Here is a 72,089-nt window from a genome sequence, read left to right on the forward strand (position 1 = left end):
TATAATAAACTATAATATCTGTCTTCTTTCCTCAGACTCAGTAAAGTAAACATCTCTAAAGCCAAATAGTTGAATTTATCAATGCTCATTTCTGCTGTTAGCTGGGTAAGAAAATCATCGGGGAGATGATTTCCATTTCTGATGGACTTTGGTTGACTACACATGCTAGAATTTAGTCCTCTAACCATGAATCATAGATATGATGTCTGTATTAAATAAAGGAAGGCCACTTAATCAGATTTTTAAATTTTTTTATAAGATTTTATTTAGTTATTCGACAGAGAGAGAGAGAGAGAGATCACAAGTAGGCAGAGAGGCAGGCAGAGAGAGGGGGAAGCAGGCTTCCTCCTGAATAGAGAGCCTGATACAGGGCTCTATCCCAGGACTCTGAGATTATGACCTGAGCTGAAGGCAGAGGCTTAACCTGCTGAGCCATGCAGGTGCCCCTCTTAATCAGATTTTAAAAACCCAGCTTAGTAGTTAGATATTCAGAAAAAAAGATGGCCCCCAAATTCTAACTGCCATCACTTTCATAGGTCCTTGGTGTCTTTTTCCTCTTCTTTAGGAAAATATTTTGATTATTTTAATTTTTGAGGGCTTAGCATTTTTATGTATAGTCACATTAATTGATTGCATAAGGTGGATGAATCCCAAGTGATTTGGATGATTCTCACCCTCTCTCCGTGCCCCTTGGGTTGGGACTTACAATTGCTTTTTCAGGAGGAAATGCAATAAGGAGCGTAGCCACAGCATACACTTATTTTCATGAAAAGAAGACAAGGTTCTCTTTAGCCTGGCTGGACTAGGATAATCAGTTTGTTCTGTTGCCTTGGAATCCAAACTCAGAGGCCTATCTGGGCCAGGAAGGACATGTGAAATGTATGATTAGTACAATGGATGAGTAACAGGGAGTGGCGGGGTCTATGCTGGATGAGGGTGTGTATTCACAACTAAATTTAAAACAACAACACTGATATGTGAGCCACACATCCATGACTGCAGGTTAGAATGTCATCTAACTCAATGTCAGTGTTGATAGCCAGAGCAGTACTCTCCTAAGATGAAGTGATGTGAGTGCAAGGGGAAGCCATACCACAGAACCCATAGCATGAATCCCTGCTTCCCCAGTGGGTAGACACAACATTGCTTAGTATTAAATGTTCACATCTGGAATTGACACACTTGCTTCATACTTTTTCCTGAAATTTTCAGTAATTTCTATAAGCATGTTTATACCTGCTCTGTGCCAAGCACTGTGCTGGGATGTGCAGATCAATAATACAGAGTCCTTGCCCTTGAGAGCCTAATGATAGGAGAACAAAGTAGAGACATAACAGATTAAGGCAATCAAGTGTTAGTTCTCACTCTCATTTTTGTTTTATAGGAAAAATAACAATGGTACGGCGTAAGCCAACAAGTTGGGAGTACAACAGAGAGCAGAATCATTGCCTCTAATCTCCCCCATCTAAATCATTCACATAATAAATGCACCACTATTGCCAAGAACCTCTGCCTTCCTGACTTCACTCCCGGCTCCCTGGCGCTCTGCCAGCCGGGAGGGAGCAGCTGGGATTTTGAGGCCGCTGTGTGGTAGTGGTGCTGTTAGAGTCCTTTTGTTCAAAGTAAGGATATGCCCAGAGGACAACAGCTCATTCTGTGGACAGTCATCAATAGTTTCACTAAAATAATAAAATGGTAGCCAGTCGCTATTGGACAATTTGAGCCGTAATGGGAATTCCCTTGGGGAGTCCATTTTAATGCAGAATGTATGAGACTGAGAGGCATTTGGAAAGACAAAAAATAATAAGTGGAAAAGGCTAAAAACAAAATGGCTCAGTTCAGTATTTTCTGATGTAACTCGTACTTCTTAGTTTTACAACGTCTTCATTCCTAGAGCCCATAAGACAGATGCCTTCCAGAGTTGTAATTATGTTTATGTTACACGTGGTCATTTTTCTTCAGAGACTGTTTCATCATATCGGGTTTTACCAATGTATTGGTCATTTACAGATAGTATCCTATTACTCTAAATATGAAAACTTGAGCTAACACCTCTGTGGGGCTGGTTAGTGACCCACAATGGGACCCACAGATACCTTATTTATAGATGAAAACTTACTGTAGTCAAAATCAAATTGAAGATGTCCCCATTATGAAAAACGATTATTTATACTCAAAATGTCAGAGATGGAGAGGGGCAGACTTCAAGTCTAGGTCTGGCCTCGAAATATGGAGCTTTTCCATCGATATCATTATTGTAACCAAGCTTGTGTTAGTTTGTTTCTTGGTGACCCACAGAAACTACACCACGTGAGTTGTTGCACAAAGAAAAAAAAAACTTCATTTGCAGCAAATAAGGAGATGATATAGGACACCTTCCAAAGTCATGACTCCCTAAGAATGGGTGAATGGGTACCTTATGTTTAGGGTTAGGATGAATATTTAGATAGGGACGCCTTGTCAGCATGTATAGGGTCAGGCGTAAGGTAGAATATGGGCCTTAAAGAAACATGCCTATAGGCACATTGTTATGTCCTGTAAATGGGGCTGAGGCTCCTCCTTGGCCAGACATTTTAATATTATAATGAGGTAAAAGTAATGGTAGGTCATTCCATCGATCACTCCATGGTACCTCTGCACAGGGTAAAGTTGGGATTTAGCTCAAAGGGTCTGAGTGTTCTGGGCCAGGGAAGACTTGTTAAGGCGGTTGCTATCACCTAAGGCGTGGTTTCAGGTTTTCATTTGCCTGAGTTGAGAGGAAAGCTGGAAGGAAGAACTTAAGGGAAAATATAAGACGACAACAAGTACAAGCAGGTAGGCTGTATAGATCAGATCTTGAAGTCTAGCTGGGGACATTACCACCTTCAAAAAAATTAAGGTATAAAGTGAGATCATGCCGTGTTGATTTTAGGCAAATGAGATAACCTATTTCATTATGTAATCAAATAAGATGTTAATCTTTTGTAAAATTCAATACATATGGAGCCCCTCTGGAAATTACGAGTTAATTAACCTCATTAACCATGTTTTTGAAAAATTGTAACATTCCACAGAAGTGACAGGAGGAAAGAATATATTCTCTATATTCTATTTCAGTATCTCAATATCTCATATAAGTTGTAATCTAAATATGTTGCACTAATTTTTTTTTATTTTTTTTTATTTTTTTTTTAAAGATTTTATTTATTTATCTGACAGAGAGAAATCACAAGTAGATGGAGAGGCAGGCAGAGAGAGAGAGAGGGAAGCAGGCTCCCTGCCGAGCAGAGAGCCTGATGCGGGACTCGATCCCAGGACCCTGAGATCATGACCTGAGCCGAAGGCAGAGGCTTAACCCACTGAGCCACCCAGGCGCCCTGCACTAATTTTTTTGAAAATTTTATTTATTTAAGAGAGAGAGAGAGAGCATGAGGAGGGAGGATCAGAAGAAGAAGCAGACTCCCTGCTGAGTGTGGAGCCTGATGTGGGACTGGATTCTGGGACTCCAGAATTGTGACCTGAGCTGAAGGCAGCCACTTATCTGCATGTTGCACTATTAAAGAGTTTCTAAGCAAAGTTTTGTAAAATGGCATTTCCCGGAGTATCTTCTTCCCCTGTATGGGTCCATGTTTCTCTGTTCTCATTATTCTTCCTATCATCTAATGCTACTGGTTCATTTTAAATCTTGAAGAAGTTCCTCAGCTTCCAACCCACTGATGACATCTCTCAAATATGTATAATTCTTCTATAATTTCAATAGGATTTAAGGAAAGAACATGGATTTGGTCCATCAACTTGAACTATGAACATCAGACAAATAATGGCTTGACTAAGTGGTGATCACAGGAAAATAAAGATCTATTATAAATATTTAAGGGAAGCAAACTGGCAGGGAAGAAATCCATCACTGAAGTATGACTAACAATAGTGAAATGAAACTCCAAGCTATTAGGAAATGTACAACAGCAGGCTTGAGCAGATAATGGTACATAATTAGGAGGAAATTTTAATTCTTTAAGAAATTTGGGATTAAAAGGAGTGCCATCAAAAAACCATTGCATCCTATGCCTGGCACAAAGCATACACTTAATAATTATTTAGTAACTGAATGGGTGACAGTGTCAGAAATGCTGTGGGATCTCATCCAAGCTGAAATATCAAGCTGTGAGTCGTGAGTGGTTGTGAGTGCTTTGATTTATAAAACTAGAAACTCTTTCTAAATCTAGTGTTTATCTAATACAAATGCTTTTTTTAGTAGGCCCATTTCAACCAATTCGCAATTGGGAGCTATCTCTTACTGCAAGAGTTCTTTGACACCCACTAAAAAGGTGGCTCTTTAATTTTCGGGATCTCACTTAAATGAAATATTGATAACGTAATTTTATATTAGAGGTTAACCAGACGTTAACTTTGACGCTGGGAAGGTAACACTTGAAGTTAGGTAAGTGGTAAATGCTGATTAATTTTCTGGGACCTTCAAAAGAGAGAAAAAAATTTTTTTTTGGTATGGTTGATTTTTCACAAAATCATAAAGTACATTTGCAGAGAGGGTCTGTGAGGGTCTGTCTTGCTTTCGGAAAAGTTCCTTCAAACTTCAGTTTGCATACAAACAATGCGGGCGTCCTGTTAAATGCAAATTAGGTTAGGCAGGTCTGAAAAGGTCCTAGGAGTGCAATTTTGACAGCTCCCAGGTGGTGCTGCCCGCGTTGTAAGAGTCTGCGTAGCAAAAGTATAAACGCTCCAACATCTTACGTCACTCAATTTTCGTTTTCGACTTAAAAGATTTGGTCCAAATGTGCTTGCTGTTTTGTAACGAAAGTAAGTTCCCAGAAAACACTAAGCCTGCTATCTTCCCTCACTTTTGAACGGCAAAACATGTGATTCAAAACTGCAGCTGGGGCCTCCACGTTTGGCCGTCCTAAGGCGGCTTTGGGGACCAAGGAATGCGTCTAATACCCCAGTCCGGGTGTTGGCGCTACATCTAGCCGGGCTCCGGGTCTGCGGAAAACACTCACGGGCGGGGGAGACCCCGGGGATGCCCTACCGCCCCCGGTCGCCGACGCTAGCCCTTTCCAGGAACGCGCGGGCCCGCCCCCTGCGCGCGGCCGCCGATTGGCCGGGAGGCGCCGGGGTGACGTCAGGCCCCGCCCTCTCTCCCCTCCGGCCCCGCCCCGCGGGGTGGCCTGGCGGTTTGGTCTGGAGCAGCTGAAACCGGTTTGAGCGGAGCCGCTTCCTGCCGCTCGGCGCCGCCGCGGGCTGCCTGGGGGAGCGCTGGCGAGGCGCTGACGGCGGGTGCCCGGCTTCTCGGCCCGCGGCCCTCGCTCTCGAGCGCGGCGGCGGCGACGACGACGACGGCGCGGACCCGCGGACCCGGCAGGTGAGGCGGGCCGCCAGGCCTGGTCCGGCGCTCGGTGCGGAGGCCGCGGCGACAGCTCACGTGGCGGCCGAGCTGTCAGGGCGGCCGGGCCGGGGACGCAGCGGGGCGAGGGGTGGGCAGCGTGCCCCGGCCCCCGCGGGCACTGCCCTCCCCCCCCCCCCGCCGGGAAACAGCGGCCTGGACGTTCGAGCCGGTCCGTCGGTGGGCAGTCTCTACCTGTTTCCACTTTTATTGTTTGCTGCCACGATCCCGTTGGGCTGCCTGGTGCTTAGTTCCCCTCCGAAAGATTTGTCAAGTGCGGGATTCTCCCTGTGCCAGAATGCAGAGAGCGTACGACCGCCACGAGTACGCGAACTTCGGGAACGAAGAAACAAAAATTGCCACTGAAGTCGTTCGTGCACCCCTAGCCCGCAGCTGGCCCCTCGCCTACCCCTACTCGCTCTGTCCATGCGTAATTCATAGTGTTTTGGCAACTGCTTATTTTCTGAAATTGCCTAACCACATAGTTGAAGGCATGCTTGTATAATTCAGTTATTCTTAAAAAAAAAAAAAAAAAAAAAAACCCCAAGTCCCTTCTTATCCTAAGGAGAGGTCCCAGCCATAGACATCTTTGCTCTCCATGCAATTTTGGGAAATCTGCATCTTCTCTCCCAAACTGCACTTGGCCCAAGGCTCTGCAGATAGCCTTGGTGACTGCTGGGGGAAAGCCTCGATCAGTTAGGGGCTTCATCAGTCCCCTCTCGCCCCACTGCCCGGTTATAAAGGAAGTCGTTCATGAATTCAGTCATGAATTTTTTGTAGAGAATTCTTTCATTTTGAGGCAGCTGTGAAGTCCGTGTAGTGCCGACATAGAAAAAGAGAGGAACCAAGCAGGATGTTTAGACTTGATGTTTTCTTCATGGTGTTCTCTGACGCTCCCTATTCATGCCGCGTAACTACCCTTTCCTCTACCTCTTCATGTTCTCCCTCTTGCTACATTTTTGACAGTTGTGACTTAGTTAAGAAGTAAATACAAGCTGTCAGTCCTTTTTTCAACTCCTGATGGTCTGGATACAAATAATTCAGGATAAAGCATACAGGTAAAACTGCACACAGCCTAATCTGTTCTGGACTTAAGAACTAGGGAGAACCAGTATTCTGGACAAAATAAGACTTAGGAAAGTTCTGTTGAGAAAAATAATGACCACAAAAGAAATCTCATAGTGACTGAGTAAAATCTGATACCTACAAAAAGTAGGTTGATGAATCAAATCCTTGTATGTAACCTAACCAGGGAAAGTATATGAACTATACATGAAGTAATATCAAGACCAAGTGAAATGGAAAACATTTGGAAAACTTTTACAGCATTGCTTAGAAAGTTGAACCAGGAATAGTGAAATCTCCAGAAATGCTTTCTTTATGAAAATCCATTCATTTTTGCATACATTTGTTTAAAATACTGGCTCAAGTATACTGGGGTCAGAATAGTGGGGTCATAACGATCCTCCAAAGGGATGACCAGAAATTAACTCAGGAAAACGTAGGCATTTCATATATTCCTTATAGCCAGCCAGTTATGAGAACCAAAGCTGCTGGAGTCTAGGAAAAAGCAAGACTTGGAAATGGCTTTTTTCTTTGAAAAAATTTGAAGGAAGACAGAGATGTTCTTTTTGGCCAGAAAAACACATTTTAGCTAAAAATATCTGTGCTCTCAATTTAGCTCTAAACTAAATGTTCCTGTACCTTGGTTTGCTTAAATACCCCGTTTGTTCCTCAAGCTGGTAAACCAGTAAGGTCATGTGTTGGGATAGTTTCTCTGACCACAAAAATAAAGTAGAATTTATTTCAGCAGGTCGTGTGAACTCTGAAATATTTCTTGAATGTAAATTACAATGTCACACTTTACTGATTGCTTAATTCTTTAAAAAAAAAAGTGCTAAAATACAGTTAGATGCTACTCAAAATCTCAGATGAGAATCCTGTTTGATATTTATCTTCAAAAAGCACAAAATGGAAGTTATATATAAAACAAATTGAGTTGGTTGAATTACATTTACTATCAGCTCATGTACATGAAAATGGCTAGATTTTTTCATCTGACTCTTGTTTTGTTTATATCTGGAAGACCTCCCCAGTCCAAGTTGGGATGATGATGATGATGATTTTTTTGGCTTGTTTGAAAGAAGAGGAAGTGTTGGTGTGTAAACTTTGCATTCCACAACAGGACAGTATTTTACTTTGTCACTACTGTCTTGGTGGTAGCTGGGTGCCAAAATTATGCATGCCAATCCTGCACCAGAATTTTGGCCTCTGTCCACAATCAAGTAAACTGGTGTAGGAGCAGCCCCCAGGCTTTTATTTGGTATGGTATTAAATTGTGGGAGGAAGACGGCAGGAAATTAAGCCAGACTATAGGACTTTTGGCAATTCAAGTGGAAAATGATGCTTTGTTGACATCCAGGAAGGTTTTTTGGTGGTGGTGGGGGGAGGTATTTTTGTGCTTGTGTATGTAGTTTGTACAGTACATTTACTGCAGTTGTTACTATAGCTGTTACCAAGTTACAATAGCCACTTTTACAAGCAAACTTAAGAATGAAAGTCAATTTTAATAATCAATTGAATTTGTAAAAGTTTCCCATTTAATGCAGTAGAAATTTAGAGGTAATTTTGTGCCAGTTGTTGATTTTAATACATAGGAATAATTACATTTGATTTCCCTAAAATTGGCTAAAATAGATATTTAAAATTGATCATAAAATAGTTGTAGCAACTGTGTAATTATGCAGATGAGATTATGTAGTCCTTTGCTGAAAACTGTAACTGTAAATACTGGGTGAAAGTAGAAGTTGTAGGTTGAGATTAAGCTTGGTTATTCAGCAGTTTTGCTAGATGATGGGGCTTTTTGCTGTGTCTCAAAATTAATTCAGTTATGTAAAAGCCAAGCTCTTGCTAGTCTTGAGGTTTCTTCATATAACATAAAATAAATGTTAGAGTGTGGTGTTTAAGTGAACTATTTAATTATTAGAAGGGAAATAATTCCTTTTCTTAGAATTAGTACTCTGATTCCTATCAGATGTCATATTAAAGGAGAGCTAATAAGATACTTGGATAATGATTGCTTAATGAGGGGGTTGATAGTCTACAGCTATTTTTAGATTTAGAACATTCTTTGGCAGTGCTAGAACTGGATGTATATGCTTTAAATAGATCATGTTTATTCTTAGACACAAATTATTTTGATCAAGGACAGGATTTTCTCTAGTGCACAGTCTTAGGTTTTCTAACTGAAATGGTAGAGTTACAAATAGGGAATTCTGTATTCAGGTGATATGAAACCACATTGACTGGTGGTCTTGTTTAATATGAATATTCAACATTTACATTTTATCACTGATGTGAGGGGGATGATAAATAGTTCATAGCAAACATTGAGTCTGGATTCTTGGCCCTCATAGCAGTCCCTGTGGATCAGGTTTCTCAGTCTCAGCCCTAATGATATTTGGAGCTGGACAGTTATTTGTGAAGAGCTGTTCTGTGCATTACATGGTGTTTAACAGCTCTGTTGACCTCTACCCACTAGATACCAGCAGTATCACTCCCAGTTGCGACAACCGAAAAGGTCTCTTGACATTGCCAAATATCCCTTGGAGGGCAGAATTGTCTCCAGTGAGAACTGCTGCTGTATATTACCTTGACTTGGAAGTGTAGTTACCTGAGCAGCAGTGTTGGTTGAATGGTCATTGCGGAGTTGGGTATGTGTTCATGGAGAGGGAAAGGGAGCAAAGGGGAAATAGAAGAATGAATAGCTATAAAAATTACTTTATGGTTTTTAAAATAATGTAGAAATACAAATAACCTTTAAGCTGGTAACTTAATGAAATGCAGGGTAAAGACATTGGAATTGGTTTAGGAATATTGGTGAATTGGGGCACAAAATTTGGGGGAGGGTTTGGAGAAGTTATGTAGAATCTGCTCTTTGTGTCAAGTATGTGTTCTTCCTATATATAAGTTATATAGCACTCTTTCGAATTGATACTGTACATGTTTTTAAGAAAATCTGTTATCTTCCCTCAGGTACTTAAATTAGGGAGTGGTAAACAGATTGTTTTGGCTGGGAAAACAACCAAGAAACAGAAAAATCAGCTATGGAGATAATGTGAATAAGAAATCAAGGATTAGGGGTTTAGATTTCTGTTAGTAATGGAAGTAATTCCAAGTCAGAGACATGAGGAAGAATTTTTTTTTTTTTAAGATTTTATTTATTTGACAGAGAGGGAGAGTGCACTAGTAGGGGGAGCAGCAGGCAGACAGAGAAGCAGGCTCCTTGCTGAGTGCAGGGCTGGATCCCTGGACCCTGGGATCAGGACCTGAGCAGAAGGCAGGCGCTTAACTGACTGAGCCACCCAGGTGCCCCTGAGGAAGAATATTCTAACTGATATAAAATGTATTATTAGGAATACAGAATCCAAAACATAGCTTAGAATACTTGGGATTTTGAATGAAATTCAGACCGTACAAAGAAAGTCATGTATGTAGGATCAATTAGAATCAACAGGGTTCGGTAATAGATCACGGAGTTGAGACTTTAAATATGAGTCTACAGAACTAGAGCAATGAAAGTCCTATGGTTAATACAGAGAAAATTTGAAAAGAGTGGTTTATGGGGGAGGATTTTTTTTTGTAAGTTATTAGTTACATTACTTAGAAGCAGAACCTGCATCTTGTTGCAGAACATGACTAGTTTGTTTCAGTGAATGGTACTTAAGTTCTTCAGTTGTTTCCTTGTTATTAAATTTGTAACCTTACTGAAGTAGACTCTTGAGCCAAGTTTTTTCTATCTGCAGTTGTTTTTTGCTTTTGTTTTTGTTTGGCTTTTTTTTCCCCCTCCATCATAACATGAACCTGGTTGTGAAAGATAGGTCGAATTTGGAACAGCTGCTTATCAGAAGAGAAAGTTTGTAACAAAATCTTAAATCCTTTAAAAAAAGTGTTTGGACACACTTGTTTTGCATTTTTTCTGGTCCGTACACACAGAATAGGTTTTAATATTAGGTCTTAAATATTTCTAGGTATTTCCTAAATAACTCAACCTTTATGTAAGTTTTCTGAAATCTTTTGTTCATAGTTTTGATTTATTTCTTTTTGTTTTTTTGTTTCATTTTTTAATTTGTTTCTTGGTGGCAGCTATCTAGAGCTAAGTTTTTTATGTATTTTAAATGACATCTTCTCTTTTTCTTCCTAGCTCAACATTGTAAAATAAATCCATCAGAATGACACCTTCTCAGGTTACCTTTGAGATAAGAGGAACTCTTTTACCAGGTATTGTAAAGTTTTAGTTTAAAACAAAATTTTAAATGAGTATTTTCCCCATCTTGTCTTAAATATGCTATTTGTTATTACAGTAGGCCTCATTTTTAGATGAAAATATCTTTAGGACTTCTCTGATTTCAGAAATGTGCTTGGAGTATAATAAGAAGGAAAAACATACTTCCCCAAACAGTAAATGTCTTAGTCTCATATTTTCCAAGAAGGCTGTGAATGTATTTAATTTTGCACAGGATGAAGACTATGGGCTATGATTTTTAAGTACCATGAAAATGAGGGAAATTTTGCCAGTGCAAGAAGTTGGTGAAATATTTGGTTAAGATAATTTTGTTCCCTATTTGTAAATTTTTTGGCTTATTGTATTTTTTGCTGTCTGCTAACACAGTGTGAAGTAATTTTAGGGTAAATAGCATATCAAAATAGTATCAGGCCTGAGGCATGTATCTCCTTATTTAATATACTCACCAACTGGCCAGTTCCTCAAATCTGCTACATTCTTTCTCTCTTTTGGGCCTTTCTTAAAATTGTTTCCTCTGTCTAGATCTGTGGCCTCCCTTCTTCCCTTTAACTCTGCTTCACTCCAGCCCTGCATTTAGCTAGGTTAGGATTCCGGTGAAATTAAGGGTTCTAGGACTTTTTGTAGTACCTACAGATTTTATGGAATTATTTGAGTAATTGTGTTTATGGATAGATTGTCAGTTCTGTGAAAATGTGACTATTTTTTCATGCTGAGTGCATGCACCTAACACAGTGCCTGACTCAGAGCAGGAGTAAATACATGTTCAAGGAATAAATAAATGATTAACTCTGTATGTCCAACGTCTTTGGCCTAGCAGCCATCAGGGTGGCTGACGGAGTGTATATTTGTCCCAATTCAAATTCTTAGCCAAGATGATCTGGTAGAGAGCTCTCATTTCTGGGCAGGATTCTGCAGATTGAAAATTGCTAGTCAGCTGATAAGTTGACTCACTGAGGTCCAGAGCTCACCTCTAGTCCAGTGTGTAGCCTTCTCTGTGGAGAGAAGACTGCAGAGCTGTATCATACCCTTTCAGGGAATTGTACATAGACAACTTAAGGTAGAAGGAGCTGGCCATGTCAGGCATATGGACCAACCACAAAATTAGCCCAAAAGGGTGAGCTTGGCAAGGTCTTACTCTCAAGGACTAGAGGGAAGATAGTGGTGGACGTGAATGTAAGAGAGGACTGTGTGCACAGCAGTGTGTTTGACTCTGGGAATGAATATTTGTATTTAGCAACAGCCTTTATCTTTCTTTTTAATCAGAGAAGGTAGTGATAACTTAATTACAAAACAAAATCTGGTTGCTCTAAAGGATTGGTGAATATTTTAACGTGAAATCTCTCTATATAACCACTCCATTCTTGACAAACATGTATTTAGAACCCCCCAAACTCCTGAGTGATTATTGCATTTGAAATTTCAGTTAAATTTTAGATAGTCCAACCTTAAAAAATGCTCATGAGGGCAGTTAAAGCCAACTACAATTTTGGCTTTACTAGAGTAGTGCGTAAAAGCCACTCGGAATGTGGAGGAGTTTTTCTTGCACTGTTCACTTGGCATCAGTTCATTATCTTTTTCTCCACGAATTTTAATAATAGTAATTCAGAATATATCACTGTGTAAGTCAAAGACTTCTCCATACTTCTATCCAAGAATTTTTTTTAAAGATTTATTCATTTTAGAGAGAGCATGTGCAAGCTGGGGTGGGGGCTCGGGGGACCGGGTGAGAGAGAACCTCAAGGAGACTCCCTGCTCAGTGTGGAACCCAAAACGGCTCAATCCCATGACCCAAACATGAACCTAGCCAAAACCAAGAGTGAGATGCTCAACTGACTAAACGACCCAGGCACCTTGTAGACTTTTGCTGAATGCGTATAATTCAGCAAATACAGGTGACAGTTGTATTTTGGTTTGTCTATTGATGAGAAGCGTTCAGATAAAACAATAGTCATTATTTAGTAAGGAGAACTGATTTTTCAGTAAGTCTTTGGAAGAAGTTTTGTTGTTGTTGTTGTTGTCCCATTGATAATTTTCTTAATCTTTAGTTTGTTTTAATAGCCACTGTTTGAGTTCCTGGAAAATATTGGTTACTATTTCTCTAGAATGCTTCTTTGCATTTAGTGTGGGCCTTTTTTTTTTTTTTTTTAAGATTTTATTTATTTATTTGACAGAGATCACAAGTAGGCAGAGAGGCAGGCGGAGAGAGAGGAGGAAGCAGGCTCCCTGCCAAGCAGAGAGCCTGATTCGGGGCTCGATCCCAGGACCCCGGAATCACAACCTGAGCCGAAGGCAGAGGCTTTAACCCATTGAGAGACCCAGGCACCCCTAGTGTGTGCCTTTTTAAATCAGAAGCTGCCTGGTGCGCCTGGGTAACTCAGTGGGTTAAAGCCTCTGCCTTCGGCTCAGGTCATGATCCCAGGGTCCTGGGATTGAGCCCCACATTGGGCTCTCTGCTCAGCAGGGAGCCTGCTTCCTCATCTCTCTGATTGCCTCTCTGCCTACTTGTAATCTCTGTCTGTCAAATAAATAAAATCTTAAAAAAAAAATCAGAAGCTGCCTTGAAGGCAGGAACTGTGGCATGATCACTTTGTCTTCTTGGTGCTTGTTATTAGCTCACTTAAGTGGTTGAACAAATGAAGTAAGTTCATCCCTATCCATCCCTCCTTTTCTTTGGTTTTGGTTCTGTAGAGTTAGGTCAAGTTAAGAAGTCAGGTATTGGTGTGGTACCTAGGTCTGAAACATGTCTCAGTGAGGCGCCTCCATCTCTGCTAGTGGGGGCTCTGCATCTAGGTGAACTAGTGCAACTGACTGCTCTTTTTTGGCTTCCTAAAACTACAGTCTGAAATTTCCTCACTTAGCCCACTATAACTGGTTGTTCTCTTTCTTTAGGAGAAGTTTATGCCATATGTGGGAGCTGTGATGCTTTGGGAAACTGGAGTCCTCAGAATGCTGTGGCTCTTCTTCCAGAAAATGAGACAGGTGAAAGGTAAGAAGGGTAATAAAAGGTTACAGAATGATTGTGACACCCAGATTAGAAACGTGGAGGGTTTCTAAGATACCTTCATGTAGTTTTTCTCTTTTAATTTTTATGATAGTTCTTGCTTGTGCATAGAATGAAGTAGTTGTACAAAGTTGGTTGTTTAAAAAAAAAAGTTTCTCTGTTTCTCAGTTTCCCACTTCAACCATTTCAACTTTTGGCTGGTTCTTTTGGTAGTTACCACTATATTTCTGAATAACAGGATTATATTGCTATTTTTTATTTTTTTAAGCTTTTTTAAGGTATTGTCTTTTAGCTTTCAATATATATTTATATATATGGATACATCTATCTATCTATAGGTATATATATTTATTTTTTTAATTTTATTTATTTGAGAGAGAGATCAAGAGAGAGAGAGAGCACACCAGTGGTGGTGGGGGAGAGGCAAAGGGAGAAGGAGGAGCAGGCTCCCTGCTGGGCAGGGACTCTGATACAGGGCTGGATCCCAGGATCCTGAGATCATGAACTGAGCTGAAGGCAGACACTTTACTAACTGAGCCACCCAGGTGCCTTTCGGCACAAATTCTATTTTTTTTTTTTTCTTTAAGATTTTATTTATTTGAGAAAGCAGGGGGAGGGGCATAGGGAGAGTGAGAAGCAGGGTCCCTGCCTATCAGGGAGCCCAATGTGGTGCTCTATCCCAGGGATCATGACCTGAGCCGAAAGCAGTTGCTTAACTGCCTGAGCTCCTCTCCATACATATTCTTAATAAAAGATCTGATTTTTTCTTTAGCCTATAAAATATTTTTCTAGAGCAGAGTGTGAAACAGGTATTTTAGCTAATCTACTGAAATGAGTTTGCAACTGACATTAAATAGAATGCTAAAGTTAGTGTGGGTGTATTGGTGCATTGCACTGTTGAAAGAAGGGCCTGGGTGCAGGTTTCAGTTCCACAGTTAACTGCAGTCTTGGGCAGATCTGATTTCTCTAGGCCTGGGTTACCTCATCTGCATTGTAAAGGGGTTAGGACAAAATCAGTGAATATTAGGGATATTTGGGGCATTATGGGTTGTCAAGATGTATATGTGGGAGGTAAGGAGAGAGGAGATCTTAAACAGTATACAGATACATGCAGTGCCCCTAGGGAGAAACACCAGATTACATATTATTAAGCTCAACTTGTTTTCCATGTAGAGCATGGCTACTGAAAATGTGGCCTGTGGGCCAGTGCTAGGGAAAAAAAAAAACAAAACAACTTTAGTTTTTCTAATAATCAGTGCATAATATGAAAAATACATAAATTAAGAGCAAGCATTTAGAAATGTTTATAGCACTTTGAGATCGTTAGGGCATTCATGTATGTCACCGTGGACTCATCTCTTGTTGTGCTAGATACATAGATCAGACGTGTTGGTTACAGGACAGACAAGCAAACAAAAACTGGTCCTTTGCAGCAGATAGCTTGAGGAGCACTGATGACAGAGCAAAAGAAAATAACAAATACAGTACCATAACACAAATCAAGGAAAAGGAAAACGGACACCTGGGTGACTCAGTCATTTGCCTTTGGCTCAAGTACCTCACTGGGCTCCCTACTTAGCAGGGAGCCTGCTTCTCCCTCTGCCTGCTGCTCTCCCTGCTTGTGCTCTTTCCCTCTCTCTCACAATATAAATAAAATCTTAAAAAAAAAAGTCTATAGAACATCCTTTTCCTCCTTGCCATGATTGGGACATATTTTCTCAGCCAGTTCGCAGCTGTTTTTATAAGTGAAGTTGATAATACTGGAATCACAGAGGAATGAAATGTTTATTCCCTTCAAGTGGCTATTTTTTTCCTTCATTTTCAGTTCAGCCACTGCTGTCTGAAGTAAAACCTTATGCCTTTCTGAACTTGTTCCTAAAACACACCTTGCTGTGAACGTTTGAGCTGCACTGTCACCTGTCTTAAGTCCATTTCAGCTAGCCTGATCAAAGTTATGTGAACAGATGAGATAACACTTAACTACATAACTTGAAGGGACCAGCCACTTTACCTTGCTGACATGCACTGAAATGTAATTGATTGACATATGGCAGATAAACAGTGTTTCACATGGAGAAAGGAAGTAGATGATACAAGAGGATACAAAAAACATTTGCTTTGGACACAGTTCTTGTGTTTTAAAATTGTGTCTATTTGGATTTCAGTGTCTTGTGCATCTAAGCCCTTTGTACAGAGCTCTTTTTCAGAGTCTCTTAAGCTTCTCCATACCTGTAGGCTTATAGTGACAAGAGCTCTGTTAGGATTTTTTTTTTTTCAACTTACAGATAATTTGAAAGTCGTGGTATTGTTTCCTAGTAATGCAGAAAATGTGGGTCACTTGTGGTTTTATTTGCTCTTGTAGATTTTATGGTATTTTGGGGGAGGATATGAGGGCATTCAAAATAAAGCAGGTGTACTAAGCCTTGTTGCCCCTCTTTCCTGACTTTTCTTGAATTTCATCAGATTATATTCATTTTTGATGTCATTGAACAGTTCCGGTTCATTTTTAACTTTGCAGCATTTACTTAGGAAGGTAAAATAAAAAACTCATTGCTTTGCTCTCTGCATCTCTTTTAACCAAGGGCTCACTTAGACTCACTTGTGAGGGATTTAACAAATACACATGTCTAGATCCTACCCCTGGGGAATGAGGAATAGTGCATGAGAGAGGGATCCCATACATTTTCAGAGCTTCCTGCTAATTCTGCTGGTCACATCTGAGGTTGGCTTCACAGTATCTGGCTGAACGATTTATAAATGAAATAGTACTAGAAATTTGCCATTTTTTGTAGCAGAGATGGGAAATAATTTCACCTTAGAGTTGGTAGAGTGTGCCTGGAATGCTGTGTTGAAAAGGACTCTGAGGCTTAACAGAGAAAAGTAGTACGGGCGCCTGTGCTGAGCATTTGCTGGTCTTGCTTTACAGCAGTGGCCCTCAGCCAGTCTTCCCTCTTCACCTATCCTGTGCAAACTCCACATGACGGGGCTCCACCCAGACCTCTGGAATCATAGTTTCTCAGCGTGGAACCAGGGCATATGTATTTTATTACTACTAGATTAATCTAATTGTTGACCAGGGGTGACAGGTGGTTGTGGGTATTTTGTTGGGAACCCAGGATTGAGTCCGAGTGAAAATAATGCCCTAAAGCCTGCCTTGGCAGAGCCAGGTGGGAAACAGTGCTAGCCATCTGGTATCATGGAAGAACATTTGGAGCTGATGTTTATTCACTAAACTATTCATGCTGAATTAATGTTTGGGTAATGGTCTATGACAGCGGCTCTCAAACTTTAGTGTTCATCATCAGAGTCACCTGGAGGCTTGTTAAATTACGGATTGCTGGACTCTTCCCCCAGAGTTTCTATAGTAAGTCTAGGTGTGGCCTGAAAATTTGGATTTCTAACAGTCTCCCAGGGTGATATTCATGGTCCTTGGATTATACTTTGGATACCACTGGTGTGTGATTAGAAGGTAATAAAAATCAGTTACAATCATGAGTTGTAGTCACTGCTTTCACTTGAGTCAAAGCTTTAGAATAGCAGTAGACTATGTTAGCATAGCATAGTTCAGAGCAAGACATTGAGTTGAAACAAGTAAGGTATAGATCCCAATTGTTTGGCCAGGGGATTAGCCAGAAGCTGGGGAAGAAATCAGGACAAGGGACACTTGGGAACGTGAATATAACTCACTTGCCTCAGCCCCAAAGCCTCTTAGCAGCCCTGTAACATCTCTAAGTGGAAAGTCAGAAAAGATTCTGACTCTCACTTCCACCTTTGTGTTACTTTTTCTGTTTAAAATACTTCTCCTTGTCTTTGTGTGGCTGGTTCCTTCTCATTACATAGGACTCCGCTCAGACTGTTCTTCCTCATTGAGGCTCTCCTCCAAAACTTGCTGTCACGTCAGAAAGGTCAAATAGCCCTTTCTATGTATGTTTGGTTATTTGTCTCCCTTCACCAGAAAGCAATTTACTTGAAGATAGGGCTCTTTCTGCTTTACTCTTCACTGTGTTCCCAGTGCCTGATGCAGGGTCGCCCTGGAGTATAACTCTGTGTAGGAATAAACAAGTGGTATTGGTCACAGACCTTGCTGGAGGGGTTTTATGCATTATGAAGTCTATGCATTGTACTTTGATATTAATGCTTCTGCTCTTTTCCTCACAGCATGTTGTGGAAAGCAACCATTGTACTCACTAGAGGAGTATCAGTTCAGTATCGCTACTTCAAAGGGTGCTTTCTAGAACCAAAGGTATGTTTTCTTTATCTCGTTTCCAGTTTCTTTAACAAACTTACTTCTTTCAAAAGCAACTAATTTAAGTTTGGAAACATTGAAAGTAATGTGAGTTTGTTTTGATCAAATAAGGGAAACCGAACTCTAGATTAATGATATTTTAGTGCTAAAAAGCAAGCAAGTAGCCACTTCAGAGGCAGACGATGTCTGCAGTGGAATTTTTAAGACTAATAGTAAGTATATTCTGCAGTATTCTTGTTATGAGATTGGTTTTAATGATAAACGAGTGTTCTCAGTAGCTGTGCTTTTTCTCTAACTTTTGTAAAGTAACCAGTTAAAAGGGTTTTCTTTTTGTTTCATTTTTTAATTCTTATGTGGTATAAATACATTTGAAGGAGTATATAGCCAGCTTTAAGTGAGTAATTATTTTTAAAAAATTATTTCATAAAAGCCATCTCTTAGTGGCTGAGTTTAACTCCTATCAGAACTGAAGTAATTCCTCTTATTAGATTTTTTTTTTTCAACCATGGTGTTGATAGAGTAGGATCTTTTCTGAAGGCCTTTGGAGTATCTGTTAAATCTAATCTGCTTGCTCACAATGATTTATTATTTTGGGATTGTTTTCATATTTGGAAAAGAAAAAAGTTGATTCTTTCCCTCTTATTTTAAAGATGCTTATTTCCTGAAAGGATTCTTTTCCTTCAGATTTTTATCTTTGAGTACACTTAGGCTGCATGTGAGCAGGGGTTTAGGCAGGCATCTAGGAAGCAAAACGTGGATTAAACCGTTTTAAAATTTTTATTTCCCTTTGGGATCATTGAATACTTGTTACATGTGAAAAAATGCAACCAGCCACTGTTACCTCATGCTCTTAGCCACCATTATAGAAAAGAAAAAACTGACAAAGCCACTTCAGCTGTCTTTTGCACCTATTACGTTTCTTATTCCAACAATATATTGTAAATACTCAGTAATTAAAATTACATTATGGTTGATCGTTGTGTTGGCTTGTCTTGACAATAGTCTCATTTTAATGACTTAATATCATTTATTTGGCTTAAGGGTTGTGCATTGTGGTAGAGTTTTTCAGTTTAAATTGAACAGTTGTGCAGTGATAAATAGGTCATAGCACTCATGACATTGAAAGTTAATTTGAGGATCCTGGTATGTGAAATTTGTAATACGTGAAGTCAACTAAATTTTACGTAAAGGGGCATTTGGACAAGACAAATCATAATGAATCCTTTGGGCATAGTTTTCTAAAGTAAGACTATTGTCAACATAGATAAATTAAGCCAACCTACAGTATTTTCCCTCTTCATTAAAGTGTAACCAAAAGCAGCAAATCAGTCCAAACTGCCTTCTGAAAAAATTGGCAAGAAGTCTGCTTACAGTAAAAAACAAGTTTTTCCCCTTGTAATACTTGCAAAAGTTTACAGTATGTGTTGGTGAGTGTGTTTCTTTAAGTAGGTGCTCTGTATCGTGTACACATGTACCGTGTGATGCAGGGGCTGCCATGGTAAGTATGTTTTTCATGGACTAGAGTAAATAGATACATAAAATCCCATGCATATAGCTAGAGGTTTTTTTTTTCCACATGCCAGCTTAAAGTGACACTTCTTTTCTTTTAAAAGTTGGTGGCGCTCTTTAAATGACAATTTTAAATAGAAATAATTATGAAACTTTGTCTCAGTTGTGCATTGTCAAATGATAAAACTAATGTGCAAAGAATCTTAAATTGTAAAATGAAATTATTGGAATATATATTTTATAAATATAAAGAATGATAGGAAAGCAAAGTAATTATGAAACAGTGAAAAGCCTGAAATGAGTAATAAGATTAATTTTGCTGAGGTAGTCTACCCACGCATTAGTAGAGCTTAAGCTAAAAATCTTAGGTCTTGTCAATTGACCTTCATATTTTAGTTTTTTTACCTATAAAATGAAGGGCTTGGACCATGGATTTCTTAGGTCCCTTCCATTGTGAAAATTTTATTGCAAATAAATAAAATTTTACCATTTGTATTTTCTCATTTTTTGTTCTTTCTGGCATATTCTTTTTAGCTTATAAGAGTCCCTTTACTTAACTTTTTATAACTAACTGTTGTCTTCCACTCTGTAGAATTAGAATGAGGTGTTAATATGTTGATTTTAAAATAATTTTACAGGTGACAAATCAAATACTATCTTGAACATAGCAAACAAAGGTTGTAGGTAATCTTGGAATGAAAACACAGATGGGAGCTGCAGATGGTCCCTTAGTTTCACATCTTCACCAGAGAAAATTTTTCAGTGTGAACATCAATTAAAACATTTTTTTTTTTTTTTAGTCCATGTCCATCCTTCTATACTTGTGGGCAGAATTAGTGATGTAACCTGATGAAATGTTAGCCAATTTATAATAATGTTGTCTTTGATTTCCCTTCATTTCAGTGGAAATAGTTCTTTATTTTTTAGTAACTTCTGTTTCTAATTTTTATAGGTGTTCACATTCACTCATAATTAGATTTGTTATAAACCCTTATTTTGTTCTTAATCTCCCTTGATTTTTGTTTAAATCCTTTAACAAAAGAATCAGTCATCTGTGATAGGCAGATCATTGTTTATTTATAGAATAGCTCAGGTATCTTATTTTGCTGAGTGGTTTTCTTAATGAAATTCTTCTGGATGCTAAATACCCTCAGCTGTTGACCTCAGACTTGAACCATCTCACAGATATCTGTCTGCCTAGCTTTCTTCACCTCCAAATTTAGTTACCCATAAGTGACTATTTTTCTTATTAGTCTTATTCAAAATCGTTATTTTTAAATGAGTGTTGGTGTGGCCTTACCATCATAGATGCAAATTCCTCAGAGCCCCTTCCCAAAATGTGGAAAGACAACAGTAAAATTTTAGAAGTTTTATTTTTCATGATATTTGAAAGCAGTGATACAACTTGACTAGTTGATGATTTTGCTACATGTTTTGTTCAAAACAAAACAGACCAAAAACCTCGGTCTACATGTTGTTTCTCTCAGGGCTTGATATAGCTAGCTCAGTGATGTTGATCACTGCTTACGAAAGCAGTCATTATACTTTTCTTTCTTTGCAGAAATAGATTATTTTGTATTTTTTTTAATATGCTTAATAGTATTGATAGAGTTGTTTCACAATTTAACATACATTTTAGCAATCAACTGATTTAATATATGTTAAATTGTGAAACAACTCTATCAATACTATTAATGGAATAATGTCTTAGACTGATGATGTTACTTTTTTCTTCAAAGATCCACCTTGCACTTGACTCCAAAGTGCTTAAAATTGTGGCAGCCTTTTATGGAATGAAACTGTTCTTTTTTCTAAGATCTTGAAGAATGAGTTTATTACATTTAGCTTGTTAAAAAGGATTGCAGGTTTTGGAGTCATTACTGAGATTTTAAATTTCCCAGTGCTCAGGGCTTAAATATTTTTTAAGAAGTTCAGTAAGCTAAAATTTAAGATTACCTTCTAAAGTTTGACAAAGTAGTACCATTTTGAAAGATAACTGTATTTTAAAACTTGGTTAATTTTTTTTTATTTTAACACTTTGTTGTACGAATAAACATGATTTGTAATGTGAACGCTTATATACCCAGTTAGAAGTCATCTGTTGAATCAGCTCTTTGGATTGCTCCTCGAATGCCCCATTCAGTTCAAGCCTAGGTGGTTTTATGCTGTGAGTGGGTTTGCTACTAAAACAGATGAGGGTAGAGTTATTAAAATACTATTAAAATATATTTCCTGCCGAATATTTTAACCACAGGGCTATTCTGACATTAGATGTAGATATTGTAGTCAACAGTTTGTAAAGATCCCCTGACACTGAATTGATACAAAAACAAAAATAAACTCTCCTTTCTTCTGTCCACTTCTTATCGTTGTTGGTATTTAATACTATGTTCCTGGCACCTTTTAAAGTCACCTTTGTTTAGTAACTTCTGTAACAATGTAGAGCTAGCTATACCATCTTTGTAGCAAAGAGGATTTTTTTTGGGGAAGGAGGATGTGCAGGGGACATGAGAGGAATGGGGGAAGATTATAGGTTAGATCTTTCTGGATACTGTCTATTGCTAAGAAACATTGTTCCTTTTTTAACATATATATTGTATCTTTTGAGGATCAGAAAGTTTGATGTTTAAGAAATTCAAAAAAATGTGACAGGAAAGTCATGATAAAAAACATCTAACAGATATAGGAATAAAACTATCTCCATGTTTTAGTGTAAAGGAAATGAAATTCATTATATTTAAGATGAGCAGTTTCACAGTAAAAAAATTTTAAAAACATCTGCCCAGTTTACCAACTTCTAAGTTGAACCCTTAAAACAAGGAGTTATTCAGCAAGAGAAAATGAGGATTTGATAATTATCCTATTTGCTTTATGATTTGAATGAATAGCAAATGCTATATTAGTTTTCAAAGTTCAGAAGTTTGCAAGTTTTAAAAAGAATTTCAACCTCTGGTTATTTTTAAGTAGAATATCTCTTGCATTTAATTACTTAATGTGCTTAATTTGTCTCATACATGATTATCATTTAGCACATTATTATTAATACTGAAAGCTATAAAATGATATAGAAGAGTATTTAATACCATCTAAAGGCATACACAGTGTATATAGAGAGCTTATATGTTCTGTGCTTTTTAAGAGTATGTAATATATGCCTAGGAAAGGGGTTGAAGATTTATGTATGAAAATATCAGTAGTGATTATCCCTAAGTGGTGTGATAATGAATGACTTTTGTGTTTTCTTTTTGCTTCTTTGTATTTTATTAAATGTCTTCTGAAGATGTGAAGAGAAATATAAAATACCTTGTAATGTTACAGTTTGAAATTTTGCTTCTAAATTATGTATTTAATAGTTTTATTTTGGCACACAAGTTAAGTTGATTTTTTTAAATAATTAAAATTAGGAAGCATTTAGTTAGTAGTTCAATCCTTTAGGTATACATAGAGAATCTTAGTCGACAGTTTATTTTTATTTTTAAATCGCTGTAGATGTTAACGCATAAAGCTCTATTTTCCCTTTTAGTAAGAGAATTTGATAACAGAAGACAGTATTAGTTTTCACTCTGTATGAGTTTTTGAACTGTAGGGCATAAAGAGAAAAACTAGATGGTAGTTCCCTTTTTGTCAGACTTATTCTTCGAATTTACTCATGCACATGTATTTTCTTTTAGGGTTTTCCTGTACTCTTTAGAAACAATGGTTACTATAATACAAGAAATCTGATGTTCTTCCTGTTATTTACTTACTATAATAAAGAACCTTGTTATGCCCTCTAGTTCCTTGTGATCACTGATCTAGTACTTGTACCTACTATTCCTACTATCACAGAGTATAGGCTTTTCCCAAACACTTGGAGAGTTACTTGAGATAACTTTATTCAGTAATACCTCATTGACCACTGACAACCAGGCATAAAGTATATTTGGTGTTAACTTTAATTTATGGGAGTTTACCAACTAATTAGGAGTACTGTAGGCAGATTTAAGAAAGGATTTAAGATGGTTTTATGTGCCAGTTTCATCTCCTTTTTCTTGTTTACTGCCTCACCGTCCTTTTCTTCCAGCACTCATGTTTTGTGACCTGGTACATCCTGATTTTTGGCATATAATATTGATAAATAACAAGATGAATCTTTTGGTTTCATATTTAGTATAAGACTTAGGCCACAAACATCTAATGGAGTCATGGGTAGAAAATAAGATATAAGAAATTATTGCAGACGTTTAACTTTTAAATTGCAGACTATCGGTGGTCCATGCCAAGTCATAGTTCACAAGTGGGAGACTCATCTACAACCACGATCAATAACCCCTTTAGGTATGGGCATTAACTGCATCTGTTTGAGGCATATGCATAAAGTTACTAATATGCTGCACAATGGCTTAGTGGGATTTAATAAATTTTTATTCTAAAGTTTAAGGTCAATGCATTATCAGTACTGCAAATTTCACTTAGCATATCATGGATCTTTTAAAACTAAACAGTTCTTAATTGCCTTTCTTTATAAACTTTGTTAGAAATGCTTGCCAGGTTATTTTTATTTGGGGGGATTTGATTAATTTATTGTGGAATATTTATTTTCATTTGGAATATTTAACAAAGTTTGCAAAATAACATTCTTCTTGACTGAGCATCCATGGCTTTATTTGATTACTTGCTCAGAGAGCTTAGAGAACATTTGAGGAAAGAGTTGATCCAAAACAAAAATTCTTAAATTTTTAACTTTGAATAGTAGGAGCAATTGAATAAGTTATCCTATTTATTCTGTGTTGTTGTTTTTTTAAACTAGTAAATACTTGAATAAACTTGTATGAATGCATTCAGATTTCTTGGTTGTAGCAGACATATTTTCCTCCTGATTTACTTAAATACCTGCTGGCTATGTTAAAATTGATATTCAGATAGTTGATTTTATTTTGTTCTTGTTTTTTTCCCCCCCCAAAACATCATTCCGTTTTTTTGTGCCAAAAAAATGGCAATTCTCTTCATACAAGTATTTTTGAATTTCCTTTTCCTTACTGAGATTAAAATTTGAAGTTCATATCATATGCATAAATTACCCACTTGGATTCATCTGTAGATTCACTTGTGCTGAGAACTGTATCTTTTATTTTCTAGAGAAAATTAGAATTTAAAGATAATAATGGCTTGCTAGTAGCTATCTTAGATTAGAAAGTAGTGAGAGATCCTGCTTTACCCTGTGGCAAGGACATGTCTTGTTTAAACAGATACTTCATTCCATCCTCTTTATTGGATTTTCTTTTATGTTTTAATACATTTTTGATCATATATTTAAAGTTTTCATGAACAGCATACTATAGAATTATAATAGTCCCATACTGAGGTTGGAAATTATTAGGTATTAAACATTTGAAAAATAATTGCATTTGGAAGCATCTTGCAGTTAAATATATTTCCTTATTATAAGAAATGGGATGTTTGTTTCTGATCTTTTAAAAATTAATTTTATACTTTTGCAAAGCATAATCTCTAAACTTAAGAGCTGCGTGAAATCTACCAAGAATCTTTATTGGGAACTATCACACCTATTTTGACAAATATTTCAAACTTAACGTTTAAAGTTAAACTGGGAAAGGAAGTAGCAGGGAAGATCATTAGTGTTTTACTGAAGAGGGTGGGGCTTACCAGCTTTTCTTATTTAGCTGAAATTTCTGTTAGAAAGGAATGTGCTAGCACTTATTCTTTTGGTAGTTCCTCACAGCTCTGTATATGCAGGTAAGTATGTGCTGTTTTTGAAGCTTGTAGCTGGCTCTAGAGAATAGTTGGGATTCGAGGAGAGTTACGTTTTAGATAAGTTCAGAATATGCACTACATAAGAATAAGCATTTTAATTGTGCCAAGACCTTTGGTTTAAAAAAATCACCCAGGAGATACTGTTGTCCAGCAGCCTGTCATATAAATTGGTGGGTGTAGAGGTTTGTCCCAGTGCCTCTAGAGGGCCTCTCTGAGGAGTTTTCTTTCCCTTCCTTGTAACACCACAAATCATCACCAAGTTTGTAAGAACTTCTACTGTTTGAGTACCTCCTTAAAAGGGAATTCTTTATTGAGGGCTACAATAAATATGCTTATTCATTTGGGGCTGCTTTTAAATTTTAGATTTCATATTTTAAAAATCCTTAAGGTGGGTAATTTCTCAGTTATGCATTCTGTATAAATCATGAATTTTAACTAGGTGTTTTTTTTATTTTCCTTCAATTCTAGAAACTGAAATTATTATTGACGATGGACAATTTGGAATCCACAGTAAGTGAGACTGAATTTTGACAGTCTTTACTGATACCACTGAGATGTTACCTTTCTTTTCATTAGAAACAGCACAGGGAAATGTTACAGTATGATACTGTAACTGAAAATAGAGGCTAGATCCAAGAAACAACCACATTGTGTTAAATAGTAGTTTCCAGTATAATTCTTAAGCTTTAAAATTTTATCCTTTTGGTTTTTGACTGGTGACTTAGATGTATGAATTACTATGCTTAATTTAAGAGTATTATACTTAACTGTTAATATATCATCCCCTTTTAACCCCTGTGTTTGGTATTAATGTTTCCAAGCATTCTAGACTCTTAAGTGAGGTTTGTGCAGTTTGTGTGTATATGCACTTACAGTAAAATCCAGATTAAACAAAATGTTCCAGTAATTCTCCTGAGACTTTAAAAATTAATTTATGGTGGAGTAGATGGTCCTTTTACTTCTGAATATGTTGAAAATTTCATGCATTCATATATTTTTGTGCTTCACTAAGGTTCAAGTTGTCTTTGGTGACTGGGGTTCTCACAGTAGAATAGTGTTACGATGCTAAGCTGCATTTTTGTTTTAGATCCTAAACTGGTCAAAGATACAGAGGGGGTGAGCAGAAGGTGTACTTGCACTGGCCGTGAACCAGAGATAAATTGCTGATACTAGGCGCCTATGTTTATACACTTGAGAAATGTACACATGCTTTGGCAGTGTTTGGATAGAAATTTTACTTCTTTTCCTTAATTTTATTTGGGATGACTTATATTACATTGTAAGGTAGTCTAAAATACTTGCATAGCTTTAGTTTTAGTATTTTAGAGTCTTGTTCTCTTTATTTACAAAAGATATTTATGCTTGCTGGATGGAGAAGTAGCTTTCTCATGTCCCTAACTGTAAGGCAGGACATGTCCCTCTACTGTATGTTAATATTTCTGCAGAGTTACAAATGCAGGTATTTCTTTGCTCTTTTGTAGTTGTTCTCTTAAACTCAGCTTAAGTTAGCTGTCAGGATGGAAGACTGTCTTTCCAAATTTGTCCATTTCTGAGAACAGTTTAAAATTAAGAGAGGATAGTGGTTTCTCTTTACTTTTAAAATTTAGTAATTATTGAACCTAAGTTATACCTAAAGAGAAAAACTTCTTTTTTTTTTTTTTTAAGTCTTATTGATAAAAAACTTAGGTCCAAAATGGCTGACAGCTCTCTGGTATTTATAAAAATTTTATGACCTATTTTAACAGGAAACTTCAAGTTAAATAATACTAATACAGTGTTATCACAATCCTGCCATTTATTTATGTCCGAATTTCTAAATGCAAGAATACAGAATTGACTCACAGTTTTGGTTTCAACCTTCTGTCTCAAGCTCCAGCATTAGTGGTAGAACTTGTTCCAGCTGGGTAGCTCATGTGACCCTTTGGAAGTGTGATAGTGGTCCTCAGTGAAACACTATTAGGTTAGAACCAGTGAGGAATGTGGTATTCTCTCAGAAATAGATGCTGTTACCTCGATAATGGATTCAGTAAGAAATTTTAATTTACTTAAGTGGTTAAATATGGCTAATTGTTAACATTTAACTTTTTTCCCCTGACTTCATATAAAAGTTTTTGAGGAACAAATTTAAAACTACATGTGTGTTTGCTTTGGAGAGAAGTTCCAGTGATATATAAACTGAGTGTATGCAAATGTGAACATGAACTAGAATTGTCAAAGGTGTGTTGTACTTACCAGATTGTTTGAAAAAGTGTGTATAATAATTACTGTTCTTCATACTTACTCTGCCAGATGGTGTTGAGACTCTGGATTCTGGATGGCTGACATGTCAGACTGAAATACGATTACGTTTGCATTATTCTGAAAAACCTCCTGTCTCAATAACAAAGAAAAAATTAAAAAAATCTAGATTTAGGTATGACCATGTGAATTTGTTACTTAACCTGTTCATTTTTACTAATGCTGTAGATTTCTGACCTATTTGTTTTTAGCCTTTAAGTGTATATACTAAGAACATAGCACACATATAGATAAGGTTACATTTTCTTATTGAAGGGTCTTGTGAGAGTGAACTGCTTCCCTGACTCAGATTGTTCCCTGACTCAGATTGTTAATATTAATTGCTAAATTTGAAAGCAGAAAATTTTTCTATCTAGGTAAGTTTTTTCCAAATGTATATACCTTTGTGGTTTCTAGCATTCAGATTTTTTTTTTTTAAGGATTTTGTGTATTTATTAGAGAAAGAAAACATGAATGTGAGCTGGGGGAGCAGAGGGAAAGGGGCAAGCTGACTGTGCAGAGATCCCATGATCCTGAGATCATGACCTTAGCTGAAACTAGGAGTTGGACATTTAACCAACTGAGCCACCTAGGTGCCCCCATTTAAAATTTCTTAGTGTGGCGATATTTTGTCTTAAAATTGATATGACAGAAATGAATTTGTGCTAAATGAGGGGATAATGGTATAAACAGAGAAAAATGACTATTTGGGAATATCCTTCAGTGATCTAAAGTGTTCCTGTGGCTTGAAAATGAAAATTTTTTCATGAAGAAAGTTAACAGTGATCATGGCAGTTCCAGATTCGTTTCTTCCTAATTCTGTATTAGGAGTAGATTTCAAGCTTTGTGTAAATAGCTACATAGTGGGTAACTTGATTTTTCTGTAATGTCCATCATATATACCTTTAAGTGAGCTGGCTTCTCAGTGACCCAGGCAGCCCTATCATTTGAGTTTTTATAACTTAGGGACTGAGAGTTGTAAGTTTTGGTATGTAATGCATCCTTTTCTGACAAAATGTCAGGGTTGGGTTGAAAGGGCCATTTTCAGCAACTGAAGTAATGAGTAATACAGTACTTAGTGTCTTTATAATAAGACTTAAAAAATACTGTAGGTAATAACTCATAAATGTTTTGTAATAACCGCTTAAATACTGTAGTACTTATTCCAGTCATAAAATTAAAAAGGAACAGAGTGGGTAGCATTTTGAAGTCCTTTGCATTAGCTATTCTGAGAAGTGAAAGGTTTTGGGTGTATCTTATCTTTGTTCATAGTGCTTCTAGGCCTTTTTCATACATAATTGAATCCTTTTTTCTTTTAAACTTTATTTATTTAGGGATTTTTTTTGCAGGAGAGCTCCAATGCACCCACGTGAGACCCACCCTGATCCCCCACCTAGGGCGGAGGGGCAGGCTGGGTGGCTCAGTCAGTAAAGCCTCTTGCATTTGGCTCCTGTATTGATCTCACTTGGTGGTGAGATTTGGCTCTGTGCTTGGGGTGGAGTGTTTACATAATTGAATCTTTTATTTACATGGGAGAAGAAATAAATCGTGTTACAACTATAAAGGGTCTTCTTAAAATAAGAATAAAACCTTGAGGGCTGCCTGGGTGGCTCAGATGGTTGGGCATCTGTCTTTAGCTTAGGGTGTGATCCCAGGGTCATCTGGCTCCCTGCTCAGTGGGGAGCCTGCTTCTCCCTCTCTGCCGTTTCTACTGCTTGTGCTCTCTCGCTATGTCAAATAGATAAATAAAATCTTAAAAAAAAAAAAAAAAAGAGAGAGAGAGAGAGAGAGAGTAAGACCTTGAAATAACTGTAGAAGATAAACCAGATGGTTGGTTGGGCTTACGAGGATTTTTTTCTTTCCTTGACTTAAGTTAAGAAATTAATAGATAATTAATGGTTGGGGTTCTGCTTACAGATTTCTGATTGCAAATGCATGCTGAGTCCTATACCATTCTTGTTTATATAGAAGTTATTTTGAGTGTTAGTATATATTATTGTGTTAATCAGGCTTAAATTGGAATATTTTTGTATAACCAAACTTCGGTGGGCTCTGCAAATTAAATAACTGATTGCTGTTGAAATAATTGTGTATGGAGTACCTGGCTGGCTCAGTCTGAAGAGTATGTGACTCTTGATCTCAGGGTCGTGAATATGAGCCCCATGTTGGATGGAGAAATTACTTTAAAAAAAAAAAGTGGTAAACTTTATTAAAATTTGTGTATAACTAGAAATTTGTGTTCTGACCACCTTTTCCTCCAAAACTAGTATTTAATGATAAACTAAACCTTTATGGGGTAGGAGATAAATTGGTCTGCAAGAATATCAGGACTTTAAAAACTTAGCAACAGCTTATGCATTTTAAATAAAATGCTAGACATGCTGTTCTTTCTCATTATCAGCAAGTTTTTAAAAAAATTTTTTTCATTACCACTAAGTTTTAAACAAGCTTCTCATTCAGTTTACTCTCTCTGTAAGTGGAAAGAGATTATAACCATTATAGAGCTGTTTGAAGAAAACATTTAATATAAATGACTGAAATTTTTTCATAAATTCCTTTAAACTTGAATTTATTTATTTTTTTGTAAAATAAAATTTACAAAATTTTTCTAGTAACATTGCTGTTTTCAGAATAGTTATTTTTATCTTTGTACCGTTCTTGCTTATTTATTACTGTCCAAATGTGGTCTCTCTTCATATATCCTGGTGGAGAATGTTCCTTGAGGTTCACTAATAGAATCAGTTATCCAGAACTATTCTTTATGTAATTTTTAAATTTTTTTTATTTTTTGAGAGAGTAAGAGAGAGACTGCTCAAGTGGGGTGGAAGGGCAGGGAGCCCCATGTGGGGCTCAAAGCCAGGACCCTGAGATGATGACCTGAACTGAAGGCAGATGCTTAACTGACTGAGCCACCCAGGTGCCCTGTTTGTTTCATTTAAAAAGTAGTTATATGGAAGTACATACACACATGTAAAAAATGTGCATGCATACAAATAAACATTTAGTGTACTATTTTTTAAAAATAATGTACTTTTCACAGAATACCTGGACACACTGTGGTAAGGTAGAAGAAAGGGGAAATTTCTTTAAAAATATTTTTTTTAATTATTTTTATTAACATATAATGTGTTACTTGTCCCAGGGGTACAGGTCTGTGAATCATCAGATTTACACATTTTACAACACTCACCATAGCACATACCCTCCCCAATGTTCATAACCCAACCACCCTCTCCCTATTTTTAAAAGATTTTATTTTTTTATTTGACACAGAACACTACAACGAGAGAGGGAACACAAGCAAGGGAGTGGGAGAGGGAGAAGCAGGCTCCCCACTGAGCAAAGAGCCCTGTGCAGGGCCTGATGGGATGAAGACCTGAGCCGAAGGCAAATGCTTAACCACTGAGCCACCCAGGCACCCGAAAGGAGAAAATTTTTTTTGTTTTTGTTTTGTTTTTTTTTAAGATTTTATTTATTTATTTGACAGAGAGAGATCACAAGTAGGCAGAGAGGCAGGCAGAGAGAGAGAGAGAGAAGCAGGCTCCCTGCTGAGCAGAGAGCCCGATGCGGGACTCGATCCCAGGACCCTGAGATCATGACCTGAGCTGAAGGCAGTGGCTTAACCCACTGAGCCACCCAGGCGCCCCGAGAAAATTTTTAATTTACAGCCTCCTACTCTAGTCTTGTAATGTACACTAACAGAATATGGTTTCAGTATTATGCTTGTTTTTATACATATATTCTTTTGTGAGACTTTTCAAAAGAAATTGAGATAGCCATATATAAATGAGATAATAGTAAATGCCTCTATAGAAAAAGAATTACTGATAACCTTAGATACAATGAGCATTTATCTTGTTTTAATTCTTTGCAGAAATACATGTAGATAAAGACATCAATATCTTATAAAACATAACTAACGCCTTAACCAGTAATACGTGTAGTCTCATATAATACCATATTTTTGTTACTTGAAGGATTAGCATATTCAGGGTGCACTTTTAAAGTTGGTGTTCAGGTAACATTTGTATGAGTTTTCCTTTTCCATTTTTTTTTTTTTTACATTTCATTATTTTTTCCAACGGTGTAGGGTAAAGCTGACATTAGAGGGCCTGGAAGAAGATGATGATGATAGGGTGTCTCCCACCGTTCTTCACAAAATGTCCAACAGCCTCGAGATATCCTTAATAAGCGACAATGAGTTCAAGTGCAGGCATTCCCAGCCAGAATGTGGGTATGGCTTGCAGCCCGATCGTTGGACAGAGTACAGCATACAGACAATGGAACCAGATAACCTGGAGCTAATATTTGATTTTTTTGAGGTGAGTAATTATTTCATGGAGAGAGTTGAGAAAGAATGCAGGCATGGGCTTATTTTTAAATGTTTTGATTTTTATTTTAGTCTGAGTGTAAATCCATGATTCATGCATCCTTTTAGATGTTTATTTTTCTATACATTTTAGCAGGCTTAAAAAACTTGGAGTTGATAGACTCAAGTACTATAAAAAAAAGTCTCAGTTGAATTGATGTTTTACATCAAGACCAGATGTCTTAATGTTTATGCCTGTTCTTTTTTTTTAAACCAACATGGGTCTTGAACTCACAATCCTGAGATCAAAAGTTGTGTGCTCTGCTGACTGAGCCAACCAGGCGCCCTTGTGCCTATTCTAAGTATAAATGAATAATATACAAAGGAGCCTCCAAGGATAAACAGAGGGATGAGCAGACTGTGTAACTCTTGATAGGCAACCCAGGACTCAATATGATTGAGGCCTCCTCATGACTAAAGTGTGTAGCTTATTGAGGCATTTTATTATAAGAATTCTTAACAGTGGACTCATTTTTGCAACTTCACTTGATATTGTAAATATGTAGCAAAAAAGAGTTGCTGTGAAAATTGTGCCAGGTTGTTCAGAATCTGCTGCTAGCCTTCCAGAGTTACTCAGGACTCCTAACACTAGAGCCCTCTGACTTGGTGGCTGTACAAGTGCTCTCGTCTTCACAAGTTTTGCTGGGTCCTTGGTAATGAAGGTCCTTGCTTGATTGTGCCCAGCTAGTGGTTATTGCTTTCCTTAGATTCTTGATCTTTGGTACTTCCACTCCCATTTCCTTTAGATGAGGGCACCCAACCACAGTTTTGTGAAAATAGCAGAAGACAGAATGGATTTAACCCCACAAGTAACATATGTTACACTTGTCAATTAAAATTATTATACTCTTTGAATTATTTAATTTGATGATGCCTTTATGCATCGCCTTTGCTACTGGCTTTTTGGCTGCTTTGCATTGTATGAAATTTTAAGTGTTTCCTTTCAGAAAACTATAATAAGGAACTTTTATTTTTTAAAAAATCTATAATTTGATCTTACCTAAGTAAGGAGATCTGTGGGACTTTATTGTTAAAATGTGAGGTTTTCGTTGAACATTTCCTTATTTCTTAAGGATGTACCTTTTAATACTCTTAAATGTCCTAACTTGCTTTTCATTTGTTTAGCAATTTTGGAAATACTATTTTATTTGTAGACTGGGCTGATAAAATATCCAGTGTAATGTCCAAATGAGTATTCAGTTTCCTGGAGAGTTAACTATCTCTTTATGTCCTCTGTTGGAAAGCATTTTTAGAGAATATAATACACATTAACGGCTCACTACAGGTGTTTGTTAGTCTTTGAATATAAAGATACTTAGAAACTTTGTCAGTGTTTGAAATTCATCTGATACATGTTAGAGAATCAGAAGTGCCAATCACCAGAGTTATGACTAATGAAGTACTATATAAAATTTTCAAATATTATATACTAAAAGAAAATGTATCATTTATTTTATAAATACTCTATCTAAATTACCTGAATATAAATTTGATTCCTATTTATTACTGATCTTCTTCAATAGATTTTGGATTAATTTTAAGGGAGTTTTTTTACTTTCAAATGGGAAATACTGAAGTGTAAGAATATGGATTATTTTAAACCTCATTTTTTATTTCAGGAAGATCTCAGTGAACATGTAGTTCAGGGTGATGCCCTTCCTGGACATGTAGGGACAGCATGCCTCTTATCATCTACCATTGCTGAGAGTGGGAAGAGCGCTGGAATTCTCACTCTTCCCATAATGAGCAGAAATTCCAGAAAAACAATAGGCAAAGTGAGAGGTAAGCTGGGAGAAACAGAGGGGCCCTTTATAAATGAGCAAAGATTAGATTTGAATTTTGGTTAGTTAATTTCAAATTGAGCTTTTGGGAATGGTGTTAAATTATTTGTTTATAGAATATTATCTACTATAGTAGCAATAAGGGGCATCTGTGAAATTTTCTGGAAGCTTTGCTTTGAACCGGTTTTGGCGTGTTACTTGTTTTCTGTTTGATAGAGATTGATAAAGTTGGTTCAAGTACTTAAATGTTAATACTACTTAGATGCTCATTGTGGCCTTTTTAATCGGCTTTATCTTTATTTCTCCCCCTTTTTTCTATGGAAGTTGACTATATAATTATTAAGCCATTACCAGGATACAGTTGTGACATGAAATCTTCATTTTCCAAGTATTGGAAGCCGAGAACACCATTGGACGTTGGACACCGAGGTGCAGGGAATTCGACAACAACTGCTCAGTAGGTTGAATATTTGAGCAGCATCTAGTGCTTGGTAGCTTGTGCATGATAAGGCTCCGTTGGGTTGGCCCACTGAAGGTCAGGGATCCTTTATTACCTGGGATTTAATGTAATTCAAATTAAGTAGAAACTCTCTCATAAGACTCTGGACAGTCTGTCTAAAATCTACTAAACTGATGCAAAGAGGGACATTAAAACAGAAAGCCAGGAGGAAAAGCTCGATGCAGGAAGCAACCTGAATCTCAGTGTGTGTGTTGTGGTCCCAACTTTTCGCGTGCTCCCCTTTCTGGGTCTCAGTTTCCTCACCCGTACTTCTTGGTATCATTTCCATACTGCTGTCCTGCCGGGTCTCAGCCTTTCCAGTTCTCCCGGTCTGCCAGGATTAAATCCTCTGAGGCACCATTGCAAGGAGCAAGTCTTTGTGTTCTACTTTATGCAACTGCAAAAGGTGGTTTTCCTTGACTGGCCACCTTACTGGGGGAGGTATGTGTGGCTGTGGGATATGTTTATATTTGGCTTATACGTACTTGTCATTAGAGCTTGTTTTTATGGAATAAATGCATCACCAAGTGATGGTCACAGTCTTAATTTGGGGATGGCAGAAGTAGCTTCAGAATAGAGAATTTTGAACTGGTTCCATTGTTAGAGACATAGTTGGCTTCCTTATTTTTATTTTTTTAAGATTTTACTTATTTATTAGAGAGAGACAGCAAGAGCACAGGGAGGGACAAACAGACTTATCCCTCCAACTCCAAGCACAGAGCCTGATGTCAGCTATTTCTTCTCTTTCAGGCTTGCTAAAGTTCAAGAAAATACTATTGCTTCTTTAAGAAATGCTGCTAGTCATGTAAGTGACCCTCTCTTTTTTTGAAAACTTGGGACTGTTGGTCCAAAGGTAGCAAAGTAGAGAAATGTGGGCCTGGGTAGTCTGTTCCATTAAAAGCTTATAAAGGTTAAGTAGGTTAAAAATGCATTCTTCTGAATGGTAAGCGAAGGTAAAGTATCTTTGAGCATTTGTTTTTAGATTCTTGATTAGGATTGTGATGAAAACTATAGAATCATTAGCATCTTTGTTTGAGATTACAAGGGTTTTTTTGTTGTTTGTTTTAAAAGATTTTATTTATTGAGAGAGAGCAAAAGAGCATAAGCAGGGGGAGGGACAGAGAGAGAGAGAAAAGCAGGCTCCCCACTCAGCAGGAAGCCCAATGTGGGCCTCAATCCCAGAACCCAGAGATCATGATCCCTGGTGTAGGCAAACATTCAACCGACTGAGCCACCCAGGAGCCCCTGAGTTTACAAATTTTGAGTGATTGGGACAAGAAAAACATTCCCCATTAAGCACTGGTTTTCATTAACTGAATATTGTCTCATTCAGATACTTTGGAAATAATGATTACAGAAGGATTTGATGGTGGTTTTATATAACACTTAAGTCTGTCAGTTTATCTCCTGCATACCAACTTGATTATATTAAATTTCTTAATTCCTTTTAACCATTTATTAAAGGTTAGAGTCTATTTTTTAGCTTTTAGTTTTTTTCAGCAACTACAACTTGACATTTTTATTATTTTTTTAAGATTTTATTTATTTATTTGACAGACAGAGATCACAAGTAGGCAGAGAGGCAGGCAGAGAGAGAAGTGGAGGCCAGCTGCCTGCTGAGCGGAGAGCTCGATGCAGGGCTCCATCCCAGGACCCTGGGATTATGACCTGAGTTGAAGGCAGAGGCTTAACCCACTGAGCCACCCAGCTGCCCCCAACTTGACATTTTTAATCAAGAACCTGAGATTTCCAGGTCTCCCCCTGCTGCCTTGTACCTGACTGAAAAGCTTCATGCCCTGAAGTTAAACTAGGGAGGAAATGGAGGAACAACTCATTCTTTTATTTTCATTTTTTTCCACAGTGTGCTCCGCATGCCTTAAGCTTTTGCCTCTTTATAAAATAGTTCAGCAAATAAACTTGATTAGTGTGATGTTTAATCTTATCACTTATATGAGCAAACATCTATTCCAAGACATACTTTTTTCATATTAGAGCATCTCTACAATTGGTAAGGGTTTTACTACTTTCTTAGCCTTGCATCCTGGTATCATGGGCAGCATTTTTTCCTCTTTCTAGTGGTATATGAAGCATTTTATAATTCATGACATTTTACATTAATTATTTTAGTGTTTAAAAATATGAATAGTGGATTTCTTTGCCTTTTTGTTGAAAGGATATTAAATCTATGAGTGTTGGGCTCTACTTCATTATTTGGAACTGGTTTTCATGGTAGCTAATAACTATTCTATACATTGATTTATTCTGTAAACACATGAAGATCATGTTAACGAACTTGCAGTGTCTCCATGCTTTTTTTTTTTTTTTTAAAGAGAGGAAGGTTGGGAGAGGGAGCGGAAGGAGAGAATCTTAAGCAGACTCCACGCCTAGCACAGAGTCTGACACAGGGCTTAGTCTCACATCCTTGAGATCATGACCTGAGCCAAAATCAAGAGTCGGTTACTTAATTGACTGAGCCATCCATGCATCCCTCTGTGCTTTTCGAGAGAAAATTTCATTAAGCTTTTTTTCTTCCATGTTCTGTTGAGATCCTTCATAAGTCATATAGATCGCATTTTAGAATGCCATATGCTGGTTATTAATGGCTTGTTTATTTTAATACTAAAAACATATCCTTAAAGGGGTTCTTTGTGTTATTATCTTACTCCTTAAAGCTTACACATGGATCTAGGGATCAGATTTTATCTCTTAGTAAAATTACCTTCCTAAAGGGTGGTGATCCTGTAAAGTTAAACATTTAAACTACAGAGCTATAATTTGTTTAAGGATTGCAGGTTTTGTTCTCTAGTAGAAATGCTTTGTGTTACTGTCTTGTTTATAGCACTGGAAGGAGCTAAACTTATTTCCTGCTTCAGAAGTCATCAAGGAAATAGGCTCCTTTGATTCTGGTCTGTGATCCATGTGACCTCAAAAGTTGGACACCCTTTTCGTGACCTAAAGCTTGGGGACGGGTGGAAGCATATCATCCATCCTTACACAAGCACTTCTCTAGGCTGCAGTAACGTACAGAATGCTCAGACCTAGTTTCCTTTGATCCCAGCCAGCTTTCTTTCCGTGAATGCACACCTTTGTGGGTCAGTTTATGTTCTCAGCTTTATTTGGATTAATTCCTGTGTCAGAATGGTTCTGACTTGGAAGAATGCACCCTTAACTCCGTGTCATCATCCTCCTTCCTTTTGACACTCTGTCAGGAGATTGGGCTTGTGCGGCACCATTCTTGACCCCCTTGCTTCTTTCTGTCTTTTCAGCAGCACCTGTCATTTCCTCTTTACTCTGCTTCTGGGGTTTTGCAAGGAAAGGCTGTAAGGTGTGCCGCCCAAGTGCACCAGGGTGCAGAGCTGAGACAGTGGCTTCTTCCTTTAACCTCCTCATCTTTGAAGGTCTGCTGCCTATGGTACTTAGGGGCAATAAGGCATAAGGTGACCCCGCTCCCTGTTCCGGCAGGCTCTGTTTATGCTTATAGTAGTAGCAAAGGTGACAGGCTGGCTACTGCCATAGAGTGGCCCTAGAGTGTGTTCAGATGGATCAGTGTGCCCATGTTTTTGCCAGAAAAAAAAATTGCTGTGCTATTACAGTGAAGAATGATAAAAACATTGTAAGAGAAGAAACTACTTTTTAGAAAAGCTTAAAGCATAACATAATTCATGAGGAAGTTTTTTGTTTTATGTACAGGTCTGTGAGTTTATAGTGAACAGTAAATTTCTAATGTCCTTGTAGTTTTAGATGTATTGTGGGCTAGATAATGTTTTTCAAGTACTCATTTCCTTTATTTCTTCTAGGGTGCAGCCTTTGTAGAATTTGATGTACATCTTTCAAAAGATTTTGTGCCTGTGGTGTATCATGATCTCACCTGTTGTTTGACAATGAAAAAGGTATGTTGAAATTCCTTCATTTTATTTTATTTATTTTTTCGGAGAGGGAGGACAGGGAGAGAGAATCTTAAGCTCTGTGCCCAGTGCAGAGCCTGACACGGGGTTTGCTCTCACAACCCTGAGATCATGACCTGAGCTGAAATCAAGAGTTGGTCACTCAATTGACTGAGCCACCCTGTTGCCCCCAAATTCCTTCATTTTAAACTCTTACAGTTAGATAGGTTTAAAGGCTAGGAAGTTTATTTTACATATATGCATACAGTTATTTATTAGAGTTGACCAATTCATTTTTGGGGGCAATTAATGCCAGTTCTTTCCTCTGTCAAGTTCCTGTAACATTGAGTAAAGAGATAAGAATAATAATTGCCTGGAGCAGTGTCTCTGTATTGCTGATTTGTTTTCTTCTACTGTCTAACAAAGGAACCTTCCAGGTGGCTTCTGTATCAGTCTGCCACTCTCCCTGTAGTAAAGCAAGAGAGGAAGCTGTCACAGTGTCTGTTTTCTAGCCTCCCTTCTAGTTTTGCCTCAAGCTTGTCCTCAGATTAATAGGTTAGTATGATTTGGCCAGAAGAGAAGAGCCACAGTGGAAAAGCACTTTCAAGCAAATGGAAGAGGGCCTTAGGAAAGGGGTGTAGATTTAGGAGCTAGGGGAACGTGACAGACTTTTGAGTCAGGAAGGGAAATGTTCAGAACTAAACCTCTAGATGTAAGTACCTGATGTCAGGGGAATTGAAGAGGACAGAGAGGCAGGGGGAGTGGTAATGTGGCCAAAGGTACAGTAAGCCTGGCCCAGAGTAGAGATAGAATGGAGAATGGCACAATGGAGGAGAAAGTCCAGGAGATTTAAAAATTTAAAATTATTGTTCAAACATAATTGTGTAATACTTAAACTTTAGTGTATAAAGTAACCAAGTGATTTCTTAAGAACTTTCTAGGTTTATTTGGCATTTTCTATTAAACTGTTGGGTATTATTTTCTGTTGAGGTGATTTAATGTTAAGGCTAGTTTGCCAACATACAATACTTTACCAGGCATGATTGTTGTAGTCTACATGGTAAGGTGCCTGCCTGCTCATGGATTTGAATCAGTCATGGGGGTTTGGATTGCTATGATGTATGAAAAAGCATGCTTTCATTTCTAGAAGTGGACCCCCCTGTTTTTGCATATGTGAAGGGGCTAGGCTGTAAGTCCTTCTTGGTAGACCATAGGGTCTGACCCTTCTTGTCCATAGTCTTAGGAAAGGGAAGGAGATACACCTATTTAGATAATAGAGGTAAAATAACTTAGTAGAAAAAGAGGAGATTGTTTTGCCCTGGGAAAAAAAATCAATGCAAAAGTGGACAGGAAGGAATGGAGCAGAAAGATCTTTATAACCAAGATTGAGGTTAATGAATCAAGCTGTAATTTCAAAAAACCTATGAGAGTTAATGGAAAAGTGTTACTGATCCTGTTTTCACCAGACTTTATCTTGTTCTTAAGTTGAATCTGGATGAGTTAGAGAATGAAAGTAAAAAATTATATGTATTTTTAGTTTTAATTTTCAAGCTGCTATTTTCCTTAACAAAATCAATTCATGTACATTATAAAACTGAAGAAGATTATGAAATGAAAAATAAGTCTTCCTTTCCCCTTTGTCTTTGGTCACACTCCCTTACTCTTAACAGTTTCTTGTGTGTCTTCTAGAAGAGCCATATGTACAGGTTTATACCATATGTATGTGGACGAATATAAATGTAGTAGATTTTAGCATATTTGTTGGATTGATGATTTATTGGTGGTCCATTAATGCATTTCCTTAAGGTAGGGGTGCCTAAATAGTGTGATGTTTGATATGGTAGTAAACTCATAAAACGGGTTTTTTCATGGGGAAAACATTTGTAATAGATTAGAGTTCCTGTTAAGTATTACTACTTAAGTCAAACAGACTTTTTTTTTTCCACGACCATTGAAAAAATGTGGCTGTTTTTAAACCAAACTTAAGTTTAAAAGGTTTAGAAAAGTTTAGAAACTTATTGACAGAAATTAATCTTTGTATAGTACTTGTACATGTTGATTGCCTGGTCATGTAGCATGGATATGCATATGTCACAATGTCAGCAGTATGACAGGAAGTAGGGAAATGACTGATTCCTGGATCAGTATGTTTGCAGGGCCCTAGCCTCCTCCCAGCTGCTTTTTTCTTCCAGGCGCTCCCACCTACATCAAAAACAAAAACCAGAATTTAAGAGCTGGAAGGTGTTTTGTTTGTTTGTTTGTTTGTTTGTTTTTTCTTTTTTTTTTAATATAATTTTTTATTTTTTATAAACATATATTTTTATCCCCAGGGGTACAGGTCTGTGAATCACCAGGTTTACACACTTCACAGCACTCACCAAAACACACACCCTCCCCAATGTCCATAATACCACCCCTTTCTCCCAAACCCCCTCCCCCCAGCAACCCTCAGTTTGTTTTGTGAGATTAAGAGTCACTTATGGTTTGTCTCCCTCCCAATCCCATCTTCTTTCATTTATTCTTCTCGTACCCACTTAAGCCCCCATGTTGCATCACCACTTCCTCATATCAGGGAGATCATATGATAGTTGTCTTTCTCCGCTTGACTTATTTCGCTAAGCATGATACGCTCTAGTTCCATCCATGTTGTCGCAAATGGCAAGATTTCATTTCTTTTGATGGCTGCATAGTATTCCATTGTGTATATATACCACATCTTCTTGATCCATTCATCTGTTGATGGACTTCTAGGTTCTTTCCATAGTTTGCCTATTGTGGACATTGCTGCTATAAACATTCGAGTACACGTGCCCCTTTGGATGTTTGTTTTTTAAGGGGGGCTCCCCTGCATGGGCTTGCTGTGGGCTCTGAACATTTCTTCTCATCATTCACTATGTTGGGATGTTAGGCCTGTCTAGGGTTAAATATTCAGTAATAATTTGAGGCCTATTTTTCTCTTTATTTTCTTTTTAGAAATTTGATGCTGATCCAGTTGAATTATTTGAAATTCCAGTAAAGGAATTAACATTTGACCAACTCCAGTTGTTAAAGGTAGTATTGATACATAAAATGAAAATGATCTTTTAGTTTTAGAATGATTTATACCTTGTTTATGTTCTCTTTCTGCATGGAGATGACTATATATTCAGCATCAGTAGACTGTATGCTTGGTTCTCTGTTCTAGTAGGAAGAATGGGTTTGTGCTACTCCATTTCTACTCCATCTGTCTTTAACAGTTTCCACAGACCCCACTGATTTTGCATATGTGAAGAGGCTAGGCTGTAAGTCTGTGTGTAGACCATAGGGGCTGACCCTTCTCATCCAGTCCTAGGTTGCCTCTGGTGTGCATTAGCTCTTCTTTATAGAACTGTTACAGTTGACCTTTTATGCTCTCCTTGGTTTTTATACTTCCATTACTAGGATCTTTGTATGTATGTTTTTTATACCATGTAATTTTATACGATTACTCTTCCTGTTTTCACTAGATACCTATATAAATGGTTGGTTGAGTATAAAGAGTTTCTTAAGAATTTTTATATTCTTCCCTATTTGGGTATTTGATCATGATCTTAGATGTATGTGTGCACATGTAAAATATATGTAGTGATTAGTGATTATTCTTACTAAACTGATTAAGTCTACATTTTATGGTTTTCTTACTAGCTTTTCAAGTTATAGTTCTGTTAACCATATCTTCATAAACTAAGGCTTTTTTTCTTGCATTTTATGTTTGTGTGTGTGTGTTTTCTAGCTCGCTCATGTGACTGCTCTAAAATCTAAAGATCTGAAAGGTATGTACCAATATGGAGGCACCATTTTCATTTCATAGTTAACATGTATATGGTATTTCCTTCTTTTTTTCTTTTTCTTTTAACATACCCTTGGTCATTTTAATGAATATAATATTGGGCTGTCTAAATCATTTTATAGACATGAAGTCTTTACATATATTCATTTTCAGATGCATTTATGTCATGTTTTTAATAATTACGAGTTTTTACTTTTAGGAGTTTTCTTAGCTTGATGATCAAAGCTCTCTGTAATTTTGTACCTATCATTTTTTCTAAATGTTCTTTTTTTCCCCCAATATATATTTTTAAAGATTTTATTTATTTGACAGAGAGAGAGCATGAGCAGGGGGAGCAGTAGAGAGAGAGGAAGAAGCAGGCTCCCTGCCAAGCAGGACCCTGGGATCATGACCCGAGCCAAAAGCTGAGGCTTAACCATCTGAGCCACCCAGGCCCCCCTTTTCCAAAGATTCTTAACCCAAGAACAAAGTGGACGATATATAAAGTATGAAAGCTGGCCCTAGAGCCAGGAGTTTGAATCCAACTCTGACATTTACCAGCTGTGACCTTGGGCAGGTTACTTTACTTTAACCACTTTGTTCCTCAGTTTCCCTGAAACTTGTCCTGCCTATAAAATCCCTTTGTGATTGTACTTTACTTAGCACTCTCATAGAACTTCATAGTTTGTGCCATTCATTTGAGGTTTAATGACTCCTTTTTTTTTTTTTTTAATTTTAAATTTTTTTTAAATTTCTTTTCAGTGTTCCAGAATTCATTCTTTATGCACCATACCCAGTGTTCCATGCAATATGTGCCCTCCGTAATACCCACCACCAGGCTCACCCAACCTCCCACCCTCCTCCCCTTCCAAAACCCTCAGTTTGTTTTTCAGAGTCCACAGTCTCTCATGGATCATCTCCCCCTCCAATTTCCCCCAACTCACTTCTCCTTTCCCATCTCCCCATGTCCTCTGTGTTATTCCTTATGCTCCACAAATAGGTGAAACCATATGATAATTGACCCTCTGCTTGACTTATTTCACTCAGCATGATCTCTTCCAGTCCCATCCACATTGATATAAAAATTGGGTATTTATTTTTTCTGATGGAGGCATAATACTCCATTGTATATATGGACTCCATTGCAATTTGGACCATATCTTCATCCGTTCGTTTGTCGAAGGGCATCTTGGTTCTTTCCACAGTTTGGCAACTGTGAATGGCTCCTCCTTTTTTTTAACACTTTATTCTATATATGTCCTGTCTCTTCAACTAGAATATAAATCTCTCTAGGGTGGAAAATATGTTTTTGTATTTCCCAAGACACTTATAATGCTCTGTATGTAGTAGGTGCTCGTTAGATATTTATCTGCAATTGTGGTAACAGGGTGGTTGGAATGACTTTGTGAAGATATTGTAAAGTGTTAAAGACTCCAGGGGTTATCCCCAGAGCACTGATAGGACTTTGTAGGCTTTGTAGCTATTTCACGACTGTTAATAACAAAATGAATGTTATTTATTATTTTTACTCTTACTTATTTACTTGGAAATTTTTATATGACTTTAGTCTTTGTAATACACAGGGCTTTTTTTTCTTAACAAAAGAAAAAAAATTGATATCAATTATTTTTTTCCTTCTTGGAAAAAAATTCTTAGGTGTCTTGAGATATAATCTATTTTTAATTAAATGGTAGTGTAACAAAAGCACAGTTTTAACTTTTCTTTATATTCTCTTAATTTCTAACTTCTGAGCTGATTTTAATATTTCAAAAAGAAGCCTTAGCACAAGGACACAGCTTTTATTTTATTTATTTATTTTTTTAATATTTTTTTATTTTTAAAGGATTTTATTTATTCATTTGACAGACAGAGATCACAAGTATGCAGAGAGGCAGGCAGAGAGAGAGGAGGAAGCAGGCTCCCTGCTGAGCAGAAAGCCTGATGAGGGGCTCGATCCCAGGACCCTGGGATCATGACCTGAGCCAAAAGCAGAGGCTTTAACCCACTGAGCCACCCAGGTGCCCCAGGACACAGCTTTTAATTCCATTGAGAAATAATGAATTACTGCTGGTGACTACTTTGTAAAAAGTAGTATTACAGTGTCTGTAAGAAAGTACTCAACTGTTGGGGCCTCAAACTTGGTGTTACTATGAAATGTGGTAAACTAGTTTTCATAAAGGATGCTTATTTCCTTCAAAAATACTGCATTTGAAGGAATCTCATAATTACCTTTACATCTCTCTCTCTCTCTCTCTTTTTTTTTTTTTTTTGTCCTGAGAGTTTAGGATAAGATCTTAGTGATAAAATAGTATCCTATCTACTTAGTTTTTATAATTTTAATTTTCAGAATCTGTGGTTGAGGAAGAAAATTCTTTTTCTGAAAATCAGCCGTTTCCTTCTCTTAAGATGGTAAGTTCCTTAGGGAAACTAGCAAAGGCTGTCTCATTAATTCTGTTGTAACCGAATCAGTTATTTGGTCTCTTAGATGGGCACTAAAAAGACTGTGTCAAAGATAGCATTTATATAAAGTTGTCATTAATTCTTTTTAGAGAAGATATATTTTTGTATGGTGTATGTATGCTACTTTTTTTTAAGATTAATTTCTCTGCCCAAATGAATAAAAATCTTCATCTCAATGGGTTAATTTGATAAGAATGGGAAATTCACATATTTCTGTATATAAACAAGAAATAGAGGGCACAGAAGAAGGGGTGGGAGGGACTGGTGATGGTAAGAGAGCATTTTTACAATATTTATTTATTTATTTATTTATTTATTTATTTATTTATTTTTAAGGATTTTATTTATTTATTTGAGAGAGAGACAGTGAGAGAGAGCATGAGTGAGGAGAAGGTCAGAGAGAGAAGCAGACTCCCCGTGGAGCTGGGAGCCCGATGCAGGACTCTATCCCGGGACCCCGGGATCATGACCTGAGCCGAAGGCAGTTGTCCAACCAGCTGAGCCACCCAGGTGTCCCATTTTTACAATATTTAAAACTGCCCTGGGGCACCTGGCTGGCTCAGTCAGAGGAGCATGTGATTTCTTGATTTTGGGATTGTGAGTTCGAGCCCCATTTGGGTGGTGTAGAGCTTACTTAATTAAATAAAAACTTGGAAAACAAACAAACTGTTCCTTAGCTTTTAGAGAGAAATGAGATTCTCCAGCCAAAGAAAATAACTACCCTCATTACTCAAAATGAGACACAAATTTCAAGAATTCACTTGAAAAAGTATAACAAATACTATTACAAAGATTTTAAAACTAGACACAATTCATACAGGAATCCGCTGACCAGTATCAATCAAGTCCCTGTGGATGCCAGGCTCTCCTTGCTCATGCTGGGTCTGCTTTCTTTCCTACTGGCTCCATCTCTAACTTCTTTTCTTCTCCATTGCCTTTTTCTGGTGATGTCAGGTACACTAGATGTCTTAGGCAACAGTTCATCATGATTATTTACACAACAGAAAAGAAGCTGTAAGAGAGCTCGTAAAACATGATTGGAATAATTTTCCAGATTTTTATGATGCCCAGCCAAGTAACATCATTCCTTCTGGTTCAAAAATGTGAAATCATTTGGTTCTGAAAAATCTCTTGATTCCTAGACTTGTGATTAAAAACAACTTTTAAAAAAAATGTGTATTGGGGAGCCTGGGTGGCTTAGTGGGTTAAAGCATCTGCCTTCGGCTCTGGTCATGATCCCAGGATCCTGGGATCAAGCCACACATTGGGCTCTGCTTGGCGGGGAGCCTGCTCCCCCCCCCCTCAGCCCGCCTCTCTACCTGCTTGTGATCTGTGTCGGTCAAATAAATAAACAAAATCTTAAAAAAAAAAAATAGTGTATTAACGGTTTAACATTTACTTAGCCAAATACCTTAAACACACTTTTGTTCATGTACTTTGGCACTGTCACTATAATTTAATCACAGAAATTTTAAAACCAAAAAGACCAAATAAAATCTGTGTATTTATTTATTTATCTTTTTAATTTATTTGACACACAGAGAGAGCACAAGTAGGCAGAGAGGCAGGCAGAGAGAGAGGGGGAAGCAGGCTCCCTGCCGAGCAGAGAGCCCGATGGTGGGACTCGATCCCAGGACCCTGAGATCATGACCTGAGCCGAAGGCAGTGGCTTTACCCACTGAGCCACCCAGGCACCCCAAAATCTGTTTATTTTTAAGAGAGGTAAAGAGAGTGCTCAAGGTGGGTTGGGGGAGGAAGAGCAGAGGGAGGAAGAGAATCTTAAGCAGGCTCAGGCTCAGCATAGAGCCCTACTCAGGGCTCAATTTCACAACCCTAAGGTCTTGATCTGAGCTGAAATCAGGAGTCTGATGCTTAACAGACTGAGGCACCTGGATGCCCCTAAAAGTCTCGATTTAAAGGAGAATCTTAGTAAATTTGATGTTTAGCACTCTCAACACTAACATATACTATTGTCCTTATTTTTCTAATGTTGCATTAGTCCAGTAAAAACGTGATAGGTACATTAAATAAAATAAGGCTAAAGGTATCAGAGAACAAAGTCAAAAAGCTCCACATGAAATTGAGTACACAGTTTTAGGTGCTGTACTTTCCATGCAGTGGGTTGGTGTAGACCCCAGAGCTATGCTGGTGGAAGCATTTGAGGTAAAAGATACACCTTTTGATGGTAGTGCATCTGCCATCACTGACACTGCCCGAAATTGCTGCTTTTGTTGTTTAATTTCTGTCGACTTTCTTATTTGACTTAATCATCAACCAGGATGTCAGTTTGGGTATGAGAAAAGATAGTGGTTTCTGCTGAAGGCACAAAACATTTTATCCATACTTAGTGATATGTTTTACTATAGGTAGCATTTTGTAATAATTCTCTTTTCCTTTTTTTTCTTCTCTTATTCTGTTCATCTCACCAAAAACAAAACAAAATTCACCTCCAACAAATAAAACTCTAGGTTTTAGAGTCTTTGCCAGAAGATGTAGGGTTTAACATAGAAATAAAATGGATCTGCCAACAGAGGGTAAGTAATGCCCTCTTCCTCTCTCCCCCTCATTTCTTTAAATGCATTTATTCCCATCTCCTTGTTTTAATGGAAAAGTAAAGCTGAAATCTTACTGTGGCTTCTCCCAACATTATTGGACCTTTTCAATAAAGCATCCTTTATCCTTATACTATATATGAGTACTTAAAAGTAATGATAAATGTATCATAGTGTAAATTTCAGTTTACATGTGTCTTGTGTGAACATTAATATGGATTATTCTGAATACACTTATAAAATGAATGTGAAAACTGGGCTGTTAACTTTATAACTGATTAGTTTTTGTTTTCTTATTCTCCATCTAAATATATATTTTAAATAATTCCCTAAGCAGTGTCCTGTTAGGTGGCAGTAGTAGATAGTAATAGTTAACCAAGAAAAGAAATTTCCGTAGGTGTGTTATAAATCATTCCCAGATTTAGTCTTTTTTTTGTTCAAAAGTTTATATTGAAAGTGAGGCATTTTGTGGGTGCTGGGTTCAAGTTGTGAACAAATAATAAACCTTACCTTCTTGGAACTTACAGTATAGTTGAAAAAAACAATTAACTGTTGAATATATCAATGGGGATATGTATAAATGGTTGGGATGCATGGGAAGAGGGTTCTTGGGCCTGGGGGTTGCTGAAAGGGTTTAATTCAGGTGTGACTAGGCAGTCAGAGCAATATCCTGGATTTCCTTTGTCAGAATACTCTATAACTGCCCTCAAATCTTGCTTTCTAAGTAGCTGTTTATGATAACCTGGTCCCAGTTAACATTGTAAGTGATTTTTCTTAATAGGTGATTTTTAGTTTTCTGAGCTTTTAGGATTATTTTAATGACTGGTATATAAAACATCTAATATTTGAATATCAGCAGGGCTCTTAGTGTCTCAGCTGTATTTAGAGAATATTTTTATTATTTGTTAAGGGTACTTCATATGACTTTAAGAGCCAAAGAATGAAGCTTTTAATTTAGTGATTAGTAATTACCTGGATTTTGTTGTGGGGGGCACCTGGGAGGCTCAGTTGGTTGAGCATCCAACTCTTGATCTCAACTCGGATCTTGATCTCTGGGCCATGACTATAAGCCTTTTCGGGGCTCCACACTGGGTATGAAGCCTACTTTAAAAAAAAAAAAAAAAAGTTACCTGGGTTTTTTGGTAATGAATTAACAAATGAAGTCCTTTTGTCTTACAGTTCATGAAGATTATATAAATATTTTATTTTTTAAAAAGATGTTATTTATTTATTTGAGATAGAGTATGAACATGGGTGGGGATAGTTTGGGAGAAGCAGACTCCCCGCTGAGCAGAGAGCCTGATGCAGGGCTCCATCCTAGCACCCTGAGATCATGACCTGAGCCAAAGTCAGATGTTTAACCGACTGAGCCATCCAGGCACCCCATATAAAAATATTTTTAATATTTTTAATATTAATTTATTCTAATATTTCATTAGAGTGCAGAGTTCCAGAGTTTTAGCTTTTATTTTGTTAACTTTATTAAAGCAAAAGTTTATTGATGGTATAATCACTTTGTATATGTGTCTTTACCTGAATTACGACAGCTGCACAATCACTAAGTAGCTGTGTGGTCTTGGGCAAGTTACTTAATCTTCTAAGGCCTTTGATTTCCACAGGTAAAATAAGAGTTAGATTAGGTGATCTCAAGAATTTTTTCTGGCACTATGATTCTAGGGTATCTAATGACTTTTGTTTTCCTATTTCTTCCACATAGGATGGAATGTGGGATGGTAACTTATCAACGTATTTTGACATGAATCTGTTTTTGGATATAATTTTGAAAACTGTCTTAGAAAATTCTGGGAAGAGGAGAATAGTGTTTTCTTCATTTGATGCAGATATTTGCACAATGTGAGTAATAATTCAGTTTTTTCACCCTTAGATAGTAGCTGGGATTTAGGGTACAAAGATTGTGGTTGAAGGTAGGAAGGTTGCCCAGACTTCACCCTTGACTTGACCTCTTAGGTTACATATGTTTTCACATCCCTTTAGGTATAGGATGCCCTCCCAACTCCTCCAATGGACTCTACACCCACTGGATCCTAGTACCTCACACCCTGTGTTTCATTTTATAGGCATGTAACATCTTCCTTATGAACTCATAAGCCTTCAAAGGCTTTCTTATTGCCCATTCTGAGAATCTTTCAGCTCTTGTATAGAATGGTTTAAAATCTTTCTTTCTGATTGACAGGTGTAATACATGTTAATGGTGATTATATCTCAATAATGGGATTATGCTCTTTTGGGGGAGGTGGTTTCTTTATATTTTTAGAGTTTCCTAAAATTCTAAAACAATATATTAGAATTATCTCTCTGATGAGAAAAGTATTTTTAAATTGTCTTTTTTAGGGTTCGGCAGAAGCAGAACAAATACCCTATATTATTTCTGACTCAAGGAAAATCTGATATTTACCCTGAACTCATGGACCTCAGATCTCGGACAACCCCCATTGCAATGAGCTTTGCACAGTTTGAAAACCTCCTAGTAAGTTATGCTTGCTTTTTTTTTTCTTTTACTTTTTTTTTTTTTAAAGAAATGTCTGAGAGCAGTAGTAAATATGTTTTCATGTTATTTTACACATCTAATTGGTTAGTTTTGACACTCTTATAACAAGCTGAGAGCTTAAATAAGGATATTAGATCTCAGACTGAAAAGCAGTTAAATGAGCAACAAAATATTTTCTTTCTGGCCTAGGTCAAGTAAATTTTTATAGGTTTTTTTTTTCTTTCAGTCTTTTTTTTAAGGTTAGTTCAGTTGACATTTAATATTGGGTTTTGGTGAGTTTTTGTAGATTTCTGAGTGTATTTTATGAATCATCTAAAATGGCTGGACTGAAAAAATATGTTAGAAGTTTTTCTTCCAATTTATTTTCCGAAATTTAAAGTTCTAACTTTTTTTTCTCTACTCACTCTACTTTGGGGAACACTGATGTAGATTATGACCATTTAGCATTTGCAGTTAGTAAGTTATTTTTTCATGAGTAACTAATTTTTCTTCTTTTAGGGGATCAATGCTCATACTGAAGACCTGCTCAGAAACCCGTCCTATATTCAGGAGGCAAAAGCTAAGGGACTAGTCATATTCTGCTGGGGTGATGATACCAATGATCCCGAAAACAGAAAGAAACTGAAGGAACTTGGAGTTAATGGTCTAATTTATGATAGGTATTTGTTTTTCATGAAAAGTTTCTATGGATTGTTAGAAAAAAAAATAGTTGTTTTATAAAATTAAAAATAATATTAAACTTAGTTAAGTTAAAATTCTGTAGTTCAGCTTGAGGTTTATCTTAACATTTGTCAGTGGAATTTTTCAAACTCTGGAGTGTAACACAGCCATGTGGGAAGCTTATTAAACATTTGGATAACTGGGCTCTATATCAGATGTAGTGTCCTCTTGAGGGTTGGGGGGCTATCTCCCCCATACCTCTCCGCACCAACTTTCTTGGGGATCTCATCCAGTTCTGTGTCTTTTCATACCTTTATTCTTTAAATTTTTTTTTTTTTTAACCTCCAACCTTTTTGTCTTTCCCCTGACTGCCTAAACTTTTATATCCAGCTATAAATACCTAACCTTTCTATAGACTTCCGATTTCAATATAAATGACAACTCTGTCTTTCTGATTTCTCATTCCAAATCCTGGGAGTCTTTTGTGGCTCTCATCTTAAACTCATACTCTAAAACCAGTCGGACAGAATCTTTTTGATTCTGTCTTCAGAATATAACCTGAATGTATGCACTCACCATATTTACTACTATCACTGTCTGCTAAGACAAGCTCATTTCTCATGTGGCTTATTGAAGTCTGTCTGCTTACCATCCACTCCTTTATCTACGCCTCCTTGCTCTCTGTTCCCAGCGCGGCAGCCAGAGGGGAGCCTGTTCTAACTGAAGTCAGATCCTGTTACTGCTTAAAACTCTCCCACAGTTCTCTTTGTCACCTAGAGTAAAATCCAAGGTCCTTTCAAGGCCCCACGTGAGCTGATTGACATCTTTCTTCCTCCATCTCCTACCCCAACATACCCACACAAACATAAGCTCCACGAGGACAGGCTCTTTGCCTGTTTTGTTCACTTCTGTATCTCCAAAAGTTAGAACAATGTGTGACATGCAGTAGGGGCTCAAATATTTGTTGAACAAAAGTTTTTTCCTTTTTAAATAAGTTCCCTAGGTGTTTATGATAGAAATTTGAGAGCCACTGATCTGAGAGATTAAAAGATTTCTTAATATAAAGAAAGTTTGGGTTAGGAGGGATGTCATTTAGTCTATTAAGGGATTAGCAGGCTTTGTAATACTTGAGCAATATCATATAAAGAATAAGTGATGAAATTCTTACAGGCCTGCTTTTAAAAATACTTTCCCTGAATTTAGTTCACTTTACTGTTTGTCCTGTGTAGTTAATATCACTTATGATAGACCCTTCCAACTAATTAAAAGAAGATAAAATTTTTGCAGTAACCATTTGAAAGAAGTGCTGGCTTTAGCAAAATTTTTGAATATTTTTCTTGGAGGAAGAGGAAGGAATGATTGCAAGTATATTCAGGCAAGAAAACAGTTTGTGAGACAGATCCTTTGAAGGGCCTTACGTGGTTGGAACCAAATTGTGATGTGTAATGGAGAACAGGAAGATGCTTTGCGATATTAAAGGCCCTGAAGAAAGTGAGCTCTTTCTGGCCTGGGTCAGTAAGAATAATTTCAAAGAGGAAGCCTGGATTTGGATTTTGAGAGTGGCCGTTTGCTTTGACAGGATTTGAGTTTTAGGCAGAAGCAATAGTGTGACTCAGGGCAGGACTGTGTCAAAGGTGTGGAAGCCGTTGAGGAAATAGCCTAGGACAGGGCTTCTGCTACCGTCTGTTAGGGTTGTGTTTACCTGCAAAAGTTTGGGGGTTTTTTAAATGTTTTAATTAAAGAAGTGTGTGTATATGCAAGGTTTACAATAAAAACCAGCAGTTCCCTATGCCTATCCTTTTCATTGTTTTTAGCTGAGTTCTTGTGCCTGAATGTTTTTTACTGAAAGAGAGAGTGTGTGCATCACATGCAGGCATGGAGTTGGGGGGCATAGGGAGAGGACGTCTTAAGCAAACTCTTGTCCAGTGTGTGGAACCTGTCTCATGGACCCGAGGTTATGACCTAAGCCAAAATCACGCTTAACCAAATGAGCCACCCAAGTGCCCCACCCTAATGGTTTTTTTTTTAGCTATTTCTTTTGGCACATAATGTGGTTATGCTATTATTTTTCTTATTGTCAAATCTAGACATAACAGGGAGGGTTTTGAACGATCATGATTTTGGAGCCTTTGATCTCTTTTACGTTGGGGAAATTGTTGATGAGAGTGGGTGTTTTAGTTGATCAAAACTGATTTTTTCTCTTCTTTCCAAAGTCAGTACCATATAGATTTTACATTTAATCATGGTTTTATGGTACATTATGTTTTGATGCTGATATTTGGAATTTTTGCATTTGTGATAAAGAGTAAGATGACCTTTAAATTTACCTTTCTCAACTGGTTGTTGTCTCATTTTGGTACGGGGAAAATACTGCCTCAGTAATTAGGCAGTGTTTCCTCTTTTTATTAAAAAAATTACTGTGCTCAAATGATTAAAAAATAAATCCAGTAGCAAACACCCCCATTTAAAGTAAAGAATGTTATCATTAGATTTGAGGTCTCCCATATACCTCTCCCTAATCCAATTCCTTATCTCCTCCCTCAGATAAAACTGCTTATCAGATTATTATTCTCTTTGTAAAAATTTTAAATTCTGTTTCTATCACTAAATAATATACTATCTTTAAACTTTATTTGTACTTTTTTCTCACTTGTGGTAATATTCTTAAAATTAATCTATTTGTTGTATATACCTATAATTTGTTCATCTTTGTGGTTATATAATACTCATGGCTATGTCTCTATTACAATTTATTCTTTATGAGAACATTTAGGGAGTTGCCAGGTTTTTGCTTTTGCAGTGTTTGCTGTAAACATTGTTGAACCAGGCCTTCTAGAAAACATGTAGAGTTTCTCTAGGCCAATGACTTTCAAACCTTCTTGACCCAACCCAGCTAGAAATGCATTCTACATTATGACAAGGTGCACACATTGATAGGTATATCTACAAGTAAGTACCTGAAACAGAATTTTAAAAATAATGGCCCTTGGACATTTTCTGTTTGTATGTGTACTTTTGAAATGCTAGTCCATTTTGCCACTGGCCTTCATGTTTTTAAATGCTAGTCTTAACTTTCAAAGTTGTTTTGCAACCAACCCATTCCATTGTAAGGTGTCTGTGGGTCATGTATTGGAAGAGTATGTAAGGATTATGGTCCTGTCGAGTGGATGGTTCTGTATCCCTTGGTTCTGTACCCATTGTAGCCTGCTACCAGTTCTCAGGAGGAGGCCAGTGCATAACAAACTGTCTGCCTGACAGTTTATTATCATCAACACATGGTTAAGCCATGTGTAAGTAGGATTCGGAATCAGGCCTGGTAGGGCGCTCTGTCCTTAGGGTACAATGCTGGTCCAGTGGCATTGGCCCTCTTGGAGTGATGGTAGTCCCACACACGCCTTCCCTTTTACTCAGACTGCTCCTAGACTCACTGACTTCTTTGGGTACTGCTGTCATACTGAGTGAAGACTGCTCCCCTACTGCTCCTGTGTCAGAGCTCCCATCAACTGTAGTCCTGATCTTTCCCCTTTCCTGTCATTTTTATGGAACACATCCTTTAGTATCTTCTTGAGAAAGGAAGACATGGAAGTAAATGTTTTGTCTTGTGTGCCTGGAAGTATTGTGGCTGGGCATAAAATTTCGTGTTAGGAATAATTTTCTTTTAGAATTTTAAAAGCATTTCTGTCACATTCACAGTTTCGGTGTTACTATTGAGGAGTGTGAACTATGTTGACTTGTTCCTGCACATGTGATTTCTTTGTTTCCTATCTGGAAGCTTACAGAGTCATCTTTTTGTCACTAGTGTTATAAAATTTCATAGAGATGGATCTTGGTGTGGGTCTCCTTCCATCCCTTGTGCTGGGCACACAGCAGCCCATTTAATCTGTTGATATGTGTCTTTGAAGACACAGAGATTTTGTGAATTATCGTTTGATTTTTGTCTCTTCTGTTTTTCTGGGTTCTCCCTCTCTCCCGCTCGTTATAGAAATCCTTTAGTTTACATACTATTCACTCTTGGACCAGACTTCTAATTCTTATGTTTTCTATTTCCTATCTTTGTCTTTTTGCTCTACTTGGAAAGATTTTGCCAACCTTATCATCCACCATTCTATTGCGTTTTTTCTGTCTTCAGTTTTAAGAACTGTCTTTTTTCTCTGAATGCTTTTTTCTTCTACATATAACATCCTGTTTTGGTTCAGTGAACTATTTCTGTGAAGGCATCAAGGACTTCTTTGTGTCTTTGGAATTTTTTTCTCTTTGACTCACTATCTTACATGTTAGAAGCTTTCCTCGGTTGTTGGGAAATCCTTGGTTCCTTCTCATGGTAAGAAACTGGGATCTAAATACTTGTTGGAGGCTCCTGAATGTGTGAATGGGGCTTGTTAACTTGGAGTTCACTGAGGGGTGATCTGGGTGGCCTGTTTGGTCATAGTTCTGCTGTCAGTAGATTCAGAACTTTACTTTTTGGCTGACCAGATTCCTCACAGAAGAGTCTATATAAACTACCTAGAGGACCCAGATCTGGCTCCCAGGGTTCTTGGGATTCAGGTAAGGGAAGAGAGCTGGGGAAGGGAGGGCATGTCTCTGAATTTTGCATGTGTTATATGTATGGACTGTCTCTAATTCCCCTGGTGCTGGTGGCTTTTGTAAAACGCCCAAACCCTCACCTGGTCTTCTAGTCCTCCATTCCAAGAGGTTTTCTGTTAAGCTCTCGAAATCAAATCAACCTAAGTGGGGGAGCGGGGTGCCAGGCAGCCTTCATGGCAGGAAGTTAGAAGGAAGGGAGATGCTTAATGCTGCTCAAGAGCCTTTACTCATCCTCCCTGTTTTAGTTGCCACCCCCCTCTTTCCCCAGTTCTAGGGGAATCTGGTGCTGCTTTTAACTCAGCCTTTTCATGTTTTCCACTACTGGCTTGTGGCCTTTTATGTTCTGCTAACTGAAACACTTTGTTATTATTTATGCATCTGTTTTCCAGCTTCCAAAATTTTGTTGCTGTATGTCTCTTTTTTTTTTTCCCCCCATACGCATGGATTCTTTTTAAATCCTTTTATTTTCTTTTTAATGGGATATACAGAGAATGCATAGTTGCTTCTGATTTTGGTCTGATATCTTGACCCAGAGGTCACTTCTCACTCTCTTAGAAATTCTTTCCTACTATGATGTCACAACGACCTCTGTTGTAGCATGAGTTGCCTGGCCCTCACATTTAGGCCTGAAAGGCCATCCTCTCTCTGCTGATGGGCAGTGCAGTGCTGCTGTTGTCACATGGGACTTTTTCTGGCCTTTCAACTAGAGGTACCTTGGCCTAGGCTGCACAACTTTAGGACAGTTCTCACAGTCCAGATCTTCAGTGCTTTGAAGTCACACCTGGGTATGAATTCCAACCCTGCCTCTTAATGGCTTCCCATCGGTAAAATGCGGCATTGCCGGGTGCTTGGCTTGGAGAGAAGATACCTGACGAATCAATCACTAGTAAACTACAGGTTTATTTCATTTTCTGATTCAGTTGCTTTGTAATCCGTTCTTTTTCATTATGGGCACAAAAGGAAATGCTGCTATTCTTTGTTGTTGGAAAGATGGAAGAGAAGTTATTTTTAAACTGAACCTGATAACTTTCATCTTTTAAAAGGGAGGTGGGCTCTTGTACAATGGATATTCCAGGCATTCTGTAATCAGATTGCCCTGAAAAGGTTAAGGCAGGCGGATCTTACGTAAACCATAAAATTATACTATTTTTTGTGTTTTGTGTTTGTTTCATCATAGGATATATGATTGGATGCCTGAACAGCCAAATATATTCCAAGTGGAGCAGTTGGAACGCCTGAAGCAAGAATTGCCAGAGCTTAAGAGCTGTTTGTGTCCCACTGTTAGCCGCTTTGTTCCCTCATCTCTGTGTGGGGAGCCTGATATTCATGTGGATGCCAACGGCATCGATAATATTGAGAGTGCTTAGTTCTTATTGGACAGAGGCCATTTGGGGGCATGCACCACTGTTCTGGGTATTCCCTTTTCATCGTCGAGCATCGTCTTATCTACGCCTTCTAGGTTTCTCAGTCCACTGAAGCAATAATGAAGTATTTTACTCTTTTCACTACACTTCTTGCTCGAATTTCAAGTATGCTATTTAAATCACTTGGCCAGGTATAATTACCAGTCAGTCTCTTTCCAATGAGAAAATTTATTGGTTGGCAAACATATTAAACGAAATATATAAACATATAATGTTAAACAGGTGTTCATTAAAAGCATAGTGCTTTGAAATTAACTATATAAATATATTTACAGTTCTTACAGCTTTCATTTGATCAGGTCTGAAACACTTAGCACTTGGGGAACATGACTATGCATAATTATACCTGACCATGGAAAAAATAAGTACCTCAAATGCATGCATTTGCACTGGTGATTCCAACTGCACAAATCTTTGTGCCATCGATGTACATATGTATTTTTTACATGGATTGACATGCACAGACAACATTTCCATTCAGTATGAACCATGAGGCTGCTGCCATTCTCCCACTTAACCAAACCAATGCCTGTGTAAACAGCCTGGAGGTGATCCTTGAAAACTTGTTTCATAAGTCTTTCAAAAAATTGTTTTGCATAAATGTTAAAATGCTGCAGGGTAATTTAATGTATAAAATAGTAGAAGTATGTCTACATAGTTAATAGAGTAGATCATAATGTATAAATCCTATTGAGTGCATGCTTTAGGTTGTAAGCATGAGATTGTACGCGTTTACTGTAAGTCCTTGCATCTGTGGTGCTAGGTGAGTGTGAGAAGGTGTCAAGGACTGAAAATATTTTGTCGCTAAAAAAAAAGAAAAAAGCCTGTTTGTAGGCATTTTCAGTATGCTTATTTTAAGTGTCTCTCACTACCTATTACACACCGTTGCTTTGTGGGTTTGTTGTGTGTGTGTTGTACAGTAGTTAAATCTCCATGCAGAAAAATAAATGTCCTGAATTCTCATATTGGTATTCTTTATTGGTTAATGTATATGAGCATGTAATTTATTTAGAAATTTTAGAAGAGCCTTCTAAATGTATATGCGTGTTTTTAGGATTATACTAAGGTTTCTTTCATTACATGCTGATTGTTTTGGCATAACTGTAACTTAAGAATGTATGTTAAATAAAATATACAGATTTATTTTCTTCCTTATAAAACAAAATTTCAAGAAGGTATTACTTTTATAGAATTGATTCTATACTATTATTATGAGAAATTGGAATTTAAGAATTGGAATCCTACCCTAAAGTGATGGTTTATTTGCATCTACTTTTTACTGCATGTTCTTCACTAGGCAACTTATTCATGCATTTTCATATTTTAGTACTAGCTGAGAACCTAAGACTTGGAATTACACGTTGTATCTTTTTTTTTTTTTAAAGCCAAACAATGCAATTGTGGTTTAGTCTTAATTGTGTGAAGACAGGCTTTGAACTCCTGTGGTGTTGGGCTCTAACACCATTATTTAATGGAAAAGAGTTTAGGAAATGCAGTCTTCTGCAAGTGTTCTATATACTTTTCTCATGTTGAACGAGATTTTCCCATGCTTTGGTGTGAGGCAGTTTTAGAAAACTACTAAAAAGGAATTCATTTTCTTTGTAGACCTTTGTACAATACAGTGACCATTACCTTATGGTAACTTGATTAGCCATAGGTGTACGTTTCTGATCTTGTTTGTTTGCTCTCTTCCCCTCTGCCTTTCCATCCAGTGGCAATGCAGCTTCCATGTTGAAAACTCACAGATCATTAAAGGAGAGGAGAGGTGATGGGGAGGGGGAGGAGTTTCCTGAGCAGTATAATTTGCTGCAAAGAACTTACAAGGACTGCTTATGCCCCAGACAGAACCTCACTGCTCCCTTTCTTTCCTGTCCCTTCCCAACCTTGCAAACCAGGGTTAGCAGACAGTTAAAGCATAGCAGTAGCTCCCCATTGCTATAGGACTGAGTCTAGGCTTCCTTATCACTAACTGTTGCCCTGTACACTCTGCTCCGGCCACATTATACCCATGGTAGGCCCTGGCCATGCCATGCTCCTACACTATGCCCTGTCTGTGGCCATGTGTCCTCTGCCTGGAAGCCCTCTCCTCCCCACAGACACTCCCTGCCACACTCACTCCTTTCTCCTGAGCCATCAGCCTCTCTGAAGTTCTTGCTGGAAGTTATGCAGAAGGGTGTGAATCCATCTCTTACTCCATAGCCGTATGCTTGTACCTTGATCATGCCTTGTGTCCTAGCACATTCTAAGTAGATGGCGTTGTTCGGCTCACCTACCAGGCTGCGGGCGTTTTCCAGGGCAGGGAATTCGTCTTACTCGCTATTTCCACAGTGTGTGTAACACGGTAGAGAATAAATGTTGGAATTGTTGGGATAATATAATTTGTATCAAATGTCCTTTTGAATTAAGAGATTTAATTATGTTTACTAAGAATGTAAACTTTGGTTTACATTTTTTGACAGTTGGAACAGTTTGTTGATGTCAATTTTAAATGTAGAGGTATAATGTTAAAATCATTTTATATTTTCTGGAAATCGAGTGCAATGTTCGATAAAATGCCGCCGTTGTTCTCTGGTGTTTTCTACCCTCTGGAATTATGTACTGTAACTGACTAGATGTAAATTTGAGGAATACAGTTCATTCCTGTGTCGGTAGTGCCTAAGGGCTACCACAGCCACCCATTACCTCACCACTCCCACCGTCCCTTGTGTTTTCGCCCCTCCAAACCCCACGCTTACACCTACCTCAGTACCGCTTTCCTTGTCCAAAATTCCTTCTCTGTCTTCCCTCTGTGTCCAGCTCAGGTGCCACCACCTCCATAAAACTTGGCTCAGCTTTTGATCAGAATCATGATGCAAACAAATGCTTATGGCCTCTCAATCTCACGACTTCATTTTGCAGCTGGGCTACTAAACCCAGGGAAGTTAACTGACTGACCAGGTTGGGACTAAAACTGGGTTTTGTGATTCCTAACCCCTTGTTCTTAAACTACGCTGCCTTCTGAATTCTTGTGGCATTTGTTAGCATGTGCTTTCTTACGGTCTTTTTATGTGCCTGTTCTATTTCCCTAAGATTGTAAGCCCCTTAAGGGCAGGGACTTCTTTGCATTTCTAGCACTGCTATCATGTTCTCTCCTTAGGTATGAACTAGACAAATAAATGGCGGTGGCAACGATCCTAGTTTCCTCACTCAGATTGTTTCACAGTCTGCATACAGTTTTGTATGGCCTGCTTGGCTATGTCGTCTGGAGTGTGTGTGCTCGTGTGCATGCGTGTGCATGTGTGTCTGCATGTACACTCATGGAGTTCCCTCTCTGCCCCAGTTGTTTAAGGTCACAGACAGGTTACCGTAAACCAATTTTCTGCTCCGTGCTTACTGAGGACAACTGTGGGACCCAATGGAAGGTGAGGTCTGGTTTCTCCCGCAGGCCTGGCTGGCCCTCCCTGGGCTGATACACCTAAATCCCGCAGCTGGTGGTCTGGGAGTGCGGGATGTGCTGCCTCGGGTCGGACTCAGGTGACCTGTGGGCCGGCTGTCTCATTAGCCCTGGTGGAGCGGCACTGCCCTTTGTGCCTTGGCACTTCCTCTTCACAGCTGACCACATTCTGTTTCACGTTTCTACTGGTTTGGTACTCCAGGTTGGCAGTGGAGGCCTGTTAATTTAGATTTGGATATAATTCACTCCTTTTGCATGTTAGGTTTGGATTGTGTATTTTGGGGGTAGGAAGCAAAACGCACATATGAAGAACATTGATTATTTTGTTGTTCCTGAGTGGAAGTCTATTCAAATATAATCTGTGAGTTTATATAGTTTGAGAAATGGCTTTGAAATCTTTAAAATGCAAGAGAGCATATGATTAAGAGTGTTTTATATTTTCTTTGTGTTGGAGACAAGAGGAAGAGATAATAGGTTAAAGCAAGGCTCTTGAGCCCTTGAGGAGTGGGGTGGATGGAGGTCAGGGTAGTTGTGAAGCCTCTTTGGGGTACGGCTTTTGTAAACTCAGAGGCCAGGGTAGTAGTTGTGGAGTGTTGAAAGAATGAAGGAACCATCCCGATAATGGAGAGGATTTTGTTTTTAATGGATTTTAAAGGAAAATGAGAGAAATGTACTTTATTTTTTTAATTTTATTTAAGTTTTTTCAGTGTTCCAAAATTCATCGCTTATGCACCGCACCCAGAGAAATGTACTTTAAAATAATGAGGAAAGTAGTATTGGTACAGGAATAATAAAAGAAATACAAAGATGAGTTTATCTAATCCTCTACTAAATTGGTCCAAGCATCCATCTTACCTGCTCAGACCAAAAACAGAAATGCGGATGGGTTAAGTGAGTTTCTGAAACTTAACTTGCACATGTGCAAAGCTAAACTAACGTAACGTCACAGGAAGAAAGCTTAAAAGTGTATAGCAAAAGTCTGTCCCATGGTTTCAAATGTGTGTCTCTGCAGCCTAGATTTCTCCTGTTAAGCTCAGATTCACACATCTAGCTCTGTGTCCGCATCTTCACTTGGAGGTGTGATGGGCACCTCACATGTGTGTACCACCCAAACGCTCTTCTTCCTTCCTGTGAAACTGTTCCTGTCCCACTTCCTCCAGTGATCCATGTCACAGTCAGTGACACTCCGGAGTATTACACTAATCACAAGTTACCATAAGAGAGCGCTCATGGAACTTTATTTTATGATATGTGAGAGGTCAGTTGCCTGTTTCTTTTCAATTAAAAGAGAAATCGTCCATGTATTCTTTTGCTTAATAGCATAGAATCATCTTTTGTGCCAGAAACGTCCCCTTGGGATTTTTTTGAACAGTGTTGGATTGATTTTCTAGATTAATATGTGGGAAGGATTAATGTTTTAAAAATAGGGTTTTTCCGGAACACAGAGTGTGCCTCCAACTTATCCTCCTAATTTTTTTCAGAATTTTTTACATCTTCTAGGAAAATGAGTTCTTCCATTTACATGTTGTATACTTTTTTCTTACGTTTAAAAGAACTAATGAGTTTTAATTCCCATTTTCTTTACATACCTTCTTCAATAATACACAGTTTTTGCTTATTGCTCTCATCTGTAGCTACTCTGCTGAATTCAGTCAAAATATTTTGTTATTTAAGTATCTGGGATTTTCTAGTTAATCATATCTGCAAGTACATTTTTCTAATTTTTAAAATAACAGCTTTTTCTTTATCTTGTCTTATTTCAGTAACTAAAAACAATTGTAGGCATCCTTGTTTCTTTACTGACTGTAATGGGAAATAGGATGATGGCTTCTGGGGTTTCTATCAAATTAAGGAAATTTCTTCTTGATTTGCTAACGAATCTCTTCTTCGCTTCCCAACCCCTCTCTCCCCCCAAGGGGTAGGTGTGGAATTTATTCAGTGAGTGAGTGAGGAGTTAGAAAACAATCATAGCTTTTCACTTAATCTGTTAATTTTTCATGAAGTGAATGATGCTGATATGTTTTCTAATGTTGCATTACCCTTCAATAATTGGTATAAAACCTCTTGTTCTTTTGACAGTGATTGGCTGATTCATTTAGGATTTATCTATATTCATAAATGAGATTGACTTAGTTTTCTTCTGCTATTTATGTCTAGTTTTAGAGACCATCAGGATCGCTTTATAAAGTCATTTGAGTTAGCCTTTCAGGGTTTTCTGTCATGTGGAACAGTGTGTATAATGTTAGTATCCTCTGTTGATGGTTTGATAACAACTGCTATAAAACTGCATATTTTCAAGTGTTTCTTTTCAGCCCTCACAGTTTCTTCTTTAGTCATAGCCTGTTTGTGTTCTCTACTTTTTTATTAAATTTATATTTGGGGGGGAAAGCAGGCAGTTTTCCTAGATTTTAAAAAAATTACTTGTCTACATACAACCATGTGTTGTATGTAGTCTGTATTAGTGTGGTGTATATATTATATAACATGTAATACATATACACACATACAAATACTGGATATCATATATATGTAAAATCTTCTGAGATACAATCACTTTTTTGTTTTTAATATTTTCTTTGACATGAAGTAGGAAGTTATCCTTGATTAGATTGCCAAACATCTTTTTTTTTAAACTAGGCTTTAGTGGTATTGAGCAATGTTTTTACTATTTCATTAATTACTGCTCTTAAATTTAGTGTGTAAAATTCTACCTAATTTGGATTTATTTTGTATCTTTTCTTGCTCCTTGAGTTGAATCTATCGCAGTACTAAAAACAGTACTGATTCTATAACAGCAGAATAATAGACTTGACCTTGGAAAAATATGTTTTAGTGGAAGGGAAACAAGAACTACTTTTTGAAAAAGAAAAAAATCTGTATAAATCTGTTTTTCTATAATAATGGAAGCGTGCACCATGTAAAGTATGAACCTTATTTTTTAGTTCTTAGCTAGTCTGATTTAACTGAATTCCCTTATGTTGTAATTCTTTAAGGGATAACCATGACCAAATATTTGCCAAGGGCTTGGTCAGGAGAATAAAGCAGCTCCTGTCTTCAACGTGCTTATTATTTAGTTGAGGTATTACATGTTTTAAAAAATGCAAGATAGGGGGCACCTGGGTGGCTCAGTGAAGTGGCTGCCTTCAGTTCAGGTCGTGATCCCAGGGACCTGGGAATTGAGCCAGTGGTTTGCCCATTTTCCCTGTATTTTTGGAGAAAAGATTTGTTTGGTGTTTTGTTTTGTTTTGGCACAAACTCACCAAGTCATCATACAGTGTTAAAAATTCCCGCCATCGCAGAGTGCCGTGGTATAGGTTCCTCCTTCCCAGAGGGTGCCAGAGCTAATGTGTGTGGTGTGTGTGGTGAGGGTTAGGGTTGTCTAGCTGCCCAGTGCCCAACTCCTACTTTTGGGAGCAGTACTTTGGGGAGGGTGGCGGATGTGCTCTCTCCCCTGTTGGTACAGTCTTTGGGGGCGCGTAAAATCACACGTCCTCCTTCCCCAGCCAAGGACTAGGTGCATGAACGGAGCCGGGCCAACGGGACCCTCGACGGTCTTGGGTCACTGTATATTAATCAGAACAGCCAGAGGATAGAATAAGTACTTGGAGTGTTTCCCTTCTAGAGCAACTTTAGTTCCTGCAGTGAAGCCCATAGGATCTTCCTGCTTGCTCCTTTGGACCTGCGCTCGGGCCTTCCCTTCACTTCTGTGAGGTCCCCTACATCCCTCTAGTAAACTCCTTTCTTCTACTATTAGAGGAAAATTGTGTTGTTTAACACCCAGGGAAGCTTGACTGACGTAGCCTTACAGATGTGTGTGTAATTGTTTAGATAAAAATTTTTACGTACTCTGCTTTTCAGGATGGCAGTTTGCGGTTTCTTCATGCAGGTCAGACACTCCGTGTACTTGGCATGTGGATAGATGAACAACGGGGTAGGCCACATCTCAGTTAGCCAGGCAAGTGTCTTGGTGGATCAGCGCCCCAGCCTGTGCTGTTGCTGCCTGGTGAACAGTGTGGCCAGAGTGACTTCTCTATTTTCATGGGTGCCCTGCTTCCCCTGTCACCTCCCAGCCTTGTCTCTGGCCATCCAGCACTAGTCTCCTGTCACACCTCTCTACTTGGTGTCTCAGAAGGCACTTAAACACTCTTCGTGGTATCTGCTTTTATTGTTTTTTATTATTATTATTATTATTATTATTATTATTATTTTGCCTTTTCCTGCAAGACCAGCTCAATGGCCTGAAGCCTTTTCTGAACTCCCGAGCGACAGTGCAGTGCCTTCCCCCACCCCCTGCCCTAAATTCCCAGAACAGCCAACAGCTGCTCCCTTAACAGTTGCTTGCCTTGTCACTTGTCTGTCTGAGTCCAAGACATAAAGAACACCCTGACGCTGTCTGACCGCATGTCAGAGAGGCTTATCGCCGTGCCTGATACATGCACACTTGCCTTCTGTCCTATGAGTGCCCATCACGGCACGATGTTCACACCATTTCATCCATTAAGTGAGCAGATCCCATACGCATACAGGAGATATATTTCATTACCCAACACCAAAGGTAAAGAAGAAACCACCTTCACCCCAAAAAAAGATTTGTCTCTATTTTTGCCTCAGAAAAACCTTCTGAAGTCACTTTTTTCCCTGGCTGGTTCTAGTTCTTAAGGAGCTGTCAGAAACTTTCTTATGAGTTGTGAATTGGAGAGACCAAGGTCCTGCATGTCCTCAAGGACAGGAGCCTGGGCCTCTGATGACAGATTTAGCTGCCTTGTTTATAGCATACATGAAGAACTTCCTTCACTAATGAAATTCTTGTTTTGGTAGCAGGGAGACTCAGATATTTTTAATTTCTGATAACTAAGAAAAGCCAAAATCAGCCTAACATCAATCAGAGGTCATAACAGTCTCTTGAAAATCTCAAATGGCCAGGGGCCCAGCAGTACAGTAATATTTAAATATTTAATACTTTTCTAGCAGGTGAAATTGTTTTGTACTAATGTCAGTTAATATCCATAGGAAGTGAACTGAGCTGAATATATTGTCTCTGCAAAAAATTTCTAATATTCTGAAGATGAGAATGGTAAATGGCTGCTTCCTACCAAAGACAACCAAGAAGAGAAGATGGAAAGCATTGGGACAGGGTTTATATTGTCAGGAAGGGTTTCCTATTGAGAGTTATTAAACATGAACAGGTGGCACTTCGTTAATTAGTGGGCTAGGGAGCTGGAACATTAAAATCTCGTACGACCTGTAAAACGAGAATGAGCAATGACTGGATTTTCCTGTGACCTCATATTTGAGCCGTTTTCATGGTTTCTTTAATATGTACTTAGCATACAGCCAGCCATTCCCTCCTGTTTATCACAAGAAGCGAAAGCCTGCGCCCACATAAAGCCTTGAATGTATATCACAGCATAGCTGTGAGAGTCCCAAATCGGAAACAACCTATGTGTCCGTTAAAAAGCGAATGGATATAAAAATTGTGGTATATCCACTCAACAGAATGCTCTCCACCAATACAAAAGAACAAACTATTAATACAACATAGATGAATCCTGAAAATTTTACTGAGTATAAGAAGCAAGGCAAAAGTTCATACCATGTAAATCCACTTACATAAAATTCTACAATATGAAAACAGCAAATCAGTGATGGCAGAGGAATGGGGGCGAAGTGGGGAGGGAGAAATGGGTTATACAAAGACTTGGGGAAATTTGGGGCAGTGGCATGTTCAGTATATTGATTGAAAGTTCTTGTCTTAAAAACATTCTTCGTATCCTAGCTCCATCTAAATAAAACTAGTGGTGTTTGGAAGATAAGCCGGATCTCCCAAGAAAGGTTGTTAGAACGGATTCTAGATCACAGTGTTGCTGTAAGGTGGCAAAGTATACCTTGATTCTCAAGAGGACCCATCACGTTCATGCAGGAGGTGACGTTGCTCAGGTTTGTCTGGGTCGGCCCGCTGGCTTACAAAGAGTGTTTGCTAGCGGCGGCAATCAGAGAGGGCCTTTGCCCAAGATAACCAGCTTTTTTCTCCCCTCTGGCTTCGGTGATTCCCTCGGGCAGAAAGAACCCAGAGGACCTTTTCCTGGAAAGTAGGGACCAGGATGTGATTCTGCAAAGCACCAGCTTGCTTGGGAGTTTTAAAAAGCATACTAAAATAAGGAGACAGGGGCACCTGGCTCAGTGGGTTAAAGCCTCTGCCTGCCACAATGTTGTGAGTGTGTGCTCACGTGCACACACACACACACACACTCAAATGAGCCAGGAAAGTTCCTTTGCATTTTGTTACAGTCAGAAATTCCAACACTTAGCAGTTTATTAGAGTCATAGGCCTATTTCAAAAATGCAAAAACTTCAGGACAACGTTTCCATAGTGTGTACAATGGTATTCTGAGGCCAAAGGTAGGATGTTGGATGTGCTACACGGGGCTCTGCAGGTGAAAGCTTAGGGAGACATTCCTACTCTCCTCCTGCAGAAATTCTGACCAACAGCCTATCAGAAATTCTGGGGACTCAGTAATCTAGAAATCAGCAATCAAGGAATAAATAATAAAGAAATAAAGGAATCAGAAATATAGAAATATAGTTAACTTAAAAAACCACTTATCTGTATAGTCTTTTTTTGGAAACACAGCTATAGAAAGGTTTGCCTCCAATCAGTCCTGTACCTGAGAGTGGGTCAGTTTCCAGTTGCAGGTGCTGGGGAATGTGTCTCATCAGCAAAGAGGGCAGGAGGAGTCTTTTGGGGCACAGGATATCTGGGCCTTGTCCTGCCTTCCAGAATACAGGTGTGCAAGACAGTGTGGGGAACAAGAGCCCAGGGAAACACAGAACAGAGGAGGGTGTGAAAGCCCATCAAAGAGAAGAGTTTCTTTTCAATTAGTTTAACAGACTAAAAAAATAAAGGCCACAAGAATCCCTGAGAGAGAACAGAGTCAACATCAGCCTGGGACCCTCTAGGCCACTCCGGGCTCTGGAGCCTGGAAGGAGTGGCTTCCCCTCCTGGGAGCAGGAGGATGGCCCTGGGCATCAGGACAGATCTCCACTGGAGTGGTGATGTCACGCCATGGCATGAAAGCCAGGAGCAAGCTCTGGGGAGGGCAACAAGGGAAGGGAGGGGACAGCCCATTTCTCTGGGTCCCTTGTGTCTGAACCCCTGAGACTAGGCTGCAGGCACTTGGAAGCCATGTGGGTGGGGAGAACAGTACTGCGTGGGCTTTCCTACAACACCGAAGGGGACATGGGGAGGTGGGTCCAGGGACACTGTCCTGGTATCAGGAGGACTGTCACCAGTAACTGCTTCTCCCAAGGGGAGACATTGCTCGTCCAGTTGTTGTATAAACCTTTACTGATTTCCTACAATGACAGGCATCACAGTGTAAACACATGTCATCTATATATATATATTTTTTAAAGATTTTATTTATTTATCAGAGAGAGAGAAGGGGAGAAAGTGAGCACAGGCAGACAGAATGGCAGGCAGAGGCAGAGGGAGAAGCAGGCTCCCCGCTGAGCAAGGAGCCCGATGTGGGACTCGATCCCAGGACGCTGGGATCATGACCTGAGCCGAAGGCAGTTGCTCAACCAACTGAGCCACCCAGGCGTCCCTATTTTTTAAAGATTTTATGTATTTATTTATTAGAGAGAGAGAGCACACAAGCAGGGGGAACAGCAAAGGGAGAAGAAGCAGGCTCTGCTGAGCAGGGAGCCCAGTGTGGAACTCGATCCCAGGCCCCTGAGATCATGACCTGAGCCAAAAGCAGACTCTTAACTGACTGAGCCACCCAGGCGCTCCTACATTTCATCTGTATTTTAAGAGGCCTTCACCGTCAAATAAGTTTAAAGTGGAGCTGTGTTAGGGGTGGTGAGGGCTCCCGGGCTCACCGTGAGACGGGATGGTCACCAAGGACCCTCCTCAATGAGATGACTGCTAACGCTAATATTAAAATTAAATGCATGTTTGTTGCAAACACTCATTGGCTTGTTCTGACCCCATCATCTAGCCAGCTTCATCCATGGTGTCACAACAAGTTCTGGGCTTTCCTCCAAAGCTGGGTGAGGGCTATAGGAAGGCAGTGGGAGGGAATGAGAAAAGAACTTATCAGTCTGGGGCCAGATGTTTTCTAGACGGTCTGACGGCAACACGCACATCCCCACAGCAGGCCTCACTGATAACCCGCCCCGGGCTGACTCACAACTGGAATGTTCCCGTCCTGGCTTCTGGGCAGTCAGGGGCCACAGGGGCACCCCCTCTGCCTAACTCCGAGCTCCACCCATTCCTCCACGCCGAGCCCACCACCCCTGCATGGGGAGCTGGTCACACCCCGCCCCCACCCATTACAGTGAATGGAGCGGGTGATGGTCTGATCCCATTTGGAGGCATGAATATTTTGATACACAAATGACAAAGGATGTCATCATCATCCTGAGCAATCTCAGGACAAAATTGTTTTACAAGTTATTCGTCATGCTAAATAAACAAACACAGTTTGTTCAAGTGGACTTTAAGCCAGTATGTAGGCACTGGGTAATTTTACTCCACCTTCAGGCCTCCGCTGGCCCTCTGTGGCCTCCCCTCTCTCACTCATCCTCCCTAATTCCCCACATCAGCTCTGAGCCTCAGTCCCTCCTGCTCCTGCTGCTCCTACCTCTGCTGTCTGTCCCTTGTCTCTAATCCTCAGAAATGGAGGAAGAGTCAGAAGTGAACAACAGGAGGTAGAAAGTTATTCTTTGGATGTTGGATTCCAGAACCTGCCTCAGAGGAGCGTATCCACCTTGCGCCAAGGGCATCAGTGCTCGGAGAGGAGGGGATAGACAAAGCAATGCCTGAATCGACACTGGATTCTTCCAAGGGCTGAGCTAAACCTCCAGAATGTTCTGATTTCTTCCGCTTCCTCTCTGTTTCTGCCTCGGTGGTTATGAAGCAGCCATATTAAAACCAAAAACAAAACTAAAAGCAAAGCAAAGCATGAGATCTGGGCATGCAAAGGGCTTCCAAGGCCTTAAAGAAACGAGCCATACAAAACTCACAGAGTTTTGTACAACTCTCAAGGTATCTTGCTGAGCATGGAGGTGTCTAAGACCAGTATTTAATGACCATGACCGTTAGCCAGAGGAAAGGCGCAGACCAGCCCAAAGGAATAGGGGGTATAAAGAGAGGCAATGGAATGTCTCAACCAGCAGAAAATAGATGTTAACAGGTCTTGGGCAGGGCATGAGGGAGACATGCATGGGCATCTCACTAAGTCAGAAGCAAGGAAAGTCAAAGGCTAATGGAATGAAGTCAAAGGGACACACGAGCCAATCTGAAAGGACTTTCACTCGCCTAAGACTGAACAGTTTTAGCACCGACATGCATATAGTATCTATAATGGACAGAAACGTCATAATGATAGGGGAACAAAATGAAACAACAGAAAATCCTGCCCTTGTCACCATTAGACGTTTCAAGGGCACAACCCAGTTCTCTGACAGTTGATAAATAAATGGACAGAATCGAGCATTTATCCTATCTTTATTGAATCAGCTGCATTTCAGGAAAACCTAGTAGTTGCTAAGGAAGTCTTCCATTTTAGCAGCTAATAGAAGCAAAAAGAATGATAGAGTCCAAAAGCCCACCAACCTCAAGCACCATGAAACAATGAGTGCGGACGGAGATCATCGCAAGATGTTGGAATGCGGATGCGGAGCTTTTCCGTGGAGGGATCAGGTCAGCGCCACCTGCGCCTGCCCAAGGGTCTTAGCACAACCAGAGGTAGCTGGAAGCTATTATATGACCCCCAATTTGCACCAGCAAATTCTCCACTGGCCTACTCTCGATTTTTCTTGCCTCCAAAGCTGAATCTGAATCTGAACCAGCCTCCACACCTGACGTGCAGTGCACAGGACATACAGGTAATGGAGAGCACCATGGGATATGGAGGACACCCCAGGAAATTTAAAAAAAAAATCAAACCTAGAACATGGAACCTTCTAGAATGCGTCACTCTCTCTCAGAAATCAGTGGCATTAAAGCCAAAAGAAAGAGAAGACTGCCGTAGACCAAAAGGGACCTCAGAGACATACAACCAGATGCAATGTGTGGACCCTTTTAATCCTGATTCAAACAACCCAACTTTTAAGACAACTTTGAGATAAATGGGGAAATGAATATGGGCAGATGTTAGGTGATATGAAAGGAATCATCATTAATTTTCTTGAAAGTTTAATGGTCTGGGGTTTTTACATTTTTTAAAAGATTTTGTTTATTTATTTATTTATCTGAAGGAGAGAGCATGAGCCAGGGGAGGGTCAGAGGGACAGAGAAAGAGACTCTCAATGAGACAGCACTAAGGACAGAGCCCAAGGCTGGGCTCCATCCCATGACCTTGAGATCATGACCCAGCCTGAAATTAAGAGTCAGTCGCTCAACCAACTGAGCTACCCAAATGCCCAGGTTTTATTTTTATTTTTTAAGTATTTTTACCTGAGTTCGAGAAGCATGCTAAAGTGCACAAGAAAAATGATGTATCTCCCATTTGCTTTGAGACAATCAGTACCAACAGAAGGCGAGATAGATAAAACAACACGACAAAATGCTGATAACTGTAGCTGAGTGATGAGTATCTAGGAGTTCATTATACTATTTTTTTATTATTATTATTTGTCAGAGAGAGGGAGAGCACGAGTCGGGGGAGGGGCAAAGGGAGAAGCAGGCTCCCTGCTGAGCAGGGAGCCAGATGTGGGGCTCAATCCCAGGACCTTGGGATCATGACCTGAACCAAAGGCAGATGTTTAACCCACTGAGCCACCAAGACATCCTTCATTATACTATTCTGTCTACTTTTGTATACACTTGAAATTTTCTTTAACAAAAAGTTAAGAGAAGGCAGAAACTGACCAGTTATTTTTTTTAATTTAAATTAACATGTACTGTCTTATTGGTTTCAGAGGTAGAGTTCTGTGATTCATCAGTCTTATATAATACCCAGAACTCATTACATCACGTGCCCTCCTTAACGTCCATCACCCAGTTACCCCATCCCCCCACACCCCTCCCCTCCAGCAACCCTGTTTGTTTCCTATGATTAAGAGTCTCTTATGGTCTGTCTCCCTCGATGATTTCATCTTCTTTTATTTTTCCCTCCATTTCCCCTATGATCCTCTATTTTGAGAAACTGACCAGCTCTAAACTTGAGCAAGTCAGTTCACCTTTCTGGGCTTTGGTTTCCTTATGGGTGAAATCAGTTCATTGAAATAACCAGCTTCCAGCTCTGGATTTCTGGGGTTCTTTATCCTCTCTTTGGTTTGGGCACTGCTCCTCCCCCCCACCCAAGATTTTTATTTATTTATTTATTTGACAGAGACAGCGAGAGAGGGAACACAAAGAGGGGGAGTGGGAAAGAGAGAAGCAGGGAGCCCGATGAGGGCTTGATCCCAAGACGCTGGGATCATGACCTGAGCCGAAGGCAGACACTTAATGACTGAGCCACCCAGGCGCCCCGGGAGCCAATTTTAAATGCCTTTCTGGTTATGTCCATGTGAAGAGTATTGGTTGCATCTGCAGTATTGGTTGCATAGGAAGTGGGGGATGGGAGGCTCTGAGGGAAGAAAGGGGAAGGCGGAACCAACTCGTGGTTAAATGGTGATAAACAAGGGTTGACTGGTGTTTTGTTTTAGGTAGACAAGGAACTGCAAAAGGGAAGACAGATTTGTCTGATGCAACTTTCTTGTTTCTAAACTGTGTTTTTGTTTTTCAGTGTATACTATTGGTTAATTTCTGTATGGGAACCTCGATGCTGAGGGTTGGAACAGGAGGATTTCTTGTTTACCAGTTGGCCTAACACAGAGGGAATGGCTTTCTTCCGCTCAGGTGATGTGGCTGGTTCAACCCCCCAAATTCTTACCCAATATTTTATTTTTTTGTAGCAAAATTCCAAGCGTGTAGGGAGAGTTTGCAAGGAGATGGGAGCAACTTGTGAGCAGGGCAAGCAGAGGGTAGAAAGTTCTTGATGAGAAGCTCTAGATTCTCTATGTTATAAAATGTAGAAATACAAATCTGGCTTCTGGACCTTGTACTTTCTATCAGCTGTGAGGTAATACAGGATTGGGCCATATGTCAAAGGAAGTTACATCTGTTAAAAAAAAGTCACCTTACAAAATGAATTGGGACTTATTTATATTGTGGTTATTCAGCAAGTTATGGGGCGATGACTGGATTGATCTAGAATTCTTTGATCTCAGAATATTTCTAGCGTTATCTCTCCTATGAACCACAGACCCCTATAACCAATTGCCCCTTCAAGATTTCTACTTGAGAGTTCAACAGGGTCCTTGAGCCTTCCATACCCCATATGAAGTCATGATGTCGACGACCACCCCCAATAACCGACCTGCAGTCTCCCCTTTTCAACTGAAGGCAACTCTATTCTTTCAGTTGCTCAGGCCAAATCTTAGAGTCACCCTTGACATCTCTTACAGTTTGTGCCCCATAGCCGATCCATCAGCAAATCCTGTTGGATGCTTCCTTCAAAATATTTTTGTTTTCCCTGCCTCCTTTGACAGAGTGAATGGGAGTCCCTGACTAGAACTGGATCACCCCCTTCACCTCCAAGGTCATGACTTCACCATGCATATCTATGTTGAGAAAATCAGGACTTACCTCTTTTGACCTTGGTATCTACTTTCTCCTGGCACCACAAG

The 72,089-nt window shown here is 38.7% G+C and overlaps 1 protein-coding gene across 4 annotated transcripts; it reads left to right on the forward strand.

The window, feature by feature from the left end:
* Positions 1-5,160: 5,160 nt before the first annotated feature.
* Positions 5,161-59,149, forward strand: GPCPD1 (glycerophosphocholine phosphodiesterase 1). Of its 4 annotated transcripts, XM_045086026.1 has the most exons (21): positions 5,161-5,356; positions 10,581-10,657; positions 13,572-13,668; positions 17,842-17,926; positions 23,680-23,755; positions 25,661-25,702; positions 27,482-27,605; positions 31,560-31,791; positions 33,458-33,620; positions 33,944-34,076; positions 34,869-34,923; positions 37,916-38,008; positions 40,976-41,053; positions 41,754-41,793; positions 44,137-44,198; positions 46,718-46,783; positions 48,519-48,655; positions 49,154-49,289; positions 49,809-49,969; positions 54,444-54,515; positions 55,732-55,863. In XM_045086026.1, exons 2-20 carry the CDS (start codon positions 10,609-10,611, stop codon positions 54,466-54,468), a joined length of 1,854 nt encoding a protein of 617 aa, XP_044941961.1. In that variant the 5' UTR covers positions 5,161-5,356; positions 10,581-10,608; the 3' UTR covers positions 54,469-54,515; positions 55,732-55,863. The 4 variants fall into 4 exon arrangements, with proteins under 4 accessions (XP_044941961.1, XP_044941960.1, XP_044941958.1 ...); XM_045086023.1 differs by lacking the exon at positions 54,444-54,515 and having other exon boundaries at positions 5,162-5,356; positions 55,732-59,149; XM_045086024.1 differs by lacking the exons at positions 5,161-5,356; positions 54,444-54,515 and adding an exon at positions 7,679-7,700 and having other exon boundaries at positions 55,732-59,149.
* The last annotated feature ends 12,940 nt before the right edge of the window (positions 59,150-72,089 follow it).

Source organism: Mustela putorius, unplaced genomic scaffold (assembly GCF_011764305.1).
Source record: "Mustela putorius furo isolate JIRA1106 unplaced genomic scaffold, ASM1176430v1.1 tig00000874_pilon_pilon_pilon, whole genome shotgun sequence".
NCBI lineage: Eukaryota > Metazoa > Chordata > Mammalia > Carnivora > Mustelidae > Mustela > Mustela putorius.

Excerpts from the sequence above, each read along its gene's own strand:
- GPCPD1 (XM_045086023.1), top strand. The coding sequence starts at position 10,609 with ATGACACCTTCTCAGGTTACCTTTGAGATAAGAGGAACTCTTTTACCA. Across the intron at positions 10,658-13,571 it reads AAGAGGAACTCTTTTACCAG|GAGAAGTTTATGCCATATGT; the intron begins GTATTGTAAAGT and ends CTCTTTCTTTAG. Across the intron at positions 34,924-37,915 it reads TAAGAAATGCTGCTAGTCAT|GGTGCAGCCTTTGTAGAATT; the intron begins GTAAGTGACCCT and ends TATTTCTTCTAG.